This window comes from Leuresthes tenuis, unplaced genomic scaffold, assembly GCF_036924035.1.
Source record: "Leuresthes tenuis unplaced genomic scaffold, fLeuTen1.0.hap1 SCAF_19, whole genome shotgun sequence".
Lineage (NCBI taxonomy): Eukaryota > Metazoa > Chordata > Actinopteri > Atheriniformes > Atherinopsidae > Leuresthes > Leuresthes tenuis.
The window spans coordinates 17,067,422-17,130,200 of NW_027325373.1; the positions used below are offsets into that span (position 1 = coordinate 17,067,422).

At 40.8% G+C, this 62,779-nt stretch overlaps 1 protein-coding gene across 1 annotated transcript; it reads right to left on the bottom strand.

Moving 5' to 3' along the window:
- Positions 1-5,911: 5,911 nt before the first annotated feature.
- Positions 5,912-57,359, bottom strand: LOC140276608 (carboxyl-terminal PDZ ligand of neuronal nitric oxide synthase protein). The gene is made up of 11 exons (XM_072371376.1): positions 56,782-57,359; positions 55,163-55,234; positions 32,278-32,370; positions 32,086-32,144; positions 30,908-31,016; positions 30,119-30,260; positions 27,493-27,665; positions 23,681-23,842; positions 21,755-21,950; positions 19,207-19,534; positions 5,912-8,839 (listed from the first exon to the last, which is right to left on the bottom strand). Exons 1-11 carry the CDS (start codon positions 56,884-56,886, stop codon positions 8,275-8,277), a joined length of 2,004 nt encoding a protein of 667 aa, XP_072227477.1. The 5' UTR covers positions 56,887-57,359; the 3' UTR covers positions 5,912-8,274.
- Positions 57,360-62,779: the final 5,420 nt, after the last annotated feature.

A 62,779-nucleotide genomic window follows, 5' to 3' on the forward strand; every position in this document is an offset into this window, starting at 1 on the left:
GCGTGTATCGTAATAGATCATAATTCGTTATCAGCTTGTATTAATGATAGTCTGGTCACTGAGCACAAAACTAAGCAAATCTTACTGATTTTCCACTTCAAACTGGAACGAGTTCAACTTGTGTGTGACGCCATTCCCAGCTCTGAGCACTGACTTCGGAGGCAAATTGAATGCAGCATTATATGCTTTTCATTTGCCAATCATTTATATTGCCAACTTGTTGTGGCCTCACAAACTTGATTTGTAATGAACGCAAACGGAACACCTTCTGTATATGCCTATAAGCTACAGATATATGCACAATTTTCTCTGTGCTGGTGCTATAAAAGCTATGTGTATGTGGTGCCTAAAGATGTTGTATTGGTTGGTTTTACTTTCTTTTTTTCAGCTGTTACACTAATTTATAAGCACATTACTAGTCAGCACCACACAGCACATCAGTGCTCACAAAGACTTTAAACCTTCAACACACGCAGTTCCTCCATATCATGCCAGAATCTCCCTCGCCTCTCTGCTTAAATGTTCAGTGGGGAGATGTGAGGCTGCCGCCCGTCGCCCACAGCAGTCAGAAGAAACCACAGTGCTTTTCAGTCAGAGCTGCCAGAGAAAATATTATGCTGTAATTCCATATTCCTTACTTTCTGTGCAAATCATCAATTATCATATCCCAGAGAGGCCCTCTGGATATTTTGCTTTAAAAAGAAATAATGTTTGTAGTGTTATTTGGTCAATATTAAATCTCTGCATAGTTCTGCTGTTCTCATAATAGAACACGACTTCAGCTCCTCTGAATTAGTGCGATGCCCATAAGCTCTATACATACATTCTGTGTATGTGTGGTCATTGCTGTCATGAGTTTTACTAACCATGTATTCTTTGTGCTTTTTGTTGTCATGGAGTAATGGGAGTATGACTCATAAGGCAAAAGAATGATTTAAGATTTTGATAAATAACAATGTTAGAAATTGATTTACAACATGGGGTAAGGTGAATTAGGTTAGATGGAACATACCAGGTCAGTCAGCCGAAGAAGTAATTGAGGAAAAGACCATTTAAGGCTTTGATGGTGAAAAGTAAGCTTTTAACATTTATTTGAAATCTAACATGGAGCCAGCAAAGTTAGACAAGCACAGTGGTGATGTGTTCATGCCATTTGTATCTGTAATGAGCCTAGCTGCAGCATTTTGATTCAGCTGGAGACGACAAAGGGAGTATTGCGAATTAAAATAGTCACGGCAAGAGTAGACAAAAGCTTGAATAAGTGTAAAATAAATAAAGTGGGCAGCTGAAAGAAAAGTCCTGATATTTTTAGTTGTCTTTAGCTGGAAGAAGACTGAACATGTTTGACTTAAGCATTGAAAATAAGGTTTGAATCAAATATTGCTTCGATGTTCTTGACAGTCTCTGTGATGTAATTTGAAACACTGCCAAAAGACCTGAAACATTTTGGAGGACCAAGCAGAATTATGTGCAACTTATCACAATCAAATAAGGAACATTTTGTGGCATCCAGGATAAAATGTCAGAAAGTCAAGCTATGAGATGAACACGGTTGCTGGTATCTGTTGGTTTTATTGGCATATTCAGCTAATATAATTGATGGTCTTGATTAAGCTGGACAAGAGGTAGCATTTAAACAGAGAACAGAGCCAGGGGGGCAAAACAGGGGCCAAGGATTAAGCTCTTTGGTACACCACAATTTAGCTGAGCCAATGAGGGGGTAAAGTTGTTCAGAAAAACCAAAAAGGCTAGATTAGAGAGATATGAGCATATCAGAAGCTGAATACTTAATTCCAACCCAGGATTCTAAATGATAAAGGAGGATGTTGTGACTGACAGTATCAAAGGTTGGACTTTGTAGGAATCTAAAAGAACTAAAACTGAGCGGTCTCCTCTTTGTGAGCTCAGCAGAAGATTATTGGCTGCCTTAACAAGAGTCTGTCTCTGTACTAAGAAGTGATCTTCACAGTCATTGTGAAAACACTAAATCAGTGTCAAATCCTCAGCAAAAAAGAAATGAAAAATAATTCCCAAATTCTCACAATGCACCTTCAATTTTTAGATTAATAGAGCTGACTTGCCATCGGGGACGTGGCACACTTCAACTTGCCTCTTCGGCTCTCTCATGCTCTCACCCTCCAGCTGAGTTCTCGTTATCCAGCCATCTTTATTTGTACAACCTCTGGAAGTCAACATCAAAAATCACTTTCCAGTCTGAGTCATTACAAGTTATATTTAGCTTTGCAGAAAGCCTGGGTGTATCCAATATCAAATAAGAAGAGATGCTTTGCTTTCAGAGCGTAGATGACCTTTTTGCGTAGGTTATGAAAGTAGCGGCTGGATACAATATTACTTTTTCTCCACTTGACCACAAAGAGAAACATTTCTATGGAAGGCCAAAAGTTTAAACCTGGAGTAATTGTATTTCCTCTAAGGTCATATTTTGAACACAGCAATGCCTTTTCAGAGGTGCCTTACAGACTCCTCAAACAGAACAAAACAACACTTGCTGCCCACTGAGCAAAAGTTTTCTAAAAACCAACAAAAAATCATTAAATAAAAGAGAAAAAATGGCTTCCGCATCTCACCATAAGTGATACTCCTGTTATAACAAGAGAACGAGATGGCAACATATGCTAAAGGTGGGGGACTATCTGTTGGCTGACTGTGGCATGTGATCATGCTGCTGGCCATCCAACAGTAGATGAAGGATCAGCAATCAATAGGTGCAAAGAGGTTTCCGAGGCAGAAAGCTGATTGAGGAAGTCAACAAGAGATGTGCCTGTCTGATGATGCCACAATGAGCTAAAGGAGATACAAGTAGGCTATCAGATGCCCTTAACGGTTTAGATTTTGATAAAACTGTTATATGTGGAATTTTCAGATCTCAGACAGTTATAGGAAACACCTTCATTGAGGTTATTTTAGCCAAAAGGAGGAAATAATAGCTTAGCTTATAGGGAATATGTGTGTAAATTCTTTCCAGTAGAAAATCATTTTCATTTATTTGTCGTGAAAGAAAAACACCTAAATTACCTGAAAGAACATACAATATGAATATGTTCATATCATTTGTAAAATAATCAAATATTCAGCGTGGTGTCTTATTTCCTTCAAATTCTCATAGTATTACAGTAATAAATCTGGCTATGTCAAGAAAATAGTGTAAATGTTGTCATCAGAGGGTGTAGCACAAGGTCCTACCAAAAAGAGGTCTGTATACTTGCCGATTTATTTTCCCTGGATACGATTTGCACAACGCAAGCCCTGGAAATCCTGATCTGCTGAGAATTTATGGAGTGCTGGTTTCCAAGTACACCTCAACTCACAGCTATAATAAAAACAATATGTCCAGGTGTCCCACAACAATCCCTGTGTGCCTGTATTCTGTACAGATTAAATATATGTTCAACCAATATGGCACACCAATGAAGCCAAAATGAAAACCTGAATATGTGCTATTATTATGTATCCAATGATCCTCAATTTACAGTGCATATTTTCTATTATGTCCTGATACATTTGTATGCAGCAATATGAGGGGCAACAGAAAAGCAAAGATCATAGAGAAGCAACTGTTACTTCCCATCAATCTGGGTGGAGTTATAAGGTGGTTTCTGAACAATTAGGAGTACATCATTATTCATTATTCAAGGAGAAAACAATCGATAATCTTCCCAGGACTAGATCTCCCAGCAAGTTTACTCTAAGGTCAAACCGTGCAATGCTCAGAGGAACTACAGAAAATCCAGGAGCTATATCTCAGACTCTACAGGCTTTAGTTAGCATGTGAAGTGTTAAAGTTCATGACAGTGAAATGTTTGGCTTGTGCTGCCAGGAGAAAGCCTCTTCTTGCTTAGGTTTTCATAGTTGCATCTGAACAAACCACAAGACTTCTGGAACAATGTCCTTTGGACACACATGAGCAAAATAGAGCAAAATGTGCTCTTGATGCAGGTGCATGTTCATCTGCCTGGTGCATTGTCACTCTGCTGTCAGGAGGGATCCCCTGCTATGACTGTGAGGATCTGCGCTCTTCAGCTCAGGGCCCGGTGACAGTGATCAAAAGCTTTTCCCAAATACCGCTATACACGTGTTTGCCGCAGTTTCCGAACGTGAACATGGATTTCATCTGCCTGGATATGACATTTTTTAACCTAATGTAAAACCAATTTGAAAGAACACAGTTTACAAGTTTCATTTTCCTCTCATTCTCCACCATCGTAAAATGCAGTGTCAGTTTGTCTATTATCATTTTTAGGGGGTCATTTATCAACCAAAATGTACAAAATGATCTGCTACGACACAACGAATCCTGTCTTTTTAATCACTTATGAGTAACCCTTTGAAACAGCTGGTCAAAAAGGCTCTTGCTATGGAAAGATGATAGAATTATTGATGATTCCTAGAATGATTAATGCCATCAAGTATGGCCTTTCGCATTCAAAGAATTATGAATATAAAGCCTGAACTAATCACCAAATCAGATAATTACCTAACATTTAAGCATTATTCTGTTCTGAATGTTAGTCTTTACTCCCTTGTGATGTAGATATCAGGCTGAAATTGCAGTTCATAAGCATTTTTGAATAATTTAGAAAAACAGTAACAAGAATGCCTCAAGATCTGCTGTTTTATCTTTAATCCAACTGGCAGCAGTTAAGAGCAGCAGAGTAGCAAGATTAATTTGTTCCTGAGTCTGTGATCACCAGCCTCACAAAAAAGCTTTGATTGCTAACAAGGCTCACTCCTGCCTTCACATGTTTTCAGCGGCATTCATGAGTGCACAAAGTACAATGGCCGTGCGTTTTAAGCGTCTTTGTAAAACCACAAAGCCAACGTTTCAACGTCTGGCTGCTTCGTGGCTCTTAAGAGCTACATTACACTGACTGCAGATCAGATGCAGTTTCGCATTTAACAGGCTCCCCGAACAGGGTGGAAGCTACCTTTCAAAAGAGAAAGAAGAGGGGAGCAGAGCCGAGACACACATTATCGATCACCCAGTGGGGGAATACCATGTTGAAGGTTGGCACAAAGGGAGAATTGTCTTCCTGTGCCAGATATAAGACACCTCACACGTTTCTTTTTTCGTGTTTTCTTTCTGCACCAGATGTGATGTTTGCACCTCTGAGATCAAAACAGTTCACTGGGAAATGACAGCTCCAATACTTTTGAGGTGAGGGATTTCCAATTTGCCTTTTTTCGAATAATGGCATCCCACAGAGGTCCTGAGGGCATTAAGCCTGTCAGTCACATGTCCCCGCCTCGCCGCGACAGCATTTCCTGCAGATGTAAGCTTTGAGGGCTTGTGAACAACAGAGAGGAAACAGCAAACCTTTAAGAAAAAAAAAAAGAAAAGAAAAGTAAACACCTTGGGAGAAAATGACAGTCTCAGCAAACCTCGGAAATGTTTGACAAAATTTCTAATGCCACGGGAAAGTAATGAGATATGATTAACAAAGAAAAAAAAGGGCAGAAGAGGAGAGTGGACAGATTATTCTTGTTCCCGTTCATACCGGAGAGATAAGGCGAACAGCATTTATTTTTTAATAAGCCCGCGGCAGCACTGTAAGACTGATTTAAACTCAGCTGTGAGCTGCTCCTCGGCTGCACCTGTGAATACTCCCTGTGAATGCTTTACAGCTTGGAAGCCTATCTCTTCACGACACATTCAACTCCATCTGTGGATCAAATTACGGAGACGGTGCTGCAGTTAAGGAAAATTATACTGAACACTATCAACATGGACAACGACAGAATACAATACATGTAATGATGGGTAAGTCCAGCAGTTAAGCAAGAAAAGAACCAGTTGACCTGTGTGGAAAGTAACGTAAATTAGTCTGACCTTGCACTTCTTTGAATAGGATGTATAAAACAAGAAGAAAAGAGACACAGTGAAGTGCTGGTGTTTTTTCCAACGATCTCTCTTTATTATTACTTCACCCACGTGTTATTGCTGTTTAGCTCCCTGCCACATGTAATGTTGGGAAGAGCCTCACTTCTGGGTGTAAAACGTTTTGCCCGAGGGGCCTTTTACATCCGCACCCCAATCACACCATATTCGCTTCACCTCGCATGTCCATTTATTTTCTACCTCTAATCATCAAAGGCTACACCAGTGCACTTCCTTAAACATCATGAAAAATCTGCAGGATTTCTTTTAAGTGTAAATTTCAACAGCTACTGCTCTCATGGGAAAATTGCTTGCATCATTAGTTGATCTATAGATCATTTTCTCAAACACTGTACAGCTTGATGTGACAAATGTTTGATACTTAAGGTAAATCAGTTAAGTGAATATGTGAAATAAAATCAATATTCATTTTTGAGAAACTGGAACTAGTACATTTTGGGTATTTTTTTTCCTATTCTATATTCAGCAGTTTTATTACTGCACCCTTGCTTTCTACACTTACCAGAACACAGCACATTAGCTGATGCATCTTCAATCTGACGGCAAAAAAGTCTCAAAAAGTCGGGGCAACTAAAGACTGGAAAAGTAAGGGGTACTAAACAGAAACAGCTGGATGAAGATGTTGCAACTAAGAAGGGTAATGGAGCACATGTCTGTAATCTGGGTATAAAAGAGCACCATAGGAATAAAGATGGGCAGAGTTATAGCAAACGATGTCTCGGGTCTGATAGTCCATCATCTACAGTACATAATATCATCAAAATGTTTAGAGATCCGGAGACACAGCGAAAGGAACTTGGCCGAAAATCAAAAATTGATGTCTGCGATCTCTCCTCAGGCAGCACTGTCCTCTGGGCAGACTAATCGAAATGACAAATTCTTTTTTTGGAAATCATATATGCCGTGTCCTCCAGACTAAAGGAGAGGCACCATCCAGCGGGTTTTCATCACTCAGTTCAAAAGCCTGCATCTCTGATGGTACAGGGGTGGATCAGTGCCGACAGAACTGGCAATTTGCACATCAGAAAAGTCACCATCAAAGCCAAAAGGTATATGCAGGTTTTAGGGCACCATATGCTCCCATGATTGGGTGATTGGGAGCATGAGTTCTTTTTTCAGGAAAGGCTTTGCAAATTTGCAAAACATTTGATCCATTTCAACAGCATGGCTTCGTAGTAAAAGTGTCCAGCAACTGGTCTCCTCAGTTCTCATACGTTTACAGACTTATTAAAAAATCTGTCTCAATTTCAATGAGACGTGTTGCCGTCAAATTCAAGATGACCTGATAAGTTCCACCACACCGCAAAATGTCCCACTTTCAGCATTCGATGTCTTTATGTTTTGTTTGTTTGTGAGACTTTCAAATCATTGCTTTCTGGGTTTTTTTTCAAACATTTTACGTACCGTTCCAGATTTTTGTGGGAAATGGAGTTATACAAACATTTCTGTTTTGTAGGGAATGTACTGGTTCATCAGAATTTCAAAATAAGAGGCAGTGACCAGAAAATCTCACATATGGGCGTCTCCAAATGTCTTTCCGGTCATCTTTAAAATGAGCTATTTATTACTTATTTCCCAGATGTGCAGTAGGTATAAAGCTTTAATATCTAATAGCTTCTTATATTGATGTTAATAATAAAAAGCAGAAATCCCAAGGGTTTCAGCCATTCAACAAATCACTTCAATACAGAAAACACTAAATTTCCCTGACCTTTAAGTCTGAAAAATCGCTAAAAACAAGAAGGAGATAAAACTCTGAAACCCACTTTCCTCCGACAGTATAAAACCATAAATTACAAACACTAATGATCGTACACGACTGCTCACTTCTATCTTCCTTTTATCCCTTCACTGACTTTCTTGTTCTTCCCTTTCCCCCCCATCATCCTGTCAGGTGCTTTCCAGGAACTGAGGCTCTTCCCAACATCACCTCCATCTGCTCGATCGTCCCATTCCCGGTGAAATTTGCAGAGCATGGTATTTCCACAATAGTTTGAACCACAGTGAAGCATCATACAAAATAAAGTTTTGATATTGAGCACTAGCAAAAATAAAACGTGTTCCCGTTCATTTTGAATTCTACAGTAAATTGTGTGTCATCAACAGTGCAATAATCGCTACATGTACTCTGCTTTGCATTCTAGTCCTCTAAAAGTAACTTCATTACAAAAATACTAAATCTGTCCACTGGCTAATAATTTATATAATTAAGTATTTTTAGTAATAGGTGCACTGTGTCACAAGTGAATGGAACAATTGAAGTCTTGTAATGGAGCCCAGTGCAAATATAGGAGGTTCTGACAGCAAGTGCTGGATTAAAAGCTGATTGAGGAGCATGGAGACATCAACTCATCCTCCTAACTCCGCTGGGGGACATTAATGTCCTCCTGGTTGCTCTCCAGCAGCTCATCCTCAGAAAAACTGATGTGAAGGCAGGTATCATTCATAGGAGAGGAGAGGGGCAGAGGGTGATCACAGGTGTCCGAACGTGAGGTCAGGGTGTTGGATTCAGTAGGAGACGACTCCGATGACAAGAGGACCGCTTCAGCTCTCTCCTCCAGGGGACTTCCGCAGCCGCTGGACGCTGTTAAAAACGTCCCGCGGTCCCCGAACAGGTCGTCGTCATCGCGCAGGGGCGACAGCAGGGACTTGGTGTCAGAGCGGACGCCCGAGTCCTCGCTAGCCGAGGAGGAGCTGCTCTCGCCGTTGTTGAGGGAGTGGAAATCGGCGGATGACAGGGAGCTGGGGGTGATGTCTGGGAACGAGAGGCTGCTGCTACGGCTCGGGGCCACTCCGTTAGCGCTGACCTCTGCAGGTGTGGGCGAAGCGCTGACCTCTGTACCTGGAGAGAATGTCCTGCTGGCCCTCTTGCGGCTCATGGAGGGTGGAGGAGGGTCAAGTTTGGGTATTGTCTGTTTACACCTGAAAAAAAAAAAAAAGAGGCATTTGTTAGTGATAAAATACCTTCACTGGTAGAATGAGAAGTTAAAAATAGATTCATAAGCATCGTTTTATAATCCTTATTTTGCAAACTCACATTCAGCATCATTTCCCTACCATGTGGGCGTGTAAAAATAAGCCTCAAGCTAGTTTTGCTCTCCATCAGTCATATCATACCCCATTAACCTGAGTGCACCGAGATGTAAGCTGTTACTACACAAGCCACCGACTCTTTCTCTGGCTCCCCGTTGTTCTGGCTGTCAAGGAACTTATCTACATCCCACAGCTCCCCTGTTGTGAAAATAGAGGGGCAGTGGAGGAACAACAGCCAAAGCCTGGGGGATGGGGGTAAAGAAGCGAGGAGAGAGCTGCAGGCTTTGCTAGGACCCACACACCAGAAATAGCAATAAGGCAGGCACTGATTTCGCCACAATAATGCCGCGACAAGCATCAGCGCACACATCCACACAGAATTACAGCCACTCTGTTGGAAAATGACTCCTGACCCAAACCCGATAACAAGTCTCGTTTCCTCCCTCACTCCTCCCAGTTACATGATGCTGACAGCGGCTGACTTCGTTCCCCCGTGAGATCCGGTCTGTGGTTCTATCCAGTTCTGAGTAATGAACTTATGTGACTTCATGATGTCTTTACTGTCTGCTTTTGCCGGAGAATGATGTGGAAGGCTGCGGTAATGACAGATTTGTAGAGGCGGGGAAAACATCTCAAGATATAATTCTCCATCATTTCCCAAACTAACAAATGGAGCAGCACACACAGTTCATGAGGGTAAAAGGTTAGCTGAACTCCACTGCCTCCGTTGCCACAAGGGATATCATTAGCTGCTACTTGCCATTGTTGAGGCGTGGCCCGAAGAAGGCAATGTGATTGATTTTGTTCCAGAGAAAAAAACGTCTCAACCACTGTGTGGATTGGCTCAAAAGTTTGTTGGGAAGTATAACAACGGTGACATATTTCCCTTTATTTCAGCCAAAAGAGAACCGGATCGGCTTCCTGTCAGAATCAGACTGAAATTTTGGTATTTTTGCTCAGAATGCCAGGAGAGTTGTTCACGAAACACAGCAAACAAAACATTCGGTGCACATTCGGTTAATATCTCAGCAACTTCTAGGCGAACTGCTTTAAGAGCCGTTACAGATGTTCCTGTTTTCCTCGCGACGAGTCGTAATAAACGCGGTGAAGCCCCTCATTTTTCCACTTAACGCCATATTCAGGACAAAATTTCACTTTGTTCAAAAAAATTCTGGAAATGGAATTTCAACAGGAAATGACACAAAAGCCTGAGCATGAGCTACATACAAAATGACATCGTTAAATTCTTTAATCCTTCTAGAAGACTTAACTTTTTTTTTTGTCGTATAAAGTCAAACAGCACAGTTAAATAGAAGATGATGTTGTGGTTTAATCTAATATGTCATTTTTTTTTAATGTGTGGGCTTTCAACAGTGAAATGAAATTATCTTGCTTCTGCCGTTTCCGTCATTATCGTGACTCTGATTTAATGCAGCTCAGTTCTTTCAGACTCACTTGTTCTGCAGCATTATACTCTTAATCTGTTTCTGCAGAATTATACTCTGCTGCTCTTTATGTTATTGTCTCACTGTCTCTTTTTATCTCCTTTAAGTCTCATCCAGCCTACCTGCACCTCAGCTTCTACTGGTTTTTTACCATCAGCCTTTCTTTCCAGTCGAGTTCTTTTAGAAAGTCACCATTAGAGAACACATTTAAAAACAGATATTACTGTACAAGCAGCTTCTGTCGCTGTAATCTAATAACATATACCATATGTATCAGAATATATTCTGCCATTTTCTCATCAACATATGGCTGATGATATACCAAATGTAGAATCAAATGTTGCTTTTATTACACGCTTTTACATTCATGAGAATGCTTTAGCAGCTATTAGAGATATTAGATCACACTTTGCCAAGAAAAGAGGGATTTCACATTAAATCCAGGGCAATGAGTTAAGACTCTGTAGTTCTCCTCTCCTGGGTGCTCAGACTGAAGGAGATCTACTTTTGACATGATCCCAAATACTAAGCCATCCATAGCTTATGAAATCATATGTCTGTAGAACATAAGATATGAAAACTTAAAGATCTTAGAACTTTTTTAAAAATCAAGTGAAAGACTATTTTCATGGCTATCACCGGCCATTAATTCAAATGGCTTTGTTTTGGGTTTTTTTGTGCAGCTCCTCTGGCTGCTGGTGAGACCTCTGAGGCCATATGTCTGAGGATGGGTTTATCACGTTCTCCATCTGGAAGACTGGTGACTCAGCGAAGCGAAACATGCATGTGACAAAAACACACCCCTGAACGCTTTAACACAGCAAAAGTAAGACAGGTACATAAAGACGTGCCTCTGTTCCGACAGTTTTACTGCACAATCTGAACCTCTATTCATAAGTAATCTTGACAAGTCTTCGGGCAAAAGTGTAAGAGGCAGAGCAGCCATGAATAAAACACACTGACTCGCCGATTACCACAATGCTAATGCTGTTTGTAATCTGCACAACCACATCCGCATGTAAATGGAGGTTATTATGCAGTCATTAGCAGAGAAATCACTGGTGAGACCCACACACGAGCCGAAAAACACCCACACTGTTCATCCACCACATGCCCAGCACCATGCTTCTGCCACAGACACCAGTTCCGCATGCTGGTTATCATCAGTAATACTCACATAGAGGGAGAAGGGGCAGAGAGGAGAAGAAGAGGAGAAGAAGGAGAGGAAAGGGGCTTAGGCAGTGGCAGAGAGCTCCCCAGGCTCCTAGGGAGAGGCAGGCTGGTGCAGCAAACGATGAGAGGGGCAGGGATGGGGACAGGACGATGAAACGCATAAGCTGTGGGTTTAAAGCAGTGGCTGCTGGCTGGGGGTTATTCTGGGGTTCACTTTGTTTGTTTGAGCTTAGACACAGACTGATGGGATAGCTAGATGAGGAAGAGGACGAGCAGGAGCGGGTCATCACACCTGTACCAAAGAGAGGCAACAGTTAAAGCAAACAGAAAGTAAAAAGGATCAGGATGCTCAGTAAGGGAGAAGTGAATTAAAAAGCCTGCGGCCAACATATCAGTGAGTTTACAGGCTGTGGTCCATTAAAGCCCTTTTGTGTTGAACATTTACAACTATGGCGACCTCTGTGGCAGCATCTAAAAAGACACAGTGAGACAGGAAGGTCATGAAGTAAGTGGGCGGGGCTATTGGATCCCCCCCCCCCCCCCTTTCTGCATTTCAATCTATTCTGAATTCTTGTTCAACATTTTTCTTTTCATGATGTGTTAAACAAAATATAAAACATACACAATGTTTGTGTTTTTCCATCAATGTGCAAGACACATGATTGAAGCTGCTCATTAATCTGTCTTCACAACAGTGAAGACTTCACTCAAAAACAGTACCACTTGAAATCTGGTGTGAGGTTGGAGTGGATCGTTTTTCTTTCACATGAAGACAGTTAGGCAGGATTCCCGCAAACGTGTTCAAGTTGCTTTACTAGCCTGACTTGCATTAGAAAGTCGACAGTTTAATTTTTCAAGCAGCAATCATATTGCCTGACTGATCACACGTCCGATTGTTTTTACAATTCCAAACGTCAGGCAGGCCCACCGCTGAGCTTTAGAAAATGACATCCGTGTGAAACCTGCCCCGACAGCTCACCTCATTTCATGTGTAATTTTTCATCAGGCAACTAGATATATTTCAAGGCATGTGTGTACAAATGATTCAGCTAGGATTGTTACACACTAAACCTGTAATCAAGCTGACATCAACAAATTCCATCAGGAAAAATGTCACTATACTGAATTATCTGCAATAATTTTCACTGCATTTCCCTTATTCACTGTAAATGTTATTGCCAAATAATGCAAATAATTATTTTAGTCCACAAGCTGAGATGATTCCATGGTTAGACTGCACCATCCGAAGGGGGCCTTCGTGTTTATCATTGTTAGCGCTTCCTGTGATAGGTTTTCTAGCTTTCCAAGTTATCATACGTTTTCAATAAACAAAAAAAATCAACTTTTGCGTCGAAGCTAACAGATAAGTCAGAATTCTATTGTATGGAAAATATCAGTGGAGGTGTGCTTGTGGATTTAAACATACAGCAACGTTGATATAATCATTAAATGTTTAATTTTAATAACACCAGAGGCGTGCCGCGCTTTCACTGTGGGGAGCTGTTTATTTTTGGACTAATCAAATGCCACAAGAAAGTCAGTGGAGAGACTAGAGTAGCAAAGGTGCTGTGGAAGTTCCAATGAGTCATGGTGTGGCGTTAGAAGTACAAATGAGCACATTTATTAACTCTGATGAATAATCAAGAGCAAAGCAACCAATGAGAACAACAGTGTGAACACGGCTGAAACAAGAGACCAAGGGGGAGGCGTGCAGATCAACAGGTAGAGGCAAGAAAAGGGGAAAATGTGGCTATCTGACTCAGGCTTTTAAAAAGAAGTCTTGTGTTGCCTTTTCACTCAAGTTTTTGAAGAAGACACAAAGCAAGTTAAAAAAAAAAACACACAGTGGGGGGTGGATTCAAATCAGGAAGGGGACAGTGGGTCTTTGTAAAAGCAGCTTCTTTTTGTGGAGAAATTGTCACGCTCATCTTAGTGTGTTGAGTGCTAGAGCTCTGCGTGGGATGTATAAGAATGTAGGTGGGTGAACATGAGATTCAGCAGAGTGTCTGCTAAACTAATTGACTTGAAAAGCACTACGCTGCCTAACAGAGTCCTTGCCAATCTTTATTCTTACACCAACTTTCCGGCTCTCCAGATCATCACATTAAGCCAAGCAAAGGTCTGAAAACACAGGTAAATGTTCCTGCAAGTCCAAGGAATCCACTTCTGCACAGCGGCGTGTGAAAGCCTGCAGTATAGCCGACAGCACCGCTCTGCCTAAACACCAGGAAACGTCATCCATCACACTCCCAAAACATCCCTAAAATTAAATTATCGTCCGACGAGATCTGCTCGGGCACACAGCCCATGATATTAATGATGGAGGGGTAGAACAAAAAGAAAAAAGGGAAGGTTAGGAAGGGAAAGTCACAGATAACGTTAGGAAATGGGATTATGCAACGTTCAATACGGTCAGAGGGAAAAAGTGGAACAGAATGGAATCTACACAATGCATGACTCACCTCTGAGTTATACACAGCTTAGGATTCATATAAGCTCGCACCATATGTGTTTGTCTTTGCTGTGTGTGTGGGCATGCTGCAGTTTTTAGCGCTATCTTTGGTCAGTAAAGCGCTTTGTTCCAGACCGAGATCGCTCAAAAACGATTGGAAAGATGGAGCTTTTGTGCAGACATGCGTGGCCCCAAGAGCCTGTACTGACTCAGTTCAGCGTTTTAGCCACAAAAAGTGGTTCCAGCCTACTATAACATCCTGTTTTGGTCCCGCTTAGACTGTTTGTTGTGTGAAGTGTGACTCACTAGATGGTTGGTTATAGTGGTCAGTGGAAGCACACATTCCATGGGCGGCCATCAGAGAGTACAAACCTCTTTCCAGAAGAGTTTGGATGCTGTTTAACTATAAATAAACAGAATGTGGTACCTTTCAAACAGTCTGAGTTCAAACCATCTAATTGAATCAACAGATTTGTTTTTTTTCTTTTTTTGAGAAATATAATCTCATTTTGAGTTTGATATCTTTATCATAACTTAAAGACTGTGATCTTCAGGCAGGGCTGCATTCAAAATAGACAAGATTCTGTCACAGCACAGGCTCTGGAACATTTCTGAAAACCACCGTCAGTGAACAGAGTTCATCACTGCTTCATCAACTGCAGCATAAACCCCGACCGTGCAAACAGAGAGACATGCAAACAAGAAGAACAAAAAAAACAAAACACTGTTGCTTTCTCAGGGCAGGGAGGAGATTGCAAATAATTGAGCGGCTGGATACATCAGAGCAAAAATATAAGAATATATTAGGTGAGAATGGAGAGGCTGTTCAGCCACAGTAACTGGTCTCCTCAGTTCCCAAATGGTTACAGTGTCGTTAAAATAAGTGGCGCAACACTCCAGCAAACATGTCCATGTCCCAAGTTTCTGAAACGTGTTCCTGGCACTAAATTTAAAAGTATACACACTTTCTGAGAGAGACGGTGCTGAGTCAAGCTTCATTTCCCTCTTATCATTACACCAATCATAATCTAAAAATGTTAACTTCTTAACAATATTAGCCAATATTCGGATAGTGAAATGTCTTACTTTCTAAAATTTGGTACGCCACCTCAAAATCGACTATTTGACTCGAACATTGTTTTCCTATACAAATATTTTGTTCAGCTTCCCAACGTTTTTGGAAACAAGAGTTAAACTCAACTAAGCTGTGAGGGAATCTGCATGCATGGCGGGAGGTAATGCACACATGAAGGGGCGACATGCATTGAGAACACCCACAATTCCCCAAAAAATGAAGTGTTGAAGGGGGAGGTCAGAGGAAGTAAGACGGGCGAGAGGAGACAGCGAAAGAGTGTCTGCTTGCAGAACATAAAATCTGGCCACTCAGGCTGTAAACAGAATCCAGTGGGAGAATCCAGAAAACTAAAGAAAATGGAAGCAATAAAATTTGCTGTGCCGCGGGGGAGGGCAAGCGCAGGAGTCTGCCTGCAGCAAAGGTGATGTAAAGGAGTTCATGAACACAGTAACGCAAAGGAGATAAGTTTCCATTCCTCCACAGCTTTTTATCCCCCTCTACTTTTCCTGCGCTGTAGTTTAGTCACTGCATCACAATATCAAGTCTAAAAGGTCACAGTTGTTTGGCAGCAGATTTGCTTCAGCTAGAATTTAATTTAGTATTTTTTTTTGTCTGTGCAGCAATAACCTAGCATTCCACTTCTCTTATCTACCATTCGTGTATAAGCCCAGCATACAGCTTTTGGAGTAATATCTACGTAAACGTGATATTACTCAGGAGAGGAAGCAAACAGAAGCAACCATGGTGGAGAAAGTAAATGCCACTTCGGTGAAAGAATACAGAAATGTTCTGCGGGGACTTTTCTGTGCTTATGCATCTTGCAACGCTTTTGAGATGTAAAATAGAAGCTACGACGGGCGCTTCAGGAGGAAGACTGACTTGTTACATCATTTTGAATAAAAGGAAACGGGGCCTGTCACGCAGCGAGCTTGCAGAGTCAACTAATATCCAAATGGAAATGTACAGTCACAGGATGCCTCTCCTTGGAAGAGATGTGAGGTTTCCTTTTAGTCTTTCCTTTAGCTTTTTCCTTGGGGCTGTGTCAAAAGAATATACTCCAACATATGTAGCAGGGTAGAGTTTCAGCTTGTAAAGGGACTGGCAAATAGTCAGTGCTGTAGGAAACCTCGCTTTGTGAGTTTGGGTAAGCTGCAGACGGACAAACACAGAGGAGACAGCATCCAAGACACACTACTCTCTTCAGTCAAATCATACTTCAAATTTTTCTGAAAATTTTTTTAGGATGCGGCCTTTAGTGAGTTCACTGTCGGTTACTTTCAGAGAGGAAAAGCCTGACAGCGAGAGAGTGTGAGAAGATGAGGGATATAAAAGAAAAACAGTTTGTCGCGCTTGAGAAGTCTTCTTGATCCCGTGGTAAATTTTATAATTTTTTTTTAAACATGGCCAGTCTCTGTGACAGCTTTAAGAAGATTAAAAGCTCATTAAAAAGCTCATTAAAATGTGATTATAAGCTGTGGCTCCATAGATGCATTTAAGTCATAGTAAGAGCTGCATATTACATGCCAGAGAATTCGAACATAAACTAAATCATAGGATAAAATATACACAAAAGCAAGAAAAAGGAGAGCAAATATTGCTAAAAAGCTAAATGCATTTATCAGGAACCAGTCCCTCAGAAAAAAAAAGATTCCATTTACTCTCTTTACGCGCGATTTAATAGCTTCTCCAAATTAGGTTTTTCCTGAGTTAAAGCCGATGGAGTTCCCGTGTTTCTCTTAAATCTCCTTCCCTCACACACAAGCTTCTCTGATTTCCCCGCTTTCACCCTCAAACCTCATCCCCCTTTTGTTTGTCTAACTCAAACCTTTTTTTTCTGTATAATCCCCTGATTACACTCGTTCTTTCATTAGCTGCAGGCGGTTTCTGCTGAGTTGAGCTGTTCTCCAGCAATAACACTAAAAGCTACAGGATGTGTACGTCAATGAGTTGCCTGGTCACCCCAAACACAAACTGACTGGTAACACATTTGGAGTGCAAACTGTACATGGAGGCTGAAGGGTTTCAACATTTTCTGAAATAACCCAGTAACATAGATGTTACAACATAGTTATAACATAGAAGCCCTTCACCGGTGTCCCGAAATACGAAGCTAAGGCAGCAGGTGTTGGCTTAGCTTTCCATTGGCACTGCAGGTCTGGTTCTGTCAAAGAGATGACAAAATCCACCTAACCGAAACTTAGAAGACCACAAATCAATATGCAAGATGCCTGTTAAATGTGCTGGTTTGGGGTTTTCCAGGTCATTATTTTACTATTTCTTGGCTGGAATGAAAAACCTTGGTGAGAGCTTGTCTCGGTATTTAAAGAGTATCATGTTTTGCTTTCTTTTTCTTTTTTTAGATTAAAAGTTGAGCTTTACTTAGCCTTTAGAGGTGCTGAGGACCTGTTTTTGGTTTTTTTTAAGCTAAGCTAAGCCACCTGGCTGTTCGCGGTAACGTCACACTGTATTTACTGAACAAACACACAGGTGTAACGGGTCTTCAGGAGCAAGACAGAAATCATTGGTTTTAGAAAGTGGTGAGATGACTCCCTACACTCAGATGGGTCGTGTGTGCTTTTTTAGATTTTGATGAGTTTGATTTTGCTTATCAGCGGTATCAAAACAGGTCACTTATTTCACTTTCATAGGCAACCATTTTGATAATTGACTATTGCAAAATATTACAATGTTCCTCCTGCAAAGATGGAAAGATTGGCTGTATTTACCATCTTTACTTTTCTAATAGTCTTGAGGTTTTATAATAGTGCTTGTAAAGGACTAGTATTGTAACTTTGGGCTGCCTGTAACCATGGCAACCTGTCCTACCATTTCACAGCTTTTACAAACCAAACAATAAACTGGAAAAGTAATTTAAGCAGATTAATTAATGTAGATACACGTTGAAGCCCTTCTTTAAGTCCCGGTTTCACATCGATTCAGATATAATATTAAATAATTGCTCATTTTTCTATCGTGTAAAACTGACAGGGGAAGTTTTCTGCATTGAGTACTTTAATTTTTTCCCTGACTATACTTTGATTTCTTTTATTTGGGTGGTATTCTCAGTGCTGTACTTCGACTTCTAACTTCCAGCAGTGTGGCGATAGTACAGCAGGGGGCTGTTAGAATTTTTTTAGATGATTGTTTTTCAAATAATTGCAATTAATTATCAGTTTCTGTTCACTTTTAGGCCAAAATTACACTATAACAGGACATATACTGTAGCTTTCAGTCTATCATTTCTATTAAATCCTGAATAACAAGGTGAACGAGGACCATTATGCAACCGTGATTACGGTTATGTCAAATAATTGCGATTTACGCCATTTATATGTTGAATGTGACATTATCTACACAGTCCAATACATGACCTTAGATAATCACTGGGTTTGGACAAGAACAACCAAATCTGAGTCCTTGGAACCCTTCATAAATCCTTCTACAACAGAGTAAAGATGGCTCTGGTACTATCCCTCCCTTTTGTCGGAGGCTTTTTAGCCAAACAAAATGTATTCTGTGGCAGAACAGACTTCCACAGCACAGAACACATGACTTCAGTGTTCACAGAGGGTGAGAAAATGTGCTCTCTGGTCATTGCAGTGCTATACAACCACATAACAAATAGTATTTACTCAGCTTTTAACAAGCATGGTTCGCAAATCCACAATTGAGCTGCAACACCTGATGAGTTACCCTTTAAAGAAGATGGCCTTGTGGGAAACCCATGTTTGTGTTGTGGCAAATGGGTCCCTCCAGATATGTAAGAGAACTATTGGCATATTGCCACAGTCACAGATAAATTTATGCTTTGGGGTTAGTTAATTTAGCATAGTCGTTTATAATATTCCTAAATGAGCATGATATTTATTGAAGGGCTTTGTGTTTGTGATTGGAGTCACGGAGCAGAAATAAAAATAAATACACATCGTACTTAACTTTGTTAAGAGAAGCTCAACAGAAGATGGGAAGATGTTCATACATTCAGCGAGTGAAATTTTGTTCAGGTACTGGCAAGTACAATCAAAATTTGGAGGTGACCCAATTCTCATTGAGGCTGCAGGGTCAGTACTAAATAGCATTATTTCATGAAACATGAGGACAGCGTTCTTACTTTTCATCTGTGCTGGAAGGGTTTCTGGATGACAGCGGGACAATCTCGTTGCTGAAGCTCTCCTTGTTATCGGCAGAACCGTTGGCCCGGATGAAAGGGTCCAGGTCAGTGAGGGAGGCTGCTGGTTTGGTGCTGTTCTCCAGGTTGAGCAAGTTGAGATATGACTCAGCACAGTCCACCTGGGTTGGGGACAGCGGGGAGGTTTGGAGTGGCCATGCAGGTGTGGAGGTGATGAACTTTTCCAGGCTCTGACTGTAGTGATTCTTCAGGTTCAAGGACAGAGTTTTTGCTGATGCAGAAACAGAGCTGCATGCTGACAGCTGGCCATCTGGAGCAGACACAAAATACAAAATGTCCCCCATAAAAATCAACAGGAAGCATAATGAGGAGTCAAACGCATCGCAAATGTTGTCTTTTTGTAAATGATTTGGCATCTTTGAAATAAGTGCTGACTTTGCAGAAAGGAAGTGGTGGCACGGTGCCAGTCACTACACTCAGACCATCTATGTCTGAGATCAGCACAATAAACGTTTTCTGTCAAAAGGCTGACGTGATTAATGCAAGCCAGTGTCAAATTATAGTGCGCACACACATTAACAAACAAGTGAAAACACAATCGATATGTAAACAGATTCAAACAAACAGACAGCTCTGCAAAGTAACAACAAGCATGGGTTTATTCATTATTATTTTGCAAAATCAGCCATTCTTTTAGCTGCTGTAAACGCTATTGGCCAAAAATGCTCCTTTGGGGGAAAAAAAGTGCATATGCACTAAAATAAAAACTGTTCACAAAATCAAAACTCGCACTGAGAAAAAAAAAGTCTGTGTGAATTAATGTCGGTACAAAGCTTTTTTTAAACCCACTGTGCACAGTGTGAATAGAGCAAGTGCAGAGATGCTATTGTGTGCCAGAAAGGCGCGGTGTGCAAGGTTGGTTCATAACCCTCAATTTTAACTGTCAGGCCTTTGTAAAACCTCAACAATACTTTCAAATTATAACTCCATCATGATACTCAGTCAGGCTGCAGGCAGTGAATCCTTTTGACTTTTAGTTCTTGAGGATACCATCATTGCTTGCAGCTGGTGTTTGCTTCTAATTGGCTAATGTTAGCATGCTAACATCCCACTAACAGTAATCTGAAATTACAGATTGTCTGCATTTTTTTTGCCCATTGTAGTATACAACTGACCAAACTCACAAAGTGGCACAATATGGCATAGTGAAAAGGCCAAAAATAAGACTACTGAGCATAGGACAGAGACTATGCACTTGTAGCAGGAAGCTATATCCCTGCCAAGGCCAGCTACTGATCCGACCACATGTCAGTTGTCTTCTTCTATGCATATGAAAACATGTTTAACTTATTTTATGTTCCCAGAATGCCCTGGAGAAACACATGTAAACAAAAAAATACTTCTATTATTTTTTCCTAAAATTTCCCTGGAGATCAAGTTTTTCTTTACAAGAGGGAACTTGCTAGTTTATGGTGGGAGCCACAGACTGTAGTTACAGCCAAGCCAACAGTAGGTGGCGGTACTACACCTCGCAATCTGTCACGAGCAAATGCACGAGCTAATCTTTGTGAAGCTAGTTACTAAAGTAATAGATTATTTAGTAGGTTGTCAGTCTCGGCATGATGGTCGCAAGCCAAGAAACGCAAACACCCAGTGAAGAGAGTGTTTAATCCATTGGGTCACCAGCATAGATAGTTGTTAGCCTCTCCATGCTAATGCCCAGGCAGGAAAAGAGATGACCCAGTGAGGAGCTGCATCAGATGTACGAGTTAGCCGCTTCTTGAAACTTAATTACCAATGTCGACTAATCATTGGTCCGATCAGTAGCTGGCTTCGTTATGGATGTAGCCTCCTGTTATAAGTATGTAGCATTTGCCCATGTGCTCAATACTCCTTTCACTGCACCATAATGATATCAATTCAGAATACAGCTAAACAACACCACTTATTTTTTGAATAGCACTATGGATATGATCCTACTCCTACAGCTGAAGCCTCAGATGTCTACTTCGAATACCATCTTACAAAGCTGCACACCAGCTAACCCTGCTTGCAACTTAAAGCAAATTTCTTAGCTGTATGAAAATAGGTTCTGTCAAAATTGACAAATGTTTAAGCATTGTCATTTTGTTTCTGTACTCTTTATCATTACATTGACTAGGACTTTCATTTATTTGCCCTTTATCATCACTTAAGTGTCTCCTTTGACGCTGATCAAACATTTTTTTTGCATTAAAAAAAGCATCACTACCATTTTGAGGCTGTGTTAAAAGCTTTTCCTAGAAAATAATCTTTTTTCCCCAAGTTCTGATAAAAGTGAAAAGCTGAAAGTGGTGCTCAGAGGACGCACAGTGGTTTCGTCCTCATAAGCCAGCATGGGATCGTGATTCATGTCGTGACTGTCTGCTTCATCCACAGGCAAACAGAGAAGTGAGCAATGAGGACAGCAGCGCCTGAGGAAGCTGACCTGACACTTGTTTGCATGAGGGAAATCGCACTGTTCCCACCAGTTAACCCTCCAGTCACTCACCGTGTCCGTTAGCTTGAATCTCCTGCTGCGGCTGTGTTGTTTTCGGAGAGCGGGCCTCCAGCTCTTTCAGCTGCTGCACCAGCAGAGCCAGGTGCTGCAGCAGGTCCCTGTTCTGCAGCAAGAGCTGGTGGATGCGAGCCTGAGCCTCCATACGAGCAGCAGTCTCTGCTGCCATCTGATCTTTTAACAGCTGCACCTGTAGTGGGAATCAAGGTTAGGGAGTTTGTATATGAACATTACGCATTAAAATTTCTACCTTACTTCCTCTGACCTCCCCCACTTCACAGCACGAGTTTATACAGAATAACTGATATTAATGATGAAATGTGCATTCCATTCTGCGTGGTTTATTTTGCCTTGATGGTAGGTTAAGCTTGTAAATATTGATATTAACATTAAAATTGGCTTTTTTTTTTTAAGGACAGATGCTGTATGACATCACGTCTGTTACAAATATCTGAGCTTTTAGTACAGGTTGTGCTGCACTAACTGTCCTTTCATTACTGCATTAGTGCTGCCACCCAGTGGGGCAGCTCAGTATAAAACATACATCCAAACAAGAGTTTATTGTGCATTCTGGGAAGGAATGCTTGCATGAAATGTGAATATTATGACGAGGCTGCAGCACACGAGCCTATCTGTGCTTCAGGGAAACCTTTAAAGAAGAGAGCAACTTGAGTTGACAAAGACCTGAGATTTCCATTCCAGAGTGACACCACTAATTTGAAATCAGCCTGTCAAAAGAAGACAACAGAAACACTACAGCAAACGGTTTGTCTCGTTGACGATGAGTAAACAGGGACATTTGCAACTCAACCAGAGAGCTCAAACTAAGGGCAAACTTCCCAATGAATCAACAAATTGATGGAAAAGGATTGATTTCACAATGATTATATATTCTAAATCGCCTCCAGATTCAACTGTGATTCTATTTTCAAAGTAAACATGCAAAAGAAATTCTCTCACTCAAACTTCTAAAATGGGAGGATAAAATTAAAGACCTTACAGGTACACTCTGGTATTTTTACACCTGAAACGTACAGTGTTTTCCTTCTTTTAGGGTCTAAATTATTAAAGGAGACAAAAATTCTTTAAAATGGTTTAAGATTCAGTAAGAACAAAATCACCCAAACCATAACATAGCTGCGGAACTGTCTGATATGAAATGAAAGGACTTCTTTTTGTTACCGACAGGCTCTGACAACTTTACGGATTAGATTCCTGCAGAATCTCAAAATGAAATCTCACGGCAGGTTAATGGGTTACTGCTGCTGGTGTTGCAAGTAGAGCACAGCTTAGTGTTAACTAAAAGATAACAGCGGATATCTTTGGGCTAAAACAAGCAGTAGCTGCTGTTTGCACATGTGAAATTGCAACATAAAACTGTTGAGCCACACTTTGAAATGCTTCCATAGGAGTGGTGGCTAGCCCTGGAATAAATGGCTGTAAACACTCCTGTTCACACAGACTCTCATATATCCAGCGACCATTTTGAACAGCCTGTTAAACAGGTAAAGAAATCCGACACCAAAGCACCTTTTCGTGAGGAGAAATTTCTGGTCCATGAACTGAGGCACCTGCTGCAGACAGAGTGGGCGGAGCTGAAGTTATTTTGTCCAAATGGACTCTGCATACACAAATGCATTGCAAGATAACAGCAGAAACAAGCCCTTTTTGACACAAATAAGGGCCCCTTAAGGTGAACTGAAACCCTTTTGAAGTGCTGTTTCAGGTGCTGCAGCGCAATATTGGACAAACTTCAAACCATCAACATGGAAACTAAGACAAAGGTCACTGTACCAGAAAGTTCTGCGTTCATAGAGTATTTGAGCACTTTATCCCTCATTTTCTCTTGAAATGAAGCAGTAGATCCAAATATTCCTACATCTCCGGATGCCCACACTGGATTCCGTGTGAGTTTGTTACCTGTGCGACGGCCACCTGTGTGTGCTGCTGCTGCTGCTGCAGCTGCTGCTGAAGAAGCTGCAGGTAGTGCTGCGATGCCAGCGGAGTGAGAGACGGAGAACGAGGGCTGCCAGGTGTGATGCCTTGAGGTGTCAAAGTGAAAATGGACTTTCGATCGAAGTCCTGTTCACAGACAAAAACGAACAAAAACGACATTTTAATGATGGAAAATGACTCAAACTAAAGGTGTGACATCTCATCAAAGACAATGATTCTCTGTGTGCAGACCTATTTTCACACCTTGGACACCAAATGAACCGATTAATGAACCAGTAGAAGAGAGGCTTTCCTCTTTTCCGAGTCTAAGAGGCCTTCACTGTGACCCACTGATCTAAACCTGAGCCTCACAGTAACTACCTACCACAAATGGATTAATCTCTGAGCTCATTACCAAGTAACACATTCTCCTCCATCATTTCCACCCCCTCCCTTATTCTCCCTACTCTGCAGATGATTTTTAGGTGATTTTCTAGATGACAGTCACACAAATATTTCCTGGAGAAATAGGACGCTCTCTAAGGAGCTTTCTACTTCAGCCCCTCTCTCACATACTGTTGGGATGGACAGGAATCACATTTTTCTGTCTGTGATGGTACCAAAAAGTGCAGATGGTCTGTGTAGATGGTTAAATTGATAAAACTTTTTTTGCACAAATGACCAGGAAATTCATATCGACATAATCTCACCACTTCTTTCTGTTGTCATACAAAAAGTGGATCGTTAAAGTTACACACGGTGTGATGTAATGCCCATATACAAACACTAGAGGGCAAAGTAGCTCAATGAAAAGTAGAACGCATTCAACTCGTAAATTTCAAGACTGCCAGAGCTCAAATAAAACTAAAAGTAATGAGAAACTTTATCTGAAACTCTAGTTTTACTCTAGTAAATATAATCTCTGAGGCATAATCACATATATGTCCATGATTATTGCTGTTTGATTATTAGTAGTGACGGGATGTTTTAATTAAAGACTGAGAACATATTTTTGCATTAGCCTCTAAAAATGAACAATATGCCTCTCTATGAAAACACATGTATGTCAAAGTCTGTGTCCGTGTCCTTCTCAGTAGTTAATGAATTCAGTGTCAACTGAAACCTTCTTAAACAGAAAACAATGAATAACCTTACAGCTACCTCAAACTACTCGGCACACTTATCTCAAACAGGCAACACGTGCCAACTTAAAGAATTTTTAACTTACAAGGATATGTTGGGAGTATAAATTGCTACCAAAGTCAATACTGAAGTAACCGACTTTGACTCACAAGTCAACAAACAACACAATATCACCATCAAACCACAAATTGTCGCAGGAGCGATATGTTGCATGGTGGGGTAACCATGAGAATCTTAATCAAACCACACCTGGACAATACAAGGATGTGTTTTCAATCACTGATAATTTATATTCCGCACACATTGGAGCAGGACTCTATAATAAAGTGGGCCACAAATGACTGGTTTTAATCCAGGCACAGAAACCAAACTGCATTAATATATCAAAGATGTTGACATTTCTGTGCTTCTTTGCTCCCATCAGATGTAGGCTGTGGAATACCTGACATACCAGATAAGAAGATAATGATGATTATTAAATCTCTGCTGAAAATCTGAGCTATTTCTCTATAACATCATTTGTTCAAGACCAAGTAAGAAGTGTTCCAAGTTTAAGCTTTTAAAACGTTGACGATGTCAGAGCCATGTGGGTGTGGTTTGATTCCATTAGACTGACAGCAAAAAACTCAAATGTGATTGATCTCTTTCAGCCAAACACAGTTATACAGCTCATTCGGCTTATGTAGGCCCACTTTTTTCATGGCAGAAAATCATTAAGAAACTATCATTTTCTGCCTATGTGTGCCACCTTCACTTCCAACATTCACTATCTATTCTTCATTGCCAAAACACCATTTTTCCTTCCTCTATCAGTTTCTTTGCTTCCGCCTCTTGCTCCTTCACTGCTTATCTTCACGCAGCAGATGTTCGCCAACTTCTCAGTGGGATTATGGTGGCATTTTCAGAAATCAAAGGGAACAGACTGGATTACTGGGATTAGGTGCCCCCCTTACACAGCCAGCAGGAGCATTCAGGTTCCCCGCTCCAATACCTCTGCCTCGTTTTTAGCAGCATGATAACAATTCTGCCAACCACAGTGGCTCTGGTGACAAATCCAAAGGAACACAACATGATGCACCAAAGCCTTTTCCTCTAATCACTCTGTCCATCACAGCTGCAAAGATAACAGCCAGGTTTTAACTTCATAAGGAAGCCAAATCTAAAAGACAGCTAAGTAAAAATCTAACCTTTTTGCCTTATTTAAGAGTGACCAGGTCTATTTAAACATGTGGCCTGCTGACACATTGGAGCCATGATTAGTCACAGAGAGCTGCAGTCAATGATACGGTCAGGTACTGCAGTAGATGCTGTAGCTGCTTAGCTCAATGAGCCATTTGGCAGCTCTATGCTCTGATTATAGTGTGAAACACCACTAAAGCCAAAGCGGTGAATCAAGAGTGCAGAATCCTGTAGCTACAAAGGCAGAAGCAGAAACCTGTGATCATTACGTTGTGGAGGCTGCTGCTGCCTCGATTCTACTGCCAGCGTATGTAATAAAAGTGAGGAATGATGGAGATCAACTTTCCCACAAAGGTGGAGTTTATGGTGCGAGTTTGTGCATGTGAGGATGTTCTTCCAAAACAATTTTTCTGCAAGGTGACAAGTGAGAATGACAAATACAGGCACAGATGTAGTTTTTGTTTCCAAGGGGAAACAAATACTCGTTTCCCCTCGGAAACGTCCTCACTCTGCACTTTTACTGGGTCAGAATTAGAAGTGTTGTGTCTAACAATCCCTGAAACGGACAGATAAAATGACATTTGCGTCCGACTGGCAACAGTGAGGACAACGATTCTGTGATTCCAAAAAAGTGGGGATGCTGTGTAAAAGTTAATAGAAAAGCATATATCTCATATAACGACATTCAGTTCACATCAGAATAATGTCGTGAAAATACCAGCTCATCTTGAGTTTGATAGCAGCATATCTCATGTTGTCATTACAATTCTAACTCATTACTGTGCAGAAATCAGTCCAGATATCCTCTCTTGTTTCGTGCTGACTTGGGAACTCGGGGAGCCCACTAGTTAAAACTGCAGCGATAGTGCTCTATACTTTAGAGATTTTAACTTTTACAGCCTGAACAACAGTGTTACAGTGTTGTTTTGTTTAATAAAAACAGCATCTATGTAAGTGGGCCCTAAAAATGCTTATAAATGTCAAATCAATTCCAAATACGACCGTTGCCAACTTACTGACTTACTTTCGTGATTTAGTAAATGTCATGACTTCCTTAGAAATCTTTTTCAGCAACTTTTACTTTTTGGCAGACTGCCTTAAAGGTAGTGCCTAATATATTGTCAGCAAACGTGCCCTCTGCGTGCTCGGTGAGGGGGATAGAGCAGCAGCAGGGTGTTTCAACAGCCAGTGATGACAGAAACATCAATGACCTGTAAATCTGTGTTAAAAAAAAATATATATATCATTTTTTACTGAAATCCTGAACTTGACTATTCAGCACAGTCTGACTTGTTTTTTTTTTTTTGTTTTTTTTACAAAATACAAAGTTCACAAGAGATTATTTGGATGTTTTGAATGTTTCCTCTGCACAGTTTTAATTACAATCAGTTTTACCATGACGTTAGAAGAAATATGAAAAGAAATAGAATAGAATATAGAGACATATATGTCTACATTATCCTGAAGTATCTCACCAAAATAGTCTGTCCAGGTCTGACGACGTTCAGTTCAGCCAGGCTTTGCATAATCTCACTGACTGCTCTCTCGCAAAGTGAAGCACCAGCTGAGGGATCTTCGCCTCCTCGCCTTCCTCCATGCTTGCTGTCCTCGTCTTCTTCCTCTCTCTCTGCACCCGTGAGTTTCCGACCTGTGGAGGAACACAGGACAAAACCCCTTTTTCACTTTTGGTTTCATTTCTTTATAGTATACCCATGTCATGTGAACATCTCATCTCACAACTCGCCCGAAAGCTCAAACGCATCCAACACAGCAGTCAGCTAATGATCAAGCATCTATGAAACATGGGTGGCAGATTAATGCTATTCTGAGCCCACGGTATTTTACCCTTGCCCGACGAAGAGGTCTCTGACGCCATGAAACTAATAATTAACTGCAAATTACAGTCTTTAGCGGAAACACTAATGACTCTATGGGTGATCTTCCATCCCACATGAAATATTTAAAGAACACTTTGGATCAATGTAATCTCTGCGTTGTACCGTCAATCTGTTTGCATTCCAGTGTAACCAGACATCTGTGCAGTTTGATTACTGGTAAAAATGAACGAGCTAGCTTTGACTTTGACGGTTCCATTGAAGCCCTAAAAAAAGTAATGGAATCAATAGAGTTACTCAGAACAATGCATCCTATTTTTGGGGGGTGTTACTGACAGTTATGATCACAAGATGTTTTAGGTTGAAAACAGCCAGATGTGAAAAAAGATGCATAAAAATGGGCTATGGGGCGACTGAAGAGCGTGGCCACTGCTGTCCTTTATCGAGTCTTTGGGGTGACTGTTGTAAAATCTGTGCGTGAAAGGGTAATTTCTTCTGTCTTTCAGTCCAACTTTGGTTTATGTTGAGGTTAGGACGAGCATAGAGTTTAGAGTTCGGAAAGCAGCAGCTAAAGTTTCACTCCAGGAAACGATGTTGAGTGAACAAACCGTAACGTCCTCTGAGGTGATCTAAACACGGCAGAAATCATTTTTACCTATTCGTGGGGTCTAAAAACTGGGTCAGCGATTTCCACCAAGCTGTCAGAGGGTCAAAACTTTAAAGTTTAAAGTCACAGCAAGGATTAAGGTTCAGTACCAAACTCTACTTTTATCGACGCTAAACAAATATTGTTGACACAGTCTGCGCAAAATTCTGGTTCCTGAGGGCTAATCTGGGTGTGAGAGTAAAGAAACTGTTCCGTTTGATAGATGCGAGCTTGTTAAATTCAGTGCAGTTTCCCATATATCAGTTCATTTGTGTCTCTTTGATATATACCCAAACATCCACATGCTCTGTGACTGCACACAAACTCCCTCTTTGAGTTCTAATCTTGCAGTCTCATCATGCCATCTGTAGCGGGTCATCCACTTACGCTATATCCACTTCAATTTTTTGAGCTCAGCATGCATCTACGTTGCTTTGTTGCGAGGAGGAGCTCACAATGTGAAATGCACGGTTGGTATGTTGGTGGCATAGATATTAAAGAGGCCGTTAACGACTAAATGTTCAACAGCTGTGTCTGACTAGATCCTTAAGGTTGCCATGGCAATGGTACCTGCAGACTACTTCTCAAGACAGATGGGGAATTAATTAACATTAGGCTTGTTTCAACTCCTGCTATCAAGCAAAAAAACAAATAAAGTCCTATCAAGTTAATCTTTTCCACTGAGCAAGCTCCACAATTCTACTGAACAAAATGTTTTTTTAATCAGGATCTCTGGAATTACAAATGTGGGGAATAAAAGAACTGATAGAAAAGTATTATGTCTGTGTTTCTAAATATCTCATTCTGACTGAGTCAGTGTTGCTGCTGAATGGTAACGCATCTTAAGGCCTCGAGAACAATAAGCGGAAGTTTGTTGGCTTATAAAATTAGTAAACTAGTTTGTTAGATTTTAGTCATTTAGTCATTCTAAAGTCCAGTTGTAATTCATTCCAATCACTAACACAGTAATTCATTTTTTAAAAAACATACTTACTCTATTGCAGATTCACTCAAGTTCTAAATATGTTGTCCATTCTTTCAAATGGGTTTATAAGAAATTGGTAAATATACACTAGACCCTAACCCTACAACTTAATCTTATCATGCACAACGTGTCTTATGAACTCACCGTAATTAATAAATAACATCAAAATGGCCAAACAGCCAGACGAGTACAACTTTTGCGTCACTTCTCTTTCACGGACCAATCAAAACCAAAATGGGGCAGAACTTATGATATAAACCCTGTGAATGATGGTGGAGGACAAAAACACACACATTTGGCAGCCCTTCTGCCTCATTCACTTTGTAAAACTAATGACTTAACCCCCATGTTGTGCAAACATCGGTGTGTTGTCAGCAGCCAGGATTACACACAAATATAGAAATTATTTCAATAACATCTACAGGAAATTATGAGCAAACAAGTGAGTCAGGGAAAATGACAAGAAACAGATAACTTGTGCATGTACATCGTTAAACAGGAAGTGGACAATACAAGCAGACTCTCTCTGTTGCAGCTATGTTGAGTCAGAAAACATTGACCCAACATGTGCATTAATCTATGTTTGTTTTAACGGTCAAATCAAAGATAACAAATTAAGAAAACCCTTTTCTCACCATTGCTGCTTGGCTCCTCTGTTGACTTGTCGCTCTCTCCGTCCGCCTGTCCGTCAGCATCCTGCTCAGCATGCTGCAGACTGAGCTTATGGCACACCTCAAACGCCTGACCTACTGTCCGCACTATGCGCATGGCCTGTGTCTGGGAAAGGAAGAAGGGAGGACAACACAAAAAGGTCAACAAGTAGAGCAGAGGTATTCAGGAGTGAGCAAAATGTTTGCCGTTTTCACACCACCAAACAATACAGCGATTTCACCAATGAGGTCGTCGAGACGGGTAAGTCTGTGAAATATTCTGATAACATTAGTGGATGAATTGAAAATATGCACACTCAGTTAACTCCCCTGCTTTGAAGAAGAGGTATTTAGGAAATTAAACTGAGCAAAAGTACAGAGACGCTTTTCTGAAATACACAGTTGTAATCTTTTGTCCTTGAGTGCATCTGTTTGGTATTCACTGCAGGCTGTGGATCTGCAGAGGGAGTGAATGGTAACTGTACGACTGGAAAGTGAATTCAAAATCCAATTTAAAACCAAAACCGATTAACTGAGATTGAATAACTGAAAGAAAAAAGAGAACACCTAAAGGTTGATAGTTTGCTCTTGTTTCCCATCTTTACTAAGAGGAAAGAAAGCTAATCCTCTGCAGCCCCAGGCTTAATATTTAGTGTACAGACTGAGAACGGTATCGATTTTCTCATCCAAACATCAGTAAGTACACAAACGTGTGTATTCTCTGTAATCCACTGTACATTTCAGTGGCTAGGCAGTGACTAAATCAAGCTGCACCTTCTTCTTTGATTTGAAGACGTTACATCTGAAGGAATTACTGGAGCCATCTCTTGCAATGTAGCTGAAGATCTTCAAGTCCTGGGAGTCATGAGATACGTAGAAAATCCTGGAGAACATGGCACAAAATTGAAATACTCAGTAAAAGTCACAAAAATCTAAAAACATTTATGATGATGTATCAGGTGAGGTTCTTCGTCGCTGACTTTATACATCACCGTTATGTGAGACTGATTTAAGAGGAGAGAAGTGGCCCAATTCAAAAGGAGTTATAAGGGGGATATTTACAGTACAATGTTATTTAAATGCACTCTCTAAGCATCTGTGCGCTCGTTGTCTCTCATGTCGTCCATATGCTACCTCTCTCTGTGGTAAACTGACACACAGACAAGGGTCAGAGCTACATGCCCATCTGTAGCTTCACTGCTGTAAAATGTTCCCACTGGGAACCAGGCAAACAAATGATGACCTTCTTCAACTGAGACACACTATCATATGCAAAAACACAAGCAAGAATAATTACAATTTAAACACGCACAGTCTCTTGACGAGGTTTTTGCCAAAGTACAATAATCCATAATTTACAAACACACATATCTCTGAGTGCACCAGAGGCTGGTTACTCAGTAGTTCTAATCCCATCTGACAGACAATATCATTTTGAAACTTTGTAGTTAAATTACTATTAGTTTATCAGTTTATCAGTTTATCATTTCACTGTCCACCGATGGCTGCTTGACAGGCTCCACCATCACCATAGAAACAGAGTAATGGACAGGATGCAGAGGTCCTGATAGATACAGTTCCTTAAGGCACAAAATTGTGCCGAAATAAAAGGTTGCAAGTTCTTCTTTCAAGTCTACATATGCTCCACCAACTGCCTTCCAAGTTCTGAATTATTCATTGGAAATGCTATCACATTTTCCATATACGATATAATGCAGCTCATTCAAGCAAAGAAGTTCTATTTGACGAAATACATCAGAGAAAGCTTAAAGTGCAGCTCAACTTCATGTACAGAAGCTGAATTGAAGGAAATCATTTTCACAGAGATAGTTACACTGTGCTCTGTCTGCGCTCACATTCAGGATTTTTGGTTAAATGTAACACAGACTGTTTTATTCCCACTTTATCATTTGTTCTGTATCAATTTATCAAAGTTTGAGCTTGCAACTGACCTGTATATTGGATCTTGCATGATCAACATTTTGCTCTCATCCCACGTCCATTCTTTCCTCTGTGTATGACACAAATGATAATTATCAAGCATAAACACAAGGGACATACTTTTACCATAACTAATATGCTCTGAAACCAGAAAAGAATAAAACCATCTTAGTTAGAGTAGGGCTTTTTCACCACTGACGTACCTTCTGTTTCTTCCTTAGCATCACCTTGACTCCGTCCACAGACACCACAATACTGACTTTCTTCTTCTTGATGTTCTTGGCCTTGAACTCATACTGCAAAAGCAAAGCAAAGCAAAGCATAGTGTTGTGCCATTAACAACACGTATTAACAGCGTCTTTTTCCTGTGGGAAATTAATGCAAAGATATTATTCCAAAAGAAGCGTTGTTTTTGGAAAGAGTGACAGGTTTTATTGTCTGCTGCGAGTTTGTTCATTTCATTAAGGATGTGGCAGCAGCGGATTGCCCGTACTAGAAGAAAAATGTGTGCTGCAGTATGGTCGATCAAAATCTCGCAACAGCTAAAGACCAAGAACCGAGATAGCTGAATAGTTCTTCATTTGTTCAAGCTGCCATCTAAAAAAATTACTTATTCAAGGCGTTTGTTTACTCTGAATGACTAAATACAAAAAAATCCCTAAAATATCACACTAAGACTAAAAATAAGAAGGTACACTAACACTAGAGAGGCTGATATTAGCCATTTTTGAGAACTTATTCCTGAAAATGTATTATTAATAAAGTCATCAATGATGCACACTCATTTTTTGTCAACTGTCAAATCTGAGTAACGACTTCTTTCACGTTTGCATGCAGGCTTACGCTCTGACATACACACTGCACACACTCACTCTTAACACACCACTCTAGCTCTTCACAGGTCTGACTGATATCCCACTTGGCCACAGTGACAGAATTAAGGGCACAATCTGTCAGTGTTACAACTGCAATTCAATATATCAGCTCTTTAATAAGTTGGAAGCTCACAGTAAGAGTTCAGATAAAGTCTGCTGAATATTTGTAGCTGAGCCAACTAAGAAACCTCTGTGGTGCTCTTAGATGACAGAGAAAGGTCAGCAGGAAAGCTGGATAAGGTACAATAAGCTCACCTACTTGTGTTAACTATAAGCTATATAAAGCTATATAAACAGCAATATCCCAAGAAACTCAGAAAAAAAAGTGTTTGTGTCCATTATGTTTGCTTAATGGAACAAAGGCTGTTTTTGCACTAGTGACTAACATGTTTCCCCTTCGTCAGCTGGCCTGGTGTTCTGCTGAGGACTTTAGCAAGTCCGGCCTGTCAACTCAAATCAGCATCCATTTGAAACACAAAGCACAGTTCAACTAGCTATCAAGACCTACAGTGGGACTATCAGGACACAGCCATCTGTCATATCACAAAAATACATCTGCTGCATCAACATTTAATGTGTTTAATGAGGAGAGTGATTTGACTCTCATGTCTGTGTGTTAAATATGAAGCTATCGTCAGTGGGCAACCAGCTTGGCTAAGCAGAAAACTGACAAGAAGGGGCAAAAAGCTAACATCAGCCCAGCAGCTGTCATAAAGCTCGATATTACATAATTTATCTTGTTTGACTTGATCTGAGAAAAAAAAAAGTTGTGTTTGTTTGGTCTTGAATTACATGTTGTGGGATGTGTGATAGTAGACAGATGTTCATTACTTGCGCTAAGCTAGCTGCTAGTATTCATGCTAAGCTAACTGTTATTCTAGTTACACATCAGCACCAAAGTAAGGACTACAAATTTGTGAGCAAACAGATAGTTTTTTACACATCTACAGTTATGCAGTAAAATTATCATTAATTAGAAATTCTGTTTGCATCCTGCTGATTAATTCAAATGAGAATTTAGTCTACTTTAGCCCTGCGACTTGTTTCTACCAAGTAATCCTGAGGAAAACACGTGGCTGTTTGGCTGCCAGATGTACCGCTATGCACCTTAACTGATAAACTGATGAACATGTTGTATTGTATCATACATTTGTGTTATAAACCGAAAAACAATCACAGTTTAGTGTTGTGTTCATCTTTTTTTTTTCTCAAATCTGCTGCAGACAAAATGGCGGCACTTCCTAATGCTGCTGACAGTTACCCAGAAAACAATAACTAACCATTAATTCCTGAGTGAGGTCTGCCAAATATAACAACACACACTGCCTTCACACAGATTAATAAGTAAGGGGTATAGAGTACAGAGGGGAATAAGAGAGAAGGCTAAATAAATGTCAGTATGGAGACAAGGAATGGCAGAATAAAAAATATAAGAGAAGATGGGAAAAAAAGTGAGCTGATACAAGAAGACAGGCGAGAAGGTGGAGAGCTGTTATGTATGGACCTCCCGGAAACTGTGACCTTTTTATGTAGCAAAACAATCCAGCACAGCAACAATTAGCTGAGAAATATCAAGTCAAGACCTGCCAGATATGATTTTGAGATAGTTTGTTTTATTGGTATGTGCAAAGCTTGGATACGTCTACAATGTCTGTACAAGCTGAGCACCAATAACGAATTGATGAAGTGATTTTGCCCATTGTGTAACGTCTTTCTTTCATGATAATTTTCTTTTTGCGTCGATTTGAAATACTCTGCTCTCCCTGCCCTGAATCCATGGTGATTAAAGTTTCCGTCTCTAATTATACAGAACTGAGTCCCGCGAGAGATGATTAAATGGCGAATAGGTTTAGACTGGCAGAAAAGGAACACACCATAGATACACAGAGAGACAGATGCCAGGGTTAAAAAGAAGGAATGGGAAACATGAACGTGCTGCAAAGGGAAGAAGTGCTGCTGCAAGATGAAATAAAAGTTTATAAATGTGGGAAATTGGAAAAAATTTAATTAAAAAAGGTATTTATATTTGGCAGGTTATGAACACGTGGAAACCTACAGATTCTTAGGCTTTGATATTTTCTTTGAAGAAACTTAATGAGTTGTGGAAATTCAAGGAAAATGGACTCAGCAGAATAACATTTTTAATTAAGCCCAAACTTAAAGGAAACATCTATTTGATATAAGCGAGACTGCAAAACAGCAAAACCATAGCCACGAAAGCAGCTCTTTGACGTGTAACCTTAGTGATGTTTGGAGAATTCAATGTAAGATAAGAAGTCAACTTGGTGTTTAGCAGGTGGAATACTTACCAAGTTAATGTTTCTACTTTAACTGACAAAGCTTTTACAAATAACGCAACTGATACTGACTGAATCTCTTAGACATTATTCCATCCATTTATTCCATCAATAGTTTTAGATTACTTTTATCACCATCTCAGATGGCCACTGTTTCGCTGCAAATTCGACAAATTGCCTCCAAGTTATCAGGCTCTCTGTTATCAATTTGACGCTGAAGTCTCGGCTTTGCAATTACATGTATAATATCAATGTTAATAGAAATTCTAAGAGGTCTTAGTCCCAGTAAGGAGACAGTGAAGATGTCAACAATGAAGAAACATAGATGGAAATATGCGATTATGTAGTAATAGTTGCGACAGGAACATACAACAGAGGTTGATGTGTTGCCATAAATCAATTTCTTAATTTGATGATGGTGGGAGGAAAAACAAAGCATGGGTAAATGCTACTGTCTGATATGAAAGAAATAAAGGAACATAGGTTTTTGTACCAATTATCCTGAAAAATGATTTGACAGCCTCCAGATAAGATGCTTCAAACAAACCAAAATCACCAACAACAACAGATGCTTGAAAAACAAAGTAATGCAATGGTAGAGGTGGTCAGGAGTTGTACAGACAGGATTATAGTGCATTTGTGATTGTAAATGCTGTCTTGCACACCTGTGGAGGTCTGTGGCTGCAACAGAAGATCCTGGGCTAACCGTGCCCCTCTTGAGACCTGCACTGAAGCCATGAATAGTAAACCAGGGACCAAAGGTTCCCTTACATGAAAGTTTCCGTTGGTTTTATGACTTTTATCTCCTCTGAACTACTTGTTAACTCTCTCTCCGTCATGTTGACTCAAGCACACAGTCAGCCTGTGTCAGTTTGAGCTTTATTGGCAAAAGTCTGCAGTTGTAAAAGGGAGCGCTGTATTTATCACAGAAGAGAAAACTGGAGCACTGCTGTGTGATGGAATGAAGCAGAATAATTGTTTCATGCCATTCGTCTTATTTTCAAGATCAACAGGGCCACGCTTGAAACCAAAAGTAAAATTCAATTAATCGTCAAGCCCAGCGCAGAAAAAACTTGCAAATGTGATCAAAAGCTTTGCTATACTATCCATGTGCATTTGCTAGCCTATGCAGCGTCTAACTTGAATTCAGTTTGGTTTAAACACAGTGGAAAAAATTTAATAACTCCCAGACACTGATTACAACCAACCAACAATCTGGCAGAAGTCACTGTAAAACATACATAAAACATCTCATTGTTTTGAGGTCAGAGAGGATGTTTTCTTTATAGATGACTGTGCATAGCAGTTGTGCTTCTGTGTTATGTAATTTCCATTTAACAAGGAGTGTAGAGCACTGTTTCATTAAGTCTCTGTTTAAACAATCCCCACACATTTCTGGGGGATGGATGTGAACAGTTCACTGTGTTGACAAGGTGTTATGTACATTCTCCAAAGTTTAATCGTGTCGCATTGATTTTCAAAACACTAAATTGAAAGTGTATTATAATAATACAACTAAATTCTCAATAAAATCCTGATTGTATAACCACAGTGTCATGAGACAAAAGCACCATTCAAGTAATCTCAAAACAACGTCTGGCGTATTTGACTGCACTTAATTGTACAATGATCTCCACAGAGAAAGTTAGAGGTGGCAGAATGTCTTCAATGTTTTCTCACACAGTCCACAGCATTGGATATTCTTTAGTCAATAATCTGATACCCCTCTCTTGCATGTACATTGGGATGAGGATGGTGGTTCAATTAAATGGTCAAGTTGAGCTGTAACCATAGCTTGACTCCACTGTGAATGTAACTGTGCTGACAGTTGCTATGCAATTGCCCTCAGAGGCCAGTCTAGATCCTAAGTGGTTTGCTTGAGAATCTTTGCTATTTTCAGCTGCCGCTGCCGCTGAGGCATGAGGCATCCCCGGTGCCTGTGATCAGGGAAAGGGTTATGGCAAATTTGGAAAAAAGAAGCTTGGCAAAGGATGCGAGGCAATTAACAAACACTAATCAGCTGGCTCTTCAAAAGTCGTATTACCAAGAGTTTCATCCATGGTTTTGTTTACAGCTTTATTCTTTAGCTGCCTGTCTGTCAACACAACTAACAAAAGGTTGGAATCACATAAAAGAAACATTTATTCTCTGGGCAGCACTTTCTCACTCTTCTCATGTTTGACTGAAGGTAGACTGGTTGTGCAGTGAGTCACCATCACCTCTTGAGACATAAGGAGTATTATAAGGCTTACAGTCTGTGGCTAGCTGGTTAGCATGCTACCTGCAGGCGGCATCTCTACAACTCAGTACAAATGTCAAGATTGTTATTTCACCATATTCTGTTGGTGAGTTTAATCATCTTTCGTACTACGTCTTCAATTAGTACAAGGTTAGCATGCTATGTGAAGATAATAAAGATTAGACTGGATAAACATTTGATTCTCTTCAGAACAATCACCTCAACTAAAGCACAAAGATAATGTGCAGTACCAGACTGTTTCTGTACATACAAGACTTTATGCCCTCCGAACAAAAACAAATACATTGATAAATGTAATGCAAAAAGTTCCATGTCGTGCAAAGTGCTAGGATAGGATAGGATCTCTATGCCAAAGCTATAAAGAAGAGCTTCTTTTTAACCTATATCCATTATCAGTATGATAAGTACTCTTACTGTTTGGTGTCACTGTAAAAAAAAAAGAAAAAGAAAAAAAGGACCCAATAGTAGGTTGTATAATGATACCAAAACTCTCTTTTTCCAACAGTGACTGCAGTTCACGGAACAGGGCTTCAAGTCTTTAAGCTGACGTAGCTATACTGCAGATACTGCAAATAAACCCCATGACTCCACATAGTACCAGCCAACAATCTCTTAATCAAAGGCCACTGAGCTATACAGTTAATGTTACCAACATTTTTGCAGGAGAGTCTTAACTGGATGAAATGCCAATGGAAAAAAGGGAAAACAATTACCTTGTGTTTTTGAACGCTGTTAATAGATACTTTTAGAGCAAATGGAGGATTTAAGAATGGCAAGCCACATCATGGAATAAGAAACTGGGGGCAGCCCACAGGCCTATCCAATAGTTCTGAAATGCAGTGGAATGCGGGTGCATTGTGGGTGACTGATGCTCCCTGTTCTACCATTGAATCCATATAGAAGTCCACAATAGGCCCTATAGAATGGTACCTAGCAACCCCTTCATTAAAATCCAAAGGATTTGTGGAGTTCCAAGGAACCCCCCCCCCCACATTCACAATACAAAGAAATGACTGTTGGAAGCAGGACTGAGCTGTGAAATATAACGGCTGCCCCGACATCTGAGTTTAAATCATTTAAATGTGAAAAAAAAAAGATATCTTGGAAATCATTGTACTCTATCACAGTCAACGTTAGCTATTTCAATTTGTGTTTGTTTCACGCACAGTAAGTGCCCTTTTCTTCGTTTTCCCTCTTTCTTTTTTCAAAGAGGGAAATCCCTCAAGTAGCTGCATCTTCCAGCACAAAATAGATATAAAAAAACAAAAATAAATTAGCGTTAAGTGTTTTTTCAGAAAGTCCTCTCAGCCTTGTGGCCAGACGGGGGAGAGAGAGATGCCCCTGACTGCAGAAAGGCCCAAACCTCCAGAGTGAACCGGCACATCTCACTATTAGTCAGCAGCAGAGTGTATGAGAGAGCAATTACCTTGACAGTCGCCACAGACAACGACCTTGGCCTCAATAAGAGGCAGCGGGGAGTTTGTTTTTCTGCACACTAACTATGTTATATGTGAAAACCTTGTACGAAAAAGATAAGCAGAAAAAAGGAAAACAGGTATGTTTAAGCCTGCTGCTTACTGCCTACTGATGTGAAAAGCTACTCCTTGCGTGACAATATCATAAGTCAGCCTCTAGTTTGCAGCAGAAGCCATCTCTTGAGGGGGAAAGCTCACAGCAAACAGCTCGCTGAAGGCCTGGTTAATGGGGGCTTCTCCATGACAGCAGGATTACACGCAAGACTGGAACTCACTGCAAGGGTGTAGAAGAACTGGGCCTGCCGTTATGAAATAAAGTTTCTCTTTATTTTTTCAAGTAGAGTGTTGCTTTAAGGGTTTTGTTTGGGCTTTAAGGGACTTTTTTGTTGAGAGTTTATTGTAATTTGCTTTACTGTACTGATTTTGCTTTATCTCCGGAGATCTGGGAGCTACAACTGTGAATTTTCTAGATGAATGACTTTCATTACTTACAAGCAAGTAAGTGGCTGACAGACTGAATTGATCCATCATGGCCTGTGTTATTACACTGGACGAGAAGCAGAGAAGAATCAGGCCATGTGGTACTGTGGTAATGTCCTTCAAAAGGCAGTAAAGTTAGGATGAAATCCTGCCTCGGACAGAAAACTGAAAGTGGAATAAGCACATCATTGGTAAAGAACCAAATATACTTGAAGTTTGCTTGTCAGAGGAAGCAGCTAAGCCCTGCCACAAGCCCAGGAAGGCACTCCTTTAGCACGGACGCCCTTGGAGTGAGAATGGACCCACGCTCGAGTGAGTCGCTGACAGGCATAGTGAAAAGGCAGCCAGTCCCAGAGCGCCAACGGCAGCTACTCTGGGTTAGTCACATGGGGATTGGAGGAAGTACAAAGGAACAACCTGAGCATGCCAAACACTTACACTCATAGACAAACAGAGGAAAGGTGCGCTTGTGGCTAAAATGATTTCCATTGTTTCACAACTCTGAAAAACCGACATCCAAAGTGATGTAACACCAGGCTCTAATCTCACCTGTGTTTCAGATAAAAGAACACCAATGGGCCTCGACATGTTTTAAAAAAAGGGAGAATTAATCTCATACGTCCTGACATCTGGAATAATGGAAGAAACACTTAAGTGTACCAACATGCAGTTAGGATGGAAAAACGTCATCTAAATCCTCTTTTATCCCATTCTGACAGTGGGAGTGCTTCCTCCAAATGCAGTTGTAGCCGTTTCAACATAAAAGAAAACTAAGTAAAATATGTACAGTACATGTCACTGTTGGTATGTGTGTAGCAAGAAGCCCTCACTGAAACCCTCAGTAGACTGGGTTTGTGTCAGTAAAATAATACATGTATGTACTGTATATTAAAAAAAACAACAACTCCGTCAACAACACTCCCAGCCAGTCTTTTAGTCTTTCAACCTTTTTTGTAGTCTAAACTGGGAGATGAGTTGGGGTGCAGTTGTATGAATGCATTATAAACACTATACATTGTCAACATGCCATAAGGTTGGAATTCATCTTTACCTTCAATCCACAATGCTGGCATATATGTTGTTTCAAAATAACTTTTGCACCATTTCCAAAGGGATTATTCCCAATTCACTGAGAACAACTGCTCGGATCCTCGTAGACGTTCCCAGATAGGTCACAGATCTATTAATTTGCACTTCTTGGATCATATGACCTTGGATCAAATTCAAAGAAGCAGGGTGAATGTTCTTCAGCCCTGATGGTGCCGCTGCACAGACAAGGCAGCATTCTAAGAAATTAAGAAACAATTAACGTATATCGTTATGTCTTTCTCATTCAAAGCATTAATTTGTTTTTCTTTTTTTTTTTTTACTGCATCACTCATATTCTGTTAACAAGTGTGTCCCCATACCAGTCTGAGGCGTGGTAGTTCAGGACCACTATCTAAACATATTCAGCGCTTATACATACAGAGTTTTCTTGTTCAGACCCTTCAGGTATATTGATGACAGCCCAATGGTGTATATGACAACCCATCCACTCATATTCAGCATCTCTCAACTTCAAAAACTGCAATTGTAACAAAGTATAATAATCATAAGAATTTCACACACACAGATATATATATATATATAGACACTTTATAAAGAACATATCACGGCATTTCACACACATGCAGACACAAACTGTCTACATCCACTCTTTCTCCATGGACACACACTGAACTAAAAAAAAAAGTCTAACCTGGTAAAGAGCCCTGTTGAATTTGCCCTGATGTAGCTAAAATTTTGCTCCATTAACAGAAAGATCCTTTTCTGAACCCATGATGACACTAACTTTGAGGCCTTGTAGATCAGAACCGATTCAAGAAATGAGCTGTGACACCCAGTACTAATAACAAACAGCTTCATCTGATGGATAATTTCACCTGCCAGCTACGCCCCACAACCGTGATGCACGCTCCTTTCTGGATCTTCCAAACAGTTGCGTGTCATTTTCAAATTGCTTTACTGGCTCAGCAAGCGTGGCTGTTCAGATAACAGTTGAGGCTGATTAAGCCAAGTGTATATGATTAAAAAAAAAAGTATTTTAGGCTTCGATGTCATGAAAGCAAATGCATCAAGTAAACTCAGTGTCTAAATGACAGGCTTGTAGGAATAAGGGTAAGGCCAAGCAATGGAGAAAGAGCGCATTCTGCAGAAAGAAGCTGACAGAGAACACAGTGATGCTGAGTGCAGCTTTGGAGGAACAGTCAGAGTAACAGGATTACTGGGACAAATATTGTCAGATCATAGGTCCTAAAGTCCCTTTAGCTGTCGGAATATGGATGCAAGCATCACCTAACTACATTCGTATTGTATGAACACTGTTTTATACGAGTGGGGTCAACATGAAGTCCCAAAATAGTGGTCATAATTTTGAGGTATTGAAAGGAGAAACATTCAAAGACTGCTCTCACACAGATTATAAGGAAGAGTATTTGAGTCTTTCATTAACTGATTGATGACTGGAGATGAATCAGCAATTATTCAGACATTTGCCTAATTATTTGAAGACATTGTGATGACATAAACGACAGTATCTTACACCCAACCAATCAAGAAAATAATCATGACATTTATCAGTAATGAACCGAATAATCAGCCATTTACCACTACACTGCAATGCCCAGATGATTTGGATAAGCAGCCAGGAAATAAACTACACCTATCAAGGATTACCCATTCGATACCGGTGCTTAGAGCGAGATTAATGACCTAGAATCTGTAAAGAGTAGCTTGTGTTTATCATTAACCCGGACATATTGGTGCATGTATCTGCAGCGTGACATGGCACTATCACAAGCGGAAAATTAGAACAGATAGCACACCGGGGAGGCTACAGGTGGTGTGAAGAACGATCAAAAGGGACAACAGACAGATGCAACAATAAATAAGTAGGTGATAAACTATTCAATACAAAGTCGGATTTGAGGTCAGCGCCTCACCACATGTTACCTCTGTTTTAGGAGGGCGTGAATTGGGGTCGCCATCTGTGCCTTACGTCCAAACGCGTTCCAAAAGCCCCTTACAAGAGGCTTTGAGAGGAGTGTGAGAGCGTTCATAAAGCTTACACATGAGTACCTTAATCTGTGTCTGAGAGGTTTATGCACACTAAACACAAACTGCAACATGTCAGGTAGAATAAAATGTGTCATGACAGTGCTGACTGACTGATTTCAGCACTTCCGGCCTGCCTGCTTCCTTCCACCTGACAAGGTTCATGTGTATTAACACCTATGTGGTGCAAATTGTGTTACTGTTTATATATTATCTTAATAATAACCACAAAGCGAAATGGCAGTGTGTCAAGAGTTTGGATCTGTTCTGCGATCATTTATTTAAATCAAACAGGTCGTTTTCATTGACTGGCCCTTTGAAGCCCTGATTTCCCATCAGAAACACTCTGCAGCAAATTAAGAACATTCAGATGGATCAAAAAGCAGTGACTGCCGCTGGTGCAGAATCAGAGGACTTCCTGGAGATGAGCATTGCTGGGGATGTAGTGTGATAACCAGCATCATCACTGCACTGCCTTTCTGTTATTTCCCTGAGGCGATATAAAGAGTCTACAGCCCTGTGAAATCAGCTGAATTTAAATGTCAGTTTGCAAACATGCTCACAATGACTCTTAAAACTCATATCAATCTCATGGAGGCCCAGGAGAAAACTATGAAGTATTTATCCACTGGAGGCCATTAAAGTTTGTGCAATATTTCATGGCAATACATGTTACATCTGTTGAGATATTTTAGACTAAAGTGGTAGACCAACCAAATGTTACCTCCAGAGGTCCATGATGCTAGTGTGCCTATAAATGTAGTCAGCAGCCAGCATGAGAGTCTGCTGTGGGAATACCACTCATGGACGGATGCTTCAACGTTTGGCTGCCCAAAGGTGTCAGAGGTTTGGTGATGTCCCATTTATCTGTGACTTAACGTGTTAGCGAGCCAAAATAACCACTGAAAAGTCAAGACACCCTCCTGCACTTCTCAAACGTTACTAAAGTGGGCAATGGCAGGCAAGTGACAAGCAAGATATTCCACTGAAATCCAGCTGGGATCAAATCATTCAAAGGAAGTGGCAGAAAAACATGAAAAAGTAGAGATCTTTGGAAACAGATTTTGCTCCACATAAAATGCAAATGCCTCCAGTGCATATGATTATGGGCTCATGAGCTGTCCCCTGCCTCATTATCCACTCAGTTTATCTGCCCCGATGGGTTGATGTGAGTAGAGATAACAATGAATGCAGCTAATAAGCTTCTAAAACTTTCACTGTAAAGCAGTTTGTTGCACCATCTTCATTTATATTTCCCCAATCAAATCAAATAGCAGCTCAGATTTGAGCTCGTCTGTTGAAAACTTAATGTGATCAAATGACAGATAAAGGCTGAGACATGAAACAAATGTTAAAATGAGTGGCAAACACATTAGCCCTGTCATTTGGACAACAGTTAACAATTTGTCGAGGTGTGTCGGTGTGAATGGCAGCACTGAAACAGTCTTCAGGATGAGCAATTTGCTTTCATCATTTATCCAGCTAGAGTATGACAGGAGGTTAATGGTGTCCTCAGCTAATTACAGCAAGAAAAATCTCACTGGCTCTCATTTCCGTGAAATTAACTAGAAATCAGTCTAACAGTTTTAGTGAAAACAGAAACATTTAAAGTGCAGATGCTCCGATTCCAATAGATTAATATTTAGACTTGCATATGAATGGTAACGCATCCATTAATAAGCCATAATTCGTAACTCCTGGCAACTGTTTAAAACATTTGAAACATAGGAATTGGAATTGACGAGATTCAACTGATAGCAATGCTATTATCAGTTCATCTAGTCATTATTGTACTGATTTCCAAATAATTCTAATGCTTGTGTAAAAAGATACGTGTTTGTATGTGTGAGTATCTAACTGCTGGTGAATTTACGACCCCAAGTCCCAAAAAAAGTTGGGACACTGTGCAAAATGTAAATAAAAACAGAAAGCAATGATTTGCAGTTCTCATAAACCAACATTTCATTCGCAGCAGAACATTTCAGAACAGAGACGTTTCACTATTTCAGGAAAAATCCTAACTGCCTTAATTCGATGGCAGCAACACGCCGTAAAACCGGTTTGCAGATGTTATACGCGCCAGCATTTATTGATGGAACTAATCACATTCGAGGAAAATTATTTTGACAGATGGCGCAATTTCAAAGTGTTTTTTTTTTCAACTGGAACAAACCAGAGAACACACACTATCAACACTGTTTGAGGCGTCAGCCAAATGAAGAGGGTGTTTTCACGCGATTTAAACTCCAGTGAAAAGTCCTTTTTCTCTGCTGATTGTTAGAGAGCAGCGAGATAAAAACCTGTAGAACCAAGTGTGCAGTTAGTATGAACTATTAAAAACAGCTGTGTTAACCTGATGCTGATGCCACCGCACTTATGACAGATGAATGCATTTAATAACATTAATACTGCACTCATTCTTTCCTGTTATCATGCAATATTAAATTTGTAAAACTTATTCATGAGTGCCGACAGTTTGAGTCTGAGGTAACGTTCTTTATCATTTTTGATCCAAATTTTGCACAAAGCGTCATGGATGGCAAGTGGACGGCTAAAAACAATAACAGAGCTTTGTGCATGTTACATCACGTTTGTTTCTACTCAAACACCGTTTAGTAAATGCCAAACACCAACTAACTGCTTTGTGCACATTGTTAGACAGAGGGCCAAGTTTACTGGAGTATTTTAGACTTATTTTTATCTAAATGGAGAAAATAACTATGCGAAAACAAAAAAAATCGACCCAGGTCTGAGTGAAAGTTTGCTAACACGAGCCGACCATTTACTCAGCCCAATATCAGCCGTGCTTTTTGCTGTACTTTTATGGAAAACATGATATTTCCAGGTTAGGGGTATTAAGTCATCCCTCCTTGTCACCAAAAAGCTGTTCCAGCTACAACAGTCCTGTTTAGGTTAATGGAGATTTTGACATCAGGATGTCAGCAACGATTTAACATCAACCTGAAGTCAGAGCTTTTAAAGCCTCCTGCATGTTTAACGATACACAAACCTGTAAAAGGACAGAAAGAGCAGACAGAGAAAGGAGCGATAATTAAAGGCAGATGAAGGTCACAAAACAAAAAAAACAGAAAGTGGGGAAATGAAATTATACGAATGCAGAACAACACCTTCGGGCTTTCTATTTCGTACGCCGAAGATGAGAGAAGTGAGATGAATACGCATCCCAGCACACACACCCACACGACTCTAAATCACGTTTAGAAGTGGGGCAGCCTATCCCGCCAACTCAAAAGCCTGGAGCACTTTCCTCAATCATTATCCAACAAACGATACCATAAAACAGTGGGCATAGCTCATCTGCCTAATCACGCTGAGCGTGTTCCCAGGCACACGACCAAATCACCTGACACCATGTTTTTCTCATGTAAAATATGAAGAAAACCCATCTGGTAAAATGTGAAATTGGATTTTTTTAAGTGTACCACTGGACAGAAATGTTTGCAGATGGGAAAATTAATGTTTGTGTGAAATCTTAAGGGAATCCTCCAAAGCAGAAATGTCACATGCCATCAGGGCACGAACGGGTTGGATCATTTGAAATGGCTTGTGGGTTCCCAATCAGATGCGATAAACCTGCAAATGAAATGAAAGTAAATGGGCCGGCAGCAGGATGCTGGGGGATGTAAAGTGTGAAGTGTGACGGCTTCATACTACTTTAAATACCACTCAAATTTCAGGCCTCTAATTTAAAGCTAACAAAACACTTTATGACTCATTTATTGGGACAACAGGTGCCTGCAGGTGCTCAAACACACAAACAGTATGCATCCAATAAAGTTCCCTGTATGTTGAATGGCTGTGTTTGTGTTCGAGATAAGCTACAGTTGACTTTGCAGCAGTACGGTACGCGGGTTTGCTCATATGGCAGTCTGCTCACAGGTTTTTCACTGAATGTAGCTATCAGTTTGGGGTTGCTGACATATGGAAAGGCCTTGTAAAAGCAACCTGATGAGTGTTCGACATCTGATCTTTATCTTTTCTTCTCATTTTAGGCAATACATCATTTTTTGATGTATTTTCCTTCATGAAAGTAAACACCGGATACATAAATCCCCAAAGCACACAACAACCCAAACTTTGCGTGCGGGACATGACTTGAATTGTGGCAGTGAAAGACATGGCGCAGAAGATGAAAGCAGAGGCCCGTGTGTTTGTTCACACAAATGACGAGATGCTGGCGGTGGAGACGATTCATCACCTGCCTGTCCATCCATCCATCTACACAAAGACTGGCTGTCCCTTCAGTGTATCCATCTACCTTACACATCAGTACTGAATTAAAGCAGGGACAGATGGTCGATGGTGATTTAGTGTTTCAGTAACCTTCTCTTTTTGCCAGTAAGATAGAAAAAAAAAGGCCTTTTCAATCGTCTTAGTACAATCTAAAGTCTCGTGTTTTGCTAAAATAGGCAGACGGGTTTTTTTCCGTGCCCCTTTCTGGTGTTACAAAGCCTTAACAGAGCAAATCAGGCACTGGTGAATTATGAAGTTGCTCTTAATCAAGAAGAATGGGATTCTTTTTTTTTTTTTTTCTCTTAGTTTGGACAAACAAAGAAGCTGCACCTTTTCAAAGCAGAGATCCCGTCTAATCCAACAGACATATAGGTCACCTACTATAGTGCATCTGCCATTAAGCTGGCATGAATGCAAAATGAAAACAAAGCCCCCCATTATGGCCCATGCCTCCCTAAATGCAGCATATCCCACATACACACATGTGCCGTGCAACTGCCCCCCGCTGTGCTCTCATTTCACCCCTCGTTTTCTGGGACATGTAATTCAATTATATTTTAGAACTGTTGGTGTGTTGGGTCCTGACTTCAATTCAGATACGTATGGTTATGTTGTGTGGTCATCCCACTTAGGTTCTTGTAGTTTTAAAGTAATGCCTCATTTATATATTTCCCATTTAGTCATAGATATTTGTGTGATGTGATCACTAAGCTGGGAGTGTTTTGTGTCTTCATCGGCCTTCGGGGAAAGCATTTGTTACAGCTAGCTCCCAAAGTTCAACCATAAAGAATTGATGGGGAACAACAACTGGAACTAAAGCTGGGATATTTCAGGTTATACTAATGGGAATGATCTATTTCTGCTGCTTCCAAGTAGTTTGACAAATGCCACTGTGATATAAAAAAAGCTATCCTCACCAGCCGGCACAAGAAATACTTTATTTGTTCGATCTGACATGTTACTTTGCCACTTTACTTTGAAAGTAACAGTGACTTTTCTAAATTTTGATGACTGATCACGACAACAAAACTGGGCCCGCTCACTTTGGGTGCTGATGCTTCCTGCCTTTTGCTACTGACCGTCCAGAAGAGGAGAAGCAAAGAGGCGAGCGCAAGACCTCTTTTTAGTGGTGCAGCACAGCCGACCGTTCATCCAAAATTTAATACGTAGATCCGTTGTTCTAAAAAGCTGCTAAAGGATTCTGAGAAATGCCTGAATCTTCCAACAATAGCTCTAACTGAGTTGATTTGAAGCATTTTACTGTTGCGGTAAGGACGTAAATTGGGACTGTGTGCACCCTCAAAATACGCAAAAAAAAAAATAAAAACTGAACAAAAAACTACCCCAGCAATGAATATCCAGACAGCAGAACAGTAACCATCAGCAAGAGAAATGTGTATCCACATTCAGATCAAGCACCTGGAGGAGAAGGCTGCGAGTTCTGTCCTTATTTCATGACGTTCTTACATAAGCAAGATGGTTCATAATGAAGACACATGGTCTTGCAACACTGCCTATCACAGTCCACATGAATGTATGGTTAAACTGATTTGACTTTTTACAAAAGGTATGAGTGCGTTCATGCGTGGCTGTCTGTCTCTGTTACGCCTCTGATGGATTGACGGACTGACAGCCGATCCAGGAAAAGCTTCGTCTGTCACCCTGTGGCAGCCGGGATCGGTTGTCAAAATCCCCACAAATCATTTACTTATTTACTAACATGCAACTGTCTTAGCATACAAAGAGATTTTTTTTCTGCCTGCAGTTTTTAATAAAGTGTAGCGACACAAAAGCATAAAAAGCATTTCTGTTCCAATCTCTGATTGGTCCGGAGTGACTGTCTCCTCATGACATCCATCTCCACAGTCACATATCTGCTCCTGACTGAGTTGAGACAGTTCAGCGAGCTCTCAAGTCTGACACAGACTCAACTGACGCGTACTGAGAACTACCAAAACTTCCTTTTTTCCTGCACAGGCGGCCTTCTCGTGAGATCTTCTACAAAAACAAGCGAAGAAAGAAAAAACAAGAATGAAAGCTGTGGAAATCTGACTCTTGGCAGTCTGTGGTGGGAAGCTGGATCCTGACGGACATGTGAGGGAAGCTTAAAATCCCATTAGAGCTGATCAAAATTCAAAGGGAAGCATGCATAGCCTGCCCTCTGTCTAAAATCTATTCCTGTCAGCACTGAGCAGATAGCCAGAGATGGGCTAAATTGAGACAGTCTATTTTGGTGGGAGGAGAGTGAGGGGATGGAAAGAAAACAGCAGTGAGGGGGGGGGGGTTAGGAATAAGGGAGAGACGGGATGAGGGGGAGAACAGCCTTAAACTTGGTTCCTTTTGTAGAGACACAGAGGCCTCCAGTAAATAGTACATTTAGTTTCCCAAGGACATTCCAGGATATACACTTGTCCTTTTATGACGCAGTGAGCCATGGAAGACACTGAATCTTTCCGTGTGGATGAAGCAACACCGGCCTTTGTGATTCAGCCTCGTTAATCGATCGTGGAGGTTGCTGGAATGCGAGAGGTCTCACTATTACAGAGCACTGCAGTCCCCCCCCCCCAACACACACACACACACACACACAAACAAACATGTCTGTGAGCACACTTTCTAAGCCACTGGTCAAACTGAATTAAACAAATTCTTAAAAACCAGCACAGTAGGACCAGTCAGCCATAATGGGGAAACATTTAACAAAGAGCATCTCTGAAAAGATCCACAGGATACAAAATTGTGTCTTTTCACTCACTCGCTGTGGGGATGGCAGGTGTTTGAGTTTGTGAAAGACTTCACTGGACTAGCACAACTCCTCTGCTCTGTCAAATTGTGGTCTGCCCTCCCTCTCGTCTCATGATTGCTGCTGTTTTTCTTACATCGACTGAGACCAAGGAGATTAGCCGAGGGAGATGAAACCAGTATGGCTCTGCCAGCCACTACACAACCCCTCTCCACTCTAGGACTTCCTCTAGAGTCTCTGCCACTGTGATCAGTTCATTCCTCATTCCCTTTAATCGCACTCAACTCTGTGCAGTCTCTGCTCAGTCCCTCAGCTAAAGTGTTTCTTCTTTAAATTAAAGACAGGGCTTTGCTTGTGTGCAGAAAAAAAACAAAAAAAAAACGGGGAAAGTCGGGAAGTTAAGTGAATATTCATCCATAAAGCTAATTACATTTGACTTGGCAAACAAGCCGAAACGTGCACCGCAGCCCTTAAACTCTGGTGTGTTTGCATTCATGCGGCGTAAGAGGGTTCAACCAAAAAAAAGAAGTGGTTGCCACAGCTCACACAGAAGGTGGACTCACGCTTTCATGGTTTAAAAACCAGACTGCAGCTTCTGGAAGATGAAACAACACAAACTTCCTCTCAGCCGTGACAATCGGAATTCATACGGAATAAAACACCGAGGTCGACTGATACTGTTTTATTTCAGCTGAAACCAGATATTCCGAGAGCAGTGCAACTGACCGCGGAAACAATGCCAATATGATGCTATTACCGTCTTCATTTTGCATTTGATAAAATGCAAAACTAAGATACACCATTACTAGTCCCACAGCAGGGAAAACGACTGTCTCTCTTTGCTTGATTAAGTAGAGCTACTCTGCAAATCAAAAAGGCCATGCTCATCAGCAGCCACGCCGATGGAAACATTGATGTTTACACACTCTCTGGTCTATCAGCCTTGTAAAACATTAAGAAGGAGAGGCTGAGAAATAACTGATCAATGTCAGCCCATCGCTTCATTGATGCAATGCACCTTTTGGGTTCTGCTGTTGCAGTCTTACTGGGCTGCAGTGTTCCGACTTGTCCACTAGTTCACTATGCATCACATAGTGTTAGCCCATTTGCAGTGCTGCTACGAGCTTGCTCGAATTTGCTGCTTTTGCTATTTTCATAGCCGCCGAAAATGCTTTTGCAGACTTTACCCGAGAGAGGGCTAGAATCTCTTTCTGTTCGAGATGGAGAACTTGAGAAATCGTGAACAAAATGTGCACAGGAATATACGTGAAACTTAGGTTGTCCAAGTCAAACAGTAAATATATTGGGGGTAAGATGCAATGTAGCTTGATTTTTAAGTTTGTGAACCTAAACACTATAAAAAAAAACACCAACCTTCCTGAAATTACCCATTAACACACAGGGGCTGAGATACTGTAATTGGGTTTGGTTCCCTGGCCCTCACCGCACTGTTTTGCTCTATGGTTGCTTGACATTTCTGTCTTATCAACATGACAACTGAGATTTGTTTTTGTGACAGCGGTGGGTCCACCGTGAACAAGTCCAATTATATTCTGTGGGTAATGTTAATTTATCACTAGTATATTTAAGTTCATTATCTAGTTACGGCTGTATTCACCGCATGGGTAACCAGACTTGGTGCAGTTAAAAAAAAATTGCCCACAGATTTCTATCGTAAAGTTTTATGTCAGCGTTTTGGAGAGAAGCCAATCACAAAATGTTCTCAACCAAAAACAGCAAACTTGTTCTGTCCATCGCTTCAGATTTTGCTGTACTTGCTGCATTTATTCTGTACCCACTGTATATGCAGCACATACCTGAAAGTATCCACTACCCTCCATGTAGTGAACACCATAGAATCAGTGAGTGAAAAAAAGTGGACAATCCTACCACAGGTATTCAGGAGATAAAGATGGCTAAAGTAAGCTTGTTGCAGAAAGTAACCTTTAAAGAGATACTGTGTGGCTACTGACTTGTTTAGCTACCACTGCGCGACAATGTAGCTTGGCCTGCAAAATATTTCATGGAGAATTAAATACATTTCATCAAAAAAAGCCAAGGTCAATATACCCAGGGTAAATCTTTCCCAGCTGCAACCACTGCACCAAACCATCCAGATCACACCCTCACCCTGGCTAAGTAAACCCAGGCTTCCCACTCCGGCCATGAGTCTGTTAGACAAAATAAACCAATGTGTGAAACCATTTCAGCCTCATTCTCTCAGCTGCAACCTTGATGCTGTTACAAGCCTTAGAAGTAAGTCAAGAACAAACACAAAGACGTAATTTCAATTGATCAGTAGCTTTATTTGCCAAATCCCTTTCTATGAAAGCTACGCTGCAAAATGTTCAAACTACTCACTCAGACCCACTGGGTTTAATTTTTTTAAATCTTCCAGTGATTATCTTAATGTATGTCTTTAAACGTGTCATGACCTGGACGTGATAAAGAATTAAATGTCTGCAGACGTCTTGTAAAGCCCTTTGGCAAACAGCCTGAAACTGCTGTGCATGAGAAATCGGCAAAGAGTCTTTTCTACACCTGCGTCTACAACACTCAACAAAAAGTTGTCAGCAAGTAAAGAAGGTCTCACTCTAGAATGGAATGTCTGTTGTTTTGGGTTTTTTTATTACAAAAGAGCTGATAAGTTGGTGGGGGAAACTTTCATGTGTGTTGATCTCCTTTTTTGGACATAACCTACCTGAGAGCAGGTTAGGTTTATTGTGCAGTTACCATGGCAATGCACCTCAGCGAGGAGCAAAGCAACAGAGTGAAACTGTAAATGGCCCTGCTGGGGCCACATACATGGTTTTCGTGTCCGCATGCACCTACTGATTGGGACTGAGCTGATCTTTGCGTCACGAGCAGACGTAAAACTGGTCTCCGGGATATTGGGGAGGTGTACGTTTTCCTGCAAAGTATCTTTTAAAAACAAGCCTCCACTCTTAGTGGATTGAAACTCCAGGTTTGGGACTGAGTTCTGCCTTCAGTGGAGAAGTTGAAGTATCTCGGAGTCTTGTTCACTAATGGGGGAATAACAGAACAGCAGACTGACCGACGCATTGGGGAAGAATCTATAGTGACATCGACACCATGCAGGTCTGTTGTGGTTAAAAGAGAGCTGAAACGAAAGACCAAGCTCAAGCTTTATCAGTCTATCTGCGTTCCAACCTATAAGTAAGTGGATGAAAGGAGACTGCGAACACAAGTGATCAAATTTAGCTTCTTCCGAAGGGTGGCTGGACCTGAAAGGATAGGTTGAGAGGCTCAGAGTAGAGTTGCTAGTCATCCACATCAAAAAGAGCCAAATGAGATTGTTGGTTCTGACATCTGGACAAGATGCCTTCTGGATGAGGTGTTTTTGGCATGTCCTGCTGGGAGGAGGCCTCAGGGCAGACCCACGACTACATTACATCTCTCCACTGGCTTGGAAACACCTCTGCGTCTGGGGAGAGGGAGGCCTGGGGACTGTGCTCCCCCGACCTGCCCCCCGGATAAGAGGCAGAAAATGGATGGATGGAGGTGAGTAACAAGCTGATCGAATAAAGGTGCAGAAGAAAGCTGGCAGCAAATTAAACAACAGCAGAGGTGAAACTGACTGAGAGACACGGGAACAAAGGATTTAAAGAATAAAAACATTACGTAAAAACGTGAAACCAAAAACCGCAGCAGCCCTCCCTATGATGATGTTGTCTTTTTGCTTTTTATCTAACAGACATAGTAAGACAGAGAAATATGCTTAGTCAGCTCGATGAAAGGATCCGTACCACTCTCATATCTGATTATTAAATATTAAGCCGCAGACAACAGATGCCTACAAAAACAGAGGCAGAGTGAAGCAGCTGACCTGACTCTCCTCACAGACAACCAGCCAGCAGCACCTAAAAAGCTCACTAACAAACATGTCACATCTTGTTAGAACAACCGGGATAAACCTACATGAAACAAACAGTGCCCTGTTAGTTTCTCACTTGGGTCCTAAACCAGACTCAAACTGAAACACTAACAAGGTTCTCATCTAAAACCAACAGGATGCATAGCTTCAGATTCAATTTGGTGCAATCATGTGACTGCCCTTTGTGCCAAAGGTGGATGCTGCTCTGCAAAAGTTCCACAGTATACTCTGGCTTAAAAGCTCGGATTGCAAAGAGGGCAGTAAAAAAAAAAAAAAAAAAAACTGATTCAAAGACATCCACAGAACACAGCAATATCCACAAATAGGAATGTCTCGTCTCTGTCAGCGGAGATTACATCAAACGTACATGACAAATAAATAAACAAAAGCTTGTTTGCATTGGCTTGGCTCAGCTCATCAACCAGACCTGGAGACAAAAAGGGCAACGCATTAAGATTTGCAGCTTTAATGCAATAAACCATTCATCTGAAGGGAAGTTAATATTCACCTGTTTTAACATAGTAACGACATAAGCAAATACTGATACACAGGTACTACTTTGACATCAGAAAATACATTCCATTTTGTCAGAGATAATCTTTTTCCAGGGGCAACATCCCCCGCCTGCCTGGGCTTACTCCTGCTTTATCATCCGTGTCAGCCTGCGTTGCATCACCCTGGAGTTCAGGTTTAAGTTACAACCTTATTGACTTGCCAGTTTTGGATCTGCAGGAAATAAAAAGGCATCATCTAAACACTCAGTCCTTTCACAAAGGTGCAGACTTCATCTACCTCTGCAGACGCACTCTTGTGACTGGGTTCAGTCTCTCTCAAACGGCGGGGATTCCTCTACTTTTAAACGCACCCTTAACACAGCAGTCACCTACAAACCCCGTATTTTACGAAGCAGGCACCAGAATAAACATTTTTTTTAAAAAGAAGCAGTTTTAAAGACCGTGTTTTGAAGGCTAAATGCACGTTTATGGCTTTTCGGTTGCTCGAAGAAATGAATCTGCACATTTCTCCGCTCGGCCAGGGCTGGAAGCCTTATCGTGTCTGAACCCTGTAAGTCTAGTGAGTCACACTTGGATTACAGAAACACCCTGATGGTCTGAGTCATCTCTGTCATGATTTGGAGGGGGGAAAAAAGCTAATTAATTCTGCGATAACATTGTGTGAATAGAACGTTTGCAGCAAACAACTCTTCAGCGCAAAAATATAAAAGGAGGTTTGTTTAACCAACATAAATAAAGTGACAGCTAGACAGGGTGCAAAAAATGAGGAGCTACGGGCTGAATATAATCCAAGGCAGCTATAAACACACACACACTTAACTCCACACCATCCACAGCGCTCTTAGTGCTTTTTTCTTTCCTTTGACATACATTATTGCATTGCTTCCCTTCATCAGATGTTGAGATCTCTTGTCCAGTGGCCAGCGAGCGCATGACTGCACTCTCAAAACTAATTACATCCGACAGCAGCACCCTCTTTTTTTATTGTGTGTTACTGCAAAGGTGGTTTCGGTCCTCCATCATCAGGCAATCACCAAAGGAGTAGTTCCATTGGTGCTGATGTCTTCAAAGGCCATGCTTGTGTCAGTTCAGGTTTGAGATTTATCTTTCTAAAGCCGTGGTCTTTAAACTGTGCTTTAATCGTAGATTACATTCATTAGCTTTTCATCACACGTGAGATTTTTTACGTTCATCTTACCCTGATCCTCCTCATAGCTGCCACGATCTCCATCCGACTGTTGGGCCTGGGAACGTCGAGACATCCCACGTACTGTTGCAAAAGATCACAAACAGGCAACAAAGGTCAGCTACAGCAACACAGATAACGTTCCGTAATCACAGCCTGAAAGATATTCTGTATTCAATCGGCTATCTCTCCTCGTAGATTCTGTGCCTGTTAAACATTCTTCAGCTCCATTTTCATTCTTGAACTTCCCACTAGATAAACAGTAGCTCCCACAGTCTGCCCTGCGGCCCACAGAGGCAACCTGGGAGGAAACGGCATCTAAATGAGAAATCATTTAAACAGTTAACCTCTGTAAAGGAACACACTGCCAACATCCTGCCTCTAAAACACATTGTTTACCATCTTTGAGCATCAGCACCTGGAGCACATTCTTCTTCTTCTTCTTCTTCTTCTTCTCTTTACACTGCAAAACCAATACTTGTGTTGCACTGTGGCAACCTCTGTGCTTCTATGTCTGTCAGATTTGTGTAAATGTGCGGTATAGATGGCACAGCCATGCCTTGTTAGCAAGCTCCTCGTGGCTTGCATGCATTTGAATTCATGAGAGGCTCTGGGGAACATGTTGCCTTTGATGTTGCAGCTATTCTTTATTCAAGTAAATAGTCTGCGAGTGTAAAAGCAATACCGCGCCTTGGCAAAAGGTAAGGTTATGATTTGGTCTCTGTTGTTCGACTTCGCTACTTTCTTAATCTTTAATCATTCAAAATCTCACAGTGTATTTGGTGACAGAGACAATATCTTCCATAGAAAATGTCATATCATGGCTATAATATTCACTCTCTGCTGTATGTGGAAGGGTTTTATTCTGTTTTGCTTCCATGCAAGAGGGTTGTAAATCCACACCAAATGAGTGAAATAATAACACGATTGTGTCACATGATTCTGAGAGACACTGAAAAATTGAGCGGGAACTGACATGATAATAAAAAGACCTAATTAAGTACAAGCACCCATGAGGTTGAACTTTGGAGCTCCTTTTTCTGTGCTGCTTCCTGTTGTACACTAAGAGGGACAATAAGCGCACGCAGTCCAACAAAAGGCTGCTGATTTGTGTGCCTTAAGCCCATCGACAGAAATCTGTGGACTGCAGAAGGCCAAACACATTTGCTGTTTTAAGCATCTATAATGTGAGGTGAGGATATCAAGCTGTTTTTATCTGACATTTTCCCATCTCCCCTTCTACTGCTGTATTAAATATCTACAGTTCAAATTATGATGAAAAATACCATTAGCTGCACCTGCACTATAAACACTGAATACTGTGGAGCTGCATCCCTAAGAGGGTAATAATTCAAAGCCTCGGGAAAACCTGAAATTGCATCCATCAAAAGCATCTGCTTCCATAAGATTGTCACACACAGATCTGATGTAAAGTGCTGAAACTTGCACAAACAAACCACATGTCAGGAGATAAGCACTGGAAACGAAGCCATGCGTTCAAACTTTATGATGGACCCCAGCTCCTGTGTCCTGTACACCTGCCACTCCAATAACACATAAATGCAAGTCTGCAGACACTGTTTGATGAAACAGGGGGAGGGGGGAGTAAGTGGGGAATCTCTTGATTTCACCTTGGCTTGAAAACATATCCCATGCTGGTAAGCCTCCTCGTTGTGCAGCGGCACCCTCGAGTCCGCCACATCGTCCACCAGGTTGTACCTGTTCCTGGCGGGCATCCCGGGCTCCAACCGACGATCCCCACCCTAGTAAACACCGTCCTGCAACTACACGGATAACTGCCGGCGCGCTACAATCCCCGCGCGTGAGCACAACGCGGCTCCGAGAGGGACTTCCCGGTGGGAACGCGGTCCATTGTTGTCTCTTTGAGCTCCAAAACGTCCCGTCCTCAAAGGAGGACAAAACTGCGCGACTCTTTCCCCGAGATGAAATACCGGGAGACACTTGAGGTTTCTCCTTCACATGCGCCTGTCGCAAAAAGAAAAAAGGTGGAACGTGCAGAGGCTGTTTGCTTCTGAAGTCCCAGCAGCAGTCCAGTGTTGCGTCCCTCTCCGCAGGCGGTGCAGGTTATTCCCGAATTCCGTCCTGTTGGTGGCAACGCTGCAGCCGCCCGTCTGTCCGTCTATCTGTCTCCCTCTCTCCCTCCCTCCACAAAGCACAAAGCAAGTGCCTCACAGGGACGAAGTTCCCAAGCGTGATGCAACACGGAGTTGGAGGACAGCCAATAACCAAGTTAGTAACCCCCCCCCCCCCCCCCCCCCCTAACTAAACTGGAACTAAAGCTGGCTCTACTGTGAGGGCGGGTTTTGCAGGCATAAAGAAGAAAAGGGCAGTTAATTGAATGCGTCCTGTTTCAAATATCTTGGTATGTTTCGCGGTGGACCGGCGACCCCTCCAGGGTGCACGCGCCCCTCGCCCAGTAGCAGTTTGGATGGGCTCCAGCCCCACCGCGACCCCGAGCTCCATCAAGCGGGTTTAGAAGATGAATGGATGGATGTTTTTTGTTCAAAGTCTCAAAGCAGACCGGCTTTTTTTTGTATTCTTTTAATGCGGTCCTGAGCAATAAATCTTGTTTTTTAGCGTTCTCTTAGGATACTGTCCACCTTTTCAGTCATTTTCAGTGAAGTCATTGTACATGACCACTTTTAGGGATGTTTATTTTGTTAAAAAACACTGACTCCTGCAAGAATAACTCAAGGGTTGAACCAGTGTTGTGTCCACAGAAAACTTTGCAAAGGACACGTTTTGAATGGTATCATTTGGCACCTCCTTAACAGCAACTTGTTACAAAGATAGTTAATTTATTTCAGTTTATTTTGTTGCGTCAACGAAAAGATAACACAGCCATGCATGGTGTGCAGATGTCCTTAAGAAAGACGCAAAAAATCCAGTGAAAACCAGTAAAAGGATTTGATAGATGTTTCTGGACCTTCAGTTGTTCCATCTATTATTCATTAAAACCTCATCAGAAATGTTCTCCATGGAAGGGTGGCTGTCAAGAAGCCATTCTTAAGGAAGGGAAACAGGGAGAAAAGGGCTGACAATCAGTGGTTTTATGGAGTGATGATAGCCATAACCCTGGAGAATTATTCCAGAAGACTGCTACTCAAAAAACATCCAGAAATGGGCTGTCATGAAATGAAATAAAATACTTCCTGTTTTCAGAACTTTCCTTCATTATATCTTTCTGCTCTAGGCCCTGAGCCTCGGGCTAGATTTCTGATCTAATTACATAGAGTCCCACGGACCTCAAACGGTTGTGCTCATCATCACTGGAGTTTCCTCCCCAAGAGCCCAACAAGTGTCCTAGAAGATGAGAGACCAGGCATTATTACCAGCGTAAAACATTTCCTGAATGACTTTACATCAATGTCTCTGAATAGTTAAAATGAGTTTGCTGGGGAAGTTGAGGACTGAAAATGATGAATGTTTGACTCTCAATCATCCTCAGCCTTCATCAAGCTACAGCTGCTGGTATGAGGTGTATTATGTATGTACAAGTCAGGTTTTTAAAGCATTAATAATTAGGATCATACTCTGTGCTAACTGTACTACTTATATATTGCGTTTTGAATACAAAGATAAATTCTAACATTATACTAAAATGATGTCGTGGTGCCCTCTGTTGGTTACATAAATGAGTGAAGTTGAAATGCAGCTGAGCCAAACTAGTCCAATTATCTTAGAATAAAGGCTTGATGAAAGGGAGAAACAACTCTATCCAGCTATTACAGAAGCTACATCCCATCATTAAAACTTTATGTTCAACATATTATGTCTCATTTCTTTGATATGTTCAAATATAAAAAAAGTGTAAAAGTGTAATTAGCTGATGTATGATTATATCTCACTTTCAAATTAGAGGCTAAATGCAGTGTGGTCTATGGTTTTAGGTGATTCATTTCCATGTTATCCTGGTTTTCTTGTCTGTTTTGCATTTAGTAAGTGAGTTTAGCAAGTTCTTGTATTTAAATCTTGTTTTAATTTGTATTGCTTGCTTCCCTAGTTCATTCCACTTAATGTCACAGTTTAGTCATCCAATCATCAGTTAACGCCACTCACCTGTGCACACAGCTGCCTCTCATCACATGCAATCAGCCCAGCATATAGTCACCAGCTCCACACTCTATCCTTTGCCAGATTGTCTTTGCCATGCATGTCTTTCCAGCGTTCTCCTGCCAGCTTTACCGGTACCGACCTCGCCTGTCCCTGATTCCCTGCTTCGTCTGCCTCCTGGTAATTCGACCCAGCCTTCTGTCCCTGACCAAGAACTTTGCCTCTCCTCTCCTGATTCCTGTTTGCCGGTTTCTAAACCGTTTGTCTGTCTGCCAGAGTCTCAGTAAAGCCTTGAACCTTTTACCACTGTCTTCTGACTCCTTTGTACTGCAATTGGGTCCATACACCACCCGTTACACTTAAGGCTCATTTCATTTCTTTGATTCTAGCCTCCTTGCCTCCACACTCCTCTGTCTTCCTGCTTGTGACCCAGAAATTGTTTACAGCAAAATATTCTGAAGGATGTCCCGTTCTAAGATGCACCGAGGAAAACGGAGGCTTGCTGGAGGAGCTAGAAGAGAGTATACAACTGTGTATCTTTTGGCAGCTGCAGCATCTGAAGGAGCCATAGAGCGTTATTCCTGCACCTTAAAAAAAACTTATTTGTTAAATATAGATTTAATGTTCATTTGACATAAATAATTAGACAACATGTTCAGCTGCAGCTAAGATGTTTTACACAACATATTTAGTAGTTGTTGGCTTAAAATGATGGACGTCTCATTTTGGTCAACACCTCTCACCTTCTCTCTTGTCTTGCCGGCCTTTGCATCCTCTGCTAACACCTCTGGTGGGAGGGACTAAGATACAAAAAGAGGAGTTAGGTGGAGGCACTGAGTGTGTGTAAATTGGAAATTAGATAAAGGGTTAGTTTGGCTTCCCATCCTTCACTCACACTGGGTCCTTGTGTGCCAACTGCCACACACCTGTATTTGTCAGTCATTTAATGATTATCTGCCTCTGTATATTTGCTGGCCAGAATCCTCTGTTCTATGCCAGGTCATTGTCTTTCACACATGTTGTTTCGGCCTTGCTCTTGTCTGTTATCTTGGACTCTTATTTAATATATTTTGCTGCTCTGGTTTACCTACTTTTAAACACTTTTGGTTTGAAACATTCTCTTTTTTTCAGAGGTAAAATATGCTTGAATTGATTTTTCATTTTCTTCATTTAATCTAACAAATGAAGAATTGGGAGCAAAACTAAGTGGAATCAACAAGGGCAGCAAGTGCCACAAATGAAATGGGGAAAAAAAAAACTAACTAGATGCCAAACAGGAGCTTTCCAAAAGCAGCAAACGGACATAAACCAAGAATAAACCCAACAAAACCAGGAAATCTAAACAAAAAGTGATGATGAGAAACCACAGAACACAACAACAGCAACATGTTCTGAGGATCCGAGGAGTTGAAGCATTGTGTGTTTTGTACTTCTGTTTCTTTTGTCTCCATTTTGAGTACAAATTGGATTTTAAACATACAATAAATCTGTTCTGTAAACTCATTTGTATACTCTTCTCTCTTACTCCTCATTAGTGATACCAGACATGAAGGGCTTTCTGTTATCCATTAGCATTGTCCATCAATAGATTTTCATCGGCCTGTATTGGTGTCATGTCACACTCATCTAGGCTGCATTGAATTTAGATGTGTGCATGTCTCACCAATTTTTTTCTGTAATCTGGAAACATTTAACATAAAACTTTGGGCTGATGCCTAAAAGAATTTAACGAGTAGAAACAATGACAGGCAGGGGGTTAGAGTTGGTCTATAGTGGACATGTCTCAGTTTGGAAAAATAATCTATTAGCAGTATGTTGTGCCTGCAAAGACAATGGCTCACTGAATGGCTCAACACTGTGTACAAACCATATATGAACAATAGCAACTCTGTTTGGAACGGATTTTATGTTAACTTTTGTCAATTTTTGAAACTGATGTGTTATGAAGAACTTTTCAATGATTGCAACCGAAAAAAAACTGATGTTGGTCTTTGATCATTAATAAAAGCACATATGAAAAAAAATTCTTGACACACATAAGTATGAACTGAAGTGTCTGATACTTACCAACTTTGCAAAGGAGGTTTGGGAAATAAGTAATATGTAGTGTCCGATAATTACCAGCTATGTAGGGGAATTTTGGATTAAAATAAAACATCTTGAGAAAAATGTGTCCAGAAGACGCTCAATAGATATGCACACACCATATCTGGGCTTTGTGCCAAGTGATGGGAACATGCAGGAAGATTCTACCATATGTAATGAAAAACACACCCACAGTGACACAGAGATTCTAGGAGATTCGGGCTTGAAAGATCCCTCCAGACTTGATGCATCATTCGGTAATTCTGATACGGACCTGGTTGGCAATAAAAGTTTCAGAGTTCTTCCTGCATCATCTACACATAGGCTGTTTGAAGGCGACCATCCCCAATACACCACAGAACCTTGAGAAAGGCGATGATATCAGTAGAGGAGTAGCTTTAAATTCTGCTTTTTCGTTGAAGATGGAAAAGACAAAATGTTAGATCAGACTTAAAGAAAGTGCACTGCGAAAAAAAAGTAATCCGAGTCCAACTTTAGATTCATTTTAAATGCATGGACGGCTTGATGTCACAATTGGAGTAAATCATAATATGAAGTACAACAGTCTTTAAGTATGGTGTTCAAATATAATGAATTTAAAAAGACAGAAGATATTTTTAAAATCTGAATTGTGCAATATAAGCATATTTGCTTAATTCTGGATTTAAAAAAAAGAGCAAATGTTTCTCAGAATGTTAAAACTTTTTAATTGAACCTCACGAAACACGTCCGATGGTCAAGAGAAACCACATTAGATGCCATTTATTATCCAAAGCAGGGTATTTTTGCATGTCAGCATGACTGGAGGGGCTTTTAAAATGTCAAAAGGTAAAATCTTTTTTTTCCCACAAATAAATAAGATATCACCGAAAATTATTTCATTTTAGAGGTCATTCTTCATTATGTTTACAATAATTCCTATTAGTAAATCCCATTTTCACCCATGTTCGATCTCCTACTCATTTACAGTAGTTCTATTGAAACCTCACCTTCAAATGATGTAGCTCAGTTTTCTTTGACCAAGATATGTAAGTAGAACTTTAAAGGAGGTTTTAGAGGTTATCATTTACCTATGTCAGATTTGAGTGGGTTCAGCTTGACTAATGCCTATAGCTACTTCAGATTTACCATAAGACTAGTTATGGCCAACCAGCTGTTACCTAAATGCTAACATTGACATGCTAACAAATAACAATTCCACGTGCCACAATAACTGTTGTGTGGTTTAAAAGTAAGTTTTTATTCTTAGGATATGGAAGTAACATTACAATCTTAACTGCTAAAAAGCCCAGCATAAAATAGCTACTGTTGTCTGGTTTGTTATTTAACTATTACAAAGCAGTTCTTGAAGTGCTAACTTCCCACCTTCACCCTCTTTTTTAATACACTTGACTTTGAAGAAGTTTGTTTCAGTTTAACAAGGTCAAATAACTGAATAAACAGTTCAACACATTTAAAATAAATTATTAA

Coding starts and splice junctions, on each gene's coding strand:
- LOC140276608 (XM_072371376.1), bottom strand. CDS start 56,886: ATGCCCGCCAGGAACAGGTACAACCTGGTGGACGATGTGGCGGACTCG. Junction 32,145..32,277: donor TGCTAAGGAAGAAACAGAAG/GTACGTCAGTGG, acceptor TGTCATACACAG/AGGAAAGAATGGACGTGGGA. Junction 21,951..23,680: donor CACAGGTGGCCGTCGCACAG/GTAACAAACTCA, acceptor TTCCCACTACAG/GTGCAGCTGTTAAAAGATCA.